Source organism: Meles meles, chromosome 5 (genome assembly GCF_922984935.1).
Source record: "Meles meles chromosome 5, mMelMel3.1 paternal haplotype, whole genome shotgun sequence".
NCBI classification, from domain to species: domain Eukaryota; kingdom Metazoa; phylum Chordata; class Mammalia; order Carnivora; family Mustelidae; genus Meles; species Meles meles.
The window spans coordinates 137,130,978-137,202,154 of NC_060070.1; the positions used below are offsets into that span (position 1 = coordinate 137,130,978).

Here is a 71,177-nt window from a genome sequence, read left to right on the forward strand (position 1 = left end):
TTTCATTTTTACGTTCACTCTGACCCACCAGCCCCTGTGCCTCGACGTCTGGGGTGGCGGTGCTGGGCGGCTGCATCGCACTGGTTCCCGTCCAGGGGAGCCCCGGCGGCCAGCCCAGATGGGTGTAATGGTGCGGCGCTGGACCAGAGCTCCAACCGCATTAGCCATAGGCCGCATTGTTGCTGCCGCTGCTGTTATTTTAATTATGATTGTACGTTAACTACCACCTTCCTTCCTCTGCCTTCCTTCAGCTGCAATGATGTATGTTACTTTTTGGTAACTGGATTTCATTAACATTTATGAACTCTCATAAAGTAGTAGAAAAAGCAATTTGTGTGGAAGAATTTTCCACCTCATTAAACAGTGTTCTTTTGGGGGTCAAGCTGATATTTTTTTTGTTGTTGGATTTTTTTATAGGTCCTTTGTCCTTCCCCGAGCCCCGGGGGATGAAAGGAGAGCCGTCCACCGCCGGCGGGGCTCCAGAGCCCTGCAAGAGGGCGCTAGACCGAGCGCGGGCTTCTCGCTCGCCTCCACGGGGCTCTACCCGGGGCTTTGCGGACCGGTCCCCGGTGCCCACTCGGGGTCCGCTACGCCCTTCTCCCTCCTGGGACATGTCTGACTCCTTTCCCGCCTGCGGATGATGTCGCCTGGCTAAGGGGAGTGGGGACGGGATGGTCCCCTGTCCTGAATGTCCTGAATGCAACTCACACCTGGGGCCTAAAAGGGTGCTGCGGGGCTTTGTCCGCGGTCCACTGCGCTAGGCAGGCGTGGGTTGTGCCCAGCTCGGCTCTGGCTCTACGACACCACCGTTGACAAAGGCGCCCTGACATCCTCCACCCAAGCCCCCTTGCCTGTGAGGCGAGCTCCAACCCCGGAAGAAAGACCCGGGGGAAGTGGGAGGAGAGACCCGAATAAAGTATTTTAAAAGCCCTTCCCGACGTTTCAAGTTTAGTTGCCTGTCTAGCCACCGGCTCCTGGCCCAAACAGATTGTGTTTCTTTTCACACTCGGACTGCAAGCGGAGCCGGCCTCGGTGGGCAGGAGGCTGGAGCCAGGCAGTTCTCAGCCCCCTTGCGGGCGACGCCTGCACTCCCCAGCCAACCCCCCCCCCCCCCCAATGCCGCATCCACCCTCTGGGCCTGGGCCCAGGGACCAACCAGAGGACGTGCTGGAGCCACTGAAGAGGGCAAAGGAAAGCAATGCCCGAAAGAACCTCCCCAACGGCGGATCCAAGGGAGCTGGGCAATATGGCAGCGATTGCAATGGGCTTTGGTTAGGGACGCCCTCTGTCCCCAGCTGAGCTTTGTGACCTGCCTCTGGGTGCGGGGGAAGAAGCGAAAAGGGCAGGGTGGCCTAACACTCGGGCGAATAAAGCAGAACCCCGAAGACGCCGCGGCCCGAGTGCGCTGTAAAGTAACCAAGGAACCAGGTGACAGGTGCTGGGGGGAAATTAACATGTAAGAACCTCCTTTCTCTCGAAATGTGAAAATGTAAAAACAATAGTCCAAACTCAACGAGATTAAAAAACCAAACTCAGCTCTCCAAGAAACCGCTTATTGGGTGCCTGTGGCATGGTGTCCTGCCGGACAGCTCCCAACCCAGATCTTATGACCTCTAAGACCTTTCAGCAGGTGACTGGGGCGGGGGCAGGAGCGCGTCCGCTCTTCAGCCTCTGGACAGGCTCTTCGCATCAGCCGGTGTGGTGTGGACGCGGTCCCCGGGCTTTTCCGATTTGCTGAGTCAGCCGCCGGCGCCGCAGGCTTTGCTGTTTCCAACCCAGGCGACTGTGCTTTGCTGACTGGTGTGTCGACTTGGTGGTGTAATTATTGTTTTGTTTTCTAATATGTAATTACTCTTTGTCGTCGCTATTATGAATCCGCCGAGCCTGACTTGAGCAGCAAGTTGGATTCAAGCTTGGGGTGAGGACTCGATGCGTGGGAAATACTGACTTCTCCCCCACGCAGAGGGCCCTGGGCCCACGCATCTCTCCGCCGCCCCCTCCAGCCCAGCAGGAAAGGGTGCGCCCCCCGGGGATCCCTGGCTGGCGAGGGGCCCTTAAGCCCGAACTCCACAGGGTGGGGCTCCACTCTGTTAGCTGGAATTGCTGGGATTTTTTTTCTTTTTCCTCTACTGCATATTTATAAAGAGGGAGGGAGATAGAGAGTGGGAGGAAGGTGGGAGGAGGGAGGGAGAAAGGAAAGATTGAGATAGACGGACCAGAGACTGGAGGACAAGGGGGAAAAAAGAGGCAGAGAGATTGACTCGGTGAGTTAAGAGACAAGGAAGGATACAGAAAAAGGGAAATGAGAGGAAAGAAGCAGAGAAGCTCGCTTACTTTCAAAATGTTTCCTTCCAAGATTTAAAATGAGATCCTGGAAAGTTCCCACCATTGCCCACTGTTTTACCACGCCCTGCATTACTAAACCCCCCCCCCCCAACACACACCCACCACACACACCAAGTGGCCGCTGGGTCTCAACACTAGGGCACCCCCAACTGTGTCTCCCGCTCTGAGCCAGGCCAGCAGGGTCCGGTCCCCCGCCCCCCACCCGACGGGGCGACTTTCCGGAGGCCCTTAAACTGCCAGAACAAAGAACTGACGCCGCGAGCGCCTCCAGCTCGGTCCTAGCTCGGTGGGCCCCGCCCTTACAGTCGGATCTCGGGGCTGAGCTGGGCCGCAAAGGTCCCCAACCACTTCGCGGGAGGAAGTTCACGGCTGGGCTGGGCTGGGCGCCGCCCGGACAGAGCGGAGCGGTCAGTCCTGCAGAACCTTTCCTAGGCCGGGAAGTGAGGTCTCTGGCCCAGGAAAGCGATCCATTTTCTCTAACCATTTGCCCAAGAGCTGTCAGGTTAGCGCTGCCTCCTTGGCCACCCAGAGAAGAATGTGTTAAAAAAATTCTTGGCACGGGAGTCTCCCCAGACCCAAATATACCACACCTTGGCATTCGCGGCGCCGACCGCGGGTCCCTAACCTCGGCCACCTTCTCCCGTTGAAATATGCACATCGCTCTTCAATAATTTAGACACCTGGGAGACTGGACAAGTATAATTTTTTTTCTAAACACACGAGCATCCGGGTTGCCATCAATCATGCTTTTGTTTTATGTGAGATAGGCTTTGGGTTAGCTGCCCGGCTCCATCCTATTTGCATGCGGCTACTTAATGGGCATTTATGTTAGCTTTGAAGATCTGCTTAAAAATCTAAACCCGGAAAAGGGAGGATGGGGCGCCCCCACCCCTTGTGGTTCGGGTGAATTTGCCTCTGGGGCCCCTTCCTTTCAGGAGACGGGCCCTGCGGGTCTCGATTACAGATGAATTTTGATTCCGAGGTGGGACACGTAATGGAACGGAAAAGATACGTCCTTTCCCCCTAAATCTCAGGGTTTCTTTCTAGCAAACAATGCTCCAGTCAGTATTTGTGTATGAGACAAGTAATTGTGCTCCAAATGCTTAAATAAATCATTGATGGGTGAAATTACACATGCTCACTTAAAGTGTAATGTGATTAAGAGATTATGAGATTGAAGCTAATATCTTGTCTCCCAGCTCCTGGCCCCAAATTTTGACACCAGAAATTTATCAACTACAACTGTCCTGAAATTTACAGATACAATGGGTGACTATGGAGAGCGAGTCAAAAACAACCTCTAAAATATATATAAAAATATGGACACATGCATCCATATCACATTGGTCGTGGTTTTCTTGTAGAAGGGCGTCAGAAGGGAAGAAAAAAAGACTGAGAGGATACGGAGAGGGTGTTTGCTTGTTTTATCTCTCATTTTTAAAAAGTAAATGGCTGGTGGGGGCGGGGGGGGGAGGGGCGGGGGGACAGTGGCGGGTGCTACGTCTGCGAGCTGATTACTCCCTGTCTGAAAGCGGCTCCATTTCCCGCACGGTGGGTAAGTCCTTTATCGGGGGAAGCCCCGGCCTCGCCCGCAGCCATCCTTCGCCTCGAGGCGCGCGCTGGGCCGGGGCGCGGGAGCGGCTCGGCGACTCCGTAATGACCCGGGTTCGCCGCAGCTGCGCCCTGACCCTTTGTGATGGCGCAGATAGCGCTCGGATGAAATTATGTCCTTCTCCGGGTGTGAAATTACCATGTTTATTAATTGAGCCAGACATTAGCTTTACCTTTTCTTTTTAAGCCGTGAAAATTTGTGATTCAGGGCAAATGATTCTCCGACAGACGCTGCGCTCCGCGCCCGACCCCTCCCGGCCCAACCACCCCTCCCTTCCCCGCTCTCCCCTTCCCCCCGCGTCCCGGGCAGTTCGCGAGAGCTTTCTAGGTTTCCAAGCTGGAGAGCCCAAGGAGAAAAAGCGAGCGGGCCTGAGTATGAGAGCGCGCGTGTGCGTCAGTGCGCACGCGGGATTTTTTTCCTCCTCGGCAAGTGTTCTCAAACAATAATAATAACCCCCGACTTGGAATTACAGCATTTCCCCCAGAATTCTTGATCAGTAAAACCCAAATCGTTTTCAAGACAAAGAGGCATCAATCAGCGACAAAGACAGATTTAACGTATTAAATCTTTATTAAAGTGAAGTCATTCTTATTGAAATGATGTATTGGGTGTTCAAAAAGATTGGACTTTTTTTTTTTTTTTTTTAAACAATGCTTACGATGGAGTTGGTGGCGGAGAGCGAGAGCTGTGCCTTATTGTTCTGGACTGGGGTTGGGTTCCCGGGGCTCTGCCCAAGATCTCGCGCCCCAGGGAACCCTGCCTTGGACCACGGAGAGAAAGGCTGATGCCCTTCCTTCTGCCTGGCCCCACTCCGGTATCCCGCAGAGCAAGTGCCCCAGTCCCCTCAACTGCCTGCCTTTGTCGCGGCATTAGGGAAACTGGGGTACCACAGACACGGATGCCCATACGCTCGAGAAGTTAGTGACCCCGGGGGGCCTAGAGAGGAACGTCCTAGGCTGGGTGTCCCTTGGTTTTCTGAGAACAAGCCTGCCTCAGTTCTCTTGATAGCCTCAAGAAGGTCCTTGTGCCCCAAGTCTGAAGGGGAAGGGGAGCGTGTGTTTGCTCCCAGCGCGTTCTCAGGTGGTCTCGGCATTCTTCCTTCTTCTGGGCCAGGGTCCGGAGTCACGTAGTTGATGTCTTTCTGGTCTGGGAAAGACTCTCAATTCAACTGGCCCTTCGGACCTGGAGTCCTGTCAACGCTGGGGAAAACCAAGACCAAAGGGAGTTCAGAGAAGAATCCTCTCTCCCCCAGGGACAGCTGCCCCGAGTTTTGGGCATTGCACATTAAATGGCTCAAATTCTTATCTCCCTAGGAGAGGTGGAAGGGGGAGGGGATCTAAAACCCTAGGCTGCTTCTCAGAATGGCAGCCACAATTTCAACAAGATGTATTTGCGTCTCCACCTTCAGACAACACAGACATCCACCCCACTGAAAATGAACTATTGGAATCAATTTCCTTGGAATACTCCACTTTTTTTTTCTATCATATTTCAGCAATGGGCTGAACACTATAGCTCCTTGATTCAATTTAGTATTTGCATAACCAGGAGAAGAAGGTGCCTTTGCAGACTCAATGAATAGGCCTCTTGTTTGTTGTGTGTGTTTTGGGATTGGACTTCTAAAAACAGGTAGGGGAGGAGGGCACTGGGAGGCCACATCTAGGACTGTGTTGCTGCCCCATGAGTCGGAAGCAGAGAAGTCACTGCTGGGAGAGTAACAGACTATTGTTCCCTGCCCCTCCGGATTTCTTCACGCCTCCCTCATACCCACCCCTAGAATTCTCTACTTTCAAATATTCATGAATTGGATCCTCTTTTTTTTTTTTTTTTTTTTCACGAATTGGATCCTTCTTTCATTTGTTCCAGGCAGTCCTGCTTTAAAGAGAAATCACTTTGGTAAACTATTTGAAATAATTCAGTGGCAAGGAGAGATAGCGATGCTATTTTATACTCTGCATAGAGGAAAGGAACAAGCAGATTTTTCAGGACAGTCTTCAGAAATAGAGCCAGTTTTAATAAGATCCTAACCAGTGTACTAATTAAATATTTCACAGTCCCAAAGTTAATGTGCTAACATGGAGATTCCCCCCCCCACCAAGTCATACAAATTGGCCTTCTGTAACACCATCCCCCGCCCCCAAGATCCCCTCCCATCCCCACACACACACACACATACACACTCCCTGCCGCAAACTCCTACCCACCCGTTTTCTGAATGGCATTACAAAGAATTTTGTTAAAGAAAAGTCAGACTAATTGCTGCCAGAAGACCCGTCTCTTAGAGAAGTCTGGTTTTCATAAACCAGATTCTGTAAGGGTTGTGGTTAAATCTAAGCCTAGTAGAAGGTTCCTAAGGTTTTCTCGGCAGAAGAGGGAAATACAAAGAAACGCTAAGTTCAGCCAGAATGCTCAGTGGGGAGAAAGGGAAGAAGATGGGGTGGGAGGGAAATTCAACAGGATTCCCTGAACGTTTGTTTTTTTCTAGATTCCTCTCCTTGGGAGAGCTTTCTCCAAACTCACTAAGGCCCACTGAGATCGTTTTCCTAAGTACCTCTAGCATTGTACGGTCACAGACCAGGGACTTGCTTCTCTTAATGTGGCTGGGAGTTCTACTAGAGAGTATAGTAAGAGACTTTCCAGCCCAAGATTCTCTGTGGCACCCCCTGCTCGGTCAGCTCCAGACTTTCTCTCAGACCTCCTGACTGATGAGTAGCAAAAGGTCCCTTCAGACAAGTGCACGGAGATACCCCCCACCTCCCAACAAGCCGTGTTGCTGGGGGTGGTCCCAGTCCAGACATTCCTGCCAGCCCTCTCCTCAGCTCACAAGCAAGATGCTTCTTGGCCTTGAAACAGAGTTAGATGGCCGTGGTGTAGGTGGGGTTTAGAGAGATCAGTGTCTCTTTGAGTGTTTGAAAAACAAACCCCTCTCTAAGACAGGTCTCATTATCAACTGGTGACTGAATTTTAGATATTCCTCATCCGAACTTTCCTCCGTTCTGCTGTTCCTGAAGCTTTTATGGGCACAGTCCCAGGGATGGTTCAAAGTCCCCTGGAATTCATCATCAGAATGGGTCTCCCCCCACGACACCTTGATTCAGGTGACCCTGAATGCTGGAGACACCAGCTTGTGTCTTGAGATGAAAGAGAGAAACCTGCTCAACTCCCAGCCTCCGAGAACCTCATGGGGATCTCCAAGACCCTTCTGGCTTGGAGAAATATCCACAAAGTCAGGACTCATCACTCCCCATGTTCCCTGGTATTCCAGAAAACAGTTTCCTACCTGGGACCTATTATTTTGGGTCCTTCCATTCAACCCGTGATTGAGGGGTGTGTGTGTGTGTGTGTGTGTGTGTGTGACAAATAAAACATCCAATAGTGATGCTCACTGAGCACCATTAGGGGGTTCTCCCACTCCTTAACATCCTGATCTATCATATTTAACTTCTTCCTCCTCCCCAAGATTCCTTCTGCATTCCTTTCCCAACCCCCAGTCTTACTGCAGGGTTGACAAGAGGGACGGAGGAGATCTTGGTGTTACTGTCTTCTTTTGTTGTATAATTACCAAAAGATCATGATACAAGCCCATGAACAAGAACTTAAAAATCCCTTTTCGTCTCTTTCCCACTGACAATCCTCATGGTTTAGGTTTTGAAGGATTTTAACCATACTTCAGTGTTTCACATAACCATAAGAAAGTAATTTTTTGCTCTCAAGATATAAAGCTACTTAGCTAAGAGATGGGTCTCATTTTCCATTTCCAGGATGAGTCAGGACAGCCTTCTGCCCAGAGACCTATCACTTCCCCATCCCACAGGCTGAACATTTCAGAGGACGTAAGGTAGCACATTTCTATTAAAACTGTGGTCATGAAGGTCTAACAAAATAAACACCTGGACCTTGACATCAACAACAAATATGGCTCATCTGCTTGGTTAATCCAGGAGACCTCAAGGATTCATTTGGCTCCAGATATGGGTCAAGGCTAGTGGTGTTGGCACTGATGGGCCCGTATGTGTGGCAAGAACATAACCTTTTCAAGTACTTTATGAAGTGCTTCCTTAGCCTGGGCTTGTGCCAAGTAAGGGGAATCACCAGAAAGCCCCATGGTGTTTTATGCCATCAAGTGCGCTGTATTCTAAGACCATAGAACACAAGGCATGTCCCTTTACACTGCCTTTCTCCTCCTCGATTATCATGAAATAAATTGTTGCAAAAGGAAAACTACCTAAGTCCCTGAAATCCACCTAATATAGGGTGATTTGAGATTTGAAAAAAACTGTTCATTACTCTGACGTTCTCATTTTATAAACAAGCAGCAAAGTTGTGTTCCTATAATAGAACTACAATGTCTTCTGTTTGTGTATATTTGCATAATAATTGCTACACAAAATCAAACTCTAAGCTTCGTCTTTTGCATTGGCTTCATTATTTTTTTCTACAGCATCAAAAATATTTTGTCTATCTACTTCTAAGGTCTTTCCCAGAGTTCATCTTTTCACTCTGTCATTCCCTTTCTTTTTCGCCTAATCAAGGAAAGCTTTTTGCTCCCGAAGCTAGAAATCCAGCCCAACTATCAAATCAGGAGATGTAAGACTTACATATTCACCAAGAGGATATTACCATAAGGCAGAGATCTTCAGATTCAACTTTTATTTGTGCCTGTCACTGGCAACAAAAGAGAGGTTGGATGTGTCCAAGGGACTCAGTGCTGGGGATCTTTTTTTGTCAAAGCTGTGTGATAAACAGACTACCAGTAATATCCTTTAGACAGGATCCTTCCCTGCTGCCTGTTTTTGCTGAGCTTGTGTTTGTCTGTCTTTTTCTCCCACTACACTGCCCAAACACTCCACAGAGGCAGTCGGTTTCTGTAATTTCAAGGAAAAAAATAACTGAGATGAAACATGTTTTCTCTTTGAGGGTGACCTCTGACCTTTCCTATCCAATACACCTGACACCAGGGCTTTAGAAAGAGACCCGTTTAGGTCTGGGATGCTGATGTTGCCTTTCTCTTTTTCTCTTTCTTTTCTTTTCTTTTTCCTTTTTTTTTTTTTTTTTTTTCTTTCTCTCTCTCTCCTTCTTTCCCTCTCTCTCTGCCCCCTTCGGTCCCTCCCTCCCTCACTCTTTTCCTCCCTCTTTCTCTCTCTGCCTTCTCAGAGGCCGAACTCAATGAAAAGTTGTTGCAATCATCGCCGCTCCCCGCTCCGCCCGGGCGCAGGAAGACCGGCGGAACACGCAGGGTGTTTTGTTAAATGCTCGCGTCGTTCGCAGGGGCTGGGACTTGATAAAAGGAGACAGTTTTCTGAAAAGATTTGATTGAAATGGCGTGTGCCAGGGCTGATGGGAGCCAGCGAGGGACAAAGCGCCGAGAATCCATGGACACCCGAGCAATTATGCCTCCGCGCTGAAGGTGGATTAGCGCGCTGGAAAGAAGCATATGTTTGGCCCGGGGCGACACTTCCCCCCGGCTGAGCTTAGAGAATGGGAGCGCGGAGAGCGGCTGGACCCGGAATATCAACTATCTGCGAAGCCCCCCTCCCCAGCCCGGCCCAGCCCAGCTAGTCTCCCCGCCCCCGCCCAGAAAAGTCTGAGCGCATTTTTACAAAGAGAGGAGGAGGAAAAGGAGGAGGAGGAGAGGGCTGGGAGGAGGGGAAAAGGGATGGAGGGAGGGAATCCCAGAAGTGCCAGTGGGTCTGGGATTGGCGAGAAGCGCCACCCAAGGCTTTTATCTCGGGTCATCCTAATGGGACATCCAGGCTTGGGTGCTGAAACCCAGAGGAGGTCACCGAAACGCTCCTCCATGAAATTTCAGTAGTTCAGTCCGGGATGAACGTTCGCTCAAATGGGTGTTGGAAGGTCAACCAAATTGTTGCAATACAACAAGGTCTTAATGACTCTTTAAAGATTCAGGTGGCTAATGGTCAATGTCGCGGGAGGGCAGGAGGCGCTGAGCGCGCGACACAGGTTCTCCGCGTCCGGGTGGGTCTAGGTGAAGGAAAGGCCTCGGGAGAGGTGTCCGACAGTGAGGTGTTTGGTGAAATGGGTTGAGTTGTGGAAAGAAGCTTGGGGAGGCCTGGTCAGAAAGAAAGGGTGAAGGTGCCTGGGGTCGAAGTCCCACGCAGTCTTAGCTGCTTAGAGACCCAGGCCAGGGATGCAAAAACTGCGCGCCGCCCTGGGAGTCGTGGAGGCAGAAAGTTCCTGAGATCCTGCCTCTGATCATTAATTAAAGCACCGCTCCTGTGAAAAAGGGCCTTAAAACTCTGACCCGGAGCCTCCCGGCTCGCTCTCACTGCACCGGTGAGCGCGCGCAGGGAGGCGGGAGGATCAGGCAGGTCCCAAAACTCTTTCTCAAGGTTTTACAGCAGCTTAATTGGGTCTAACCTAGTCGTAAGGGTCGGTGACCGCCGCCCAGGCCGCCCACAGTCCATCCCGGGGCTGCCCTCCGGCCCCCTACGGTGCCCAACCCCGCCTCCATCCAACCCCAGGCTGGGCTCGAACCTTGGTCTCCCGTTCCACCGTCACCACCCCCGCCTCCCACCTCTAACGCCAGACTTCCAAAAATCAAGTTGCACTTTGCTTCTGATAAAGAGGCACACGACGGGATTCGGGGGCGAATTTAGCTAGGGCGGCGCCCAGGCCGGGGTTGTGGGCGGGATCTGGGGTGGATCCGGGCGGGGTGCATGGAGGGGGTGCGGATCGTGCCGCTTCCTCCTAGGCTGGGATCCTGGCGCCCGGAGCTGAGATCTGGCGCTGGGGACCGACTCCATGCTGTGGACAAAGGCACAGCCCAGACTTGGGGGCTCCAAAAAAGACGGGGGTGGGGGGAAATTCTGAAATAGGATTTGGTAGCTGACAAAGCAGACGGAAATTTGATCCTAGCATTAACTCAGCGCCTTAGGAAAAAAAAATCTTTTAAGCTATATTAGCTAAATTTAGTTTGACCAAACAGTTCAAATAAAAATATAAATAAATCTGTATACATAGATGTGTATATTTCCCCAGGAGAGGCTAGATTCTAAAAGGGTGATGAACGAGAACAATTCAAGAGAGAGCTCGGGGGCAGAAACAGGGGCCCAAACAGGGGCCCAGGCTTCCTGACTTGCAAAATTTGAGATTTAGGGTGGGTAATGGGACAGCAGGGCATGGTGGTGCAGAGAGAGGCTGGACCAGGAGACTCCACTTCTGTTTGAGGGCTTGGGTTTAGGATTGTAACTGGAATTTAGTGTATATAATCTTAATTTCCATAGAAGAATCACCAGCAGCGAAAGCAGAGCATAGAACTGGGCCACACAAAAACCAAAAACAAAGAACAAAAACAACAACAACAAACAGCTGGTTCTGCTCTTGAAAATATTCCCACCTCTAAGGGAAAGTTAGGAAAGTCAAAGTAATTCTGTGAAGTTTCCCCAAAGATGATCAGACTCGGTCCACATTAAAAACTGAGAAACAGAGAGAAAAGGAAGGGAGGGAGGGAGGGACGGAGAGAGGAAGGAAGGAAGGAAAGAAGGAAGGTCCATGTTATGAATACCATTAAGTATCTCCACTATGGAAAGTTCATCTCGCCAGCACTTGCTTCTCCTCTAACATAGACTTCTCCAGTAATATCCTAAGTGTTGCTTTTTTTGTTGAGAAATACATCTCTGTGGGAAAGCAAAATGGGCTGTGTTGTTCTTTTCAGGCATCAAAGATGAAAAAGAAACAACACACTTTTACACATGAATAACATTTAAAGTTAGTTGTAGCCCCCCCCCCCCCCCCCCCCCCCCCCCGCAGTTCAACCTCAAATCTCCTTCATTCCCTCCTGTGCTTTTGCAGTCATGATCCTAAGGGGCAGAATATTATTTTTCAAACCCAGGAACCTCTCATATACATGAATTACTTAGGTTTCCCTCCCAATATCCTTCTCTCTTCCCACTCTGGATAACCATCCTGCTGTCCTCAGTGCGAAACCCCAGTTACTTCTTTGGAGGGAGAATTAAATTGTGTTGGTGATTTGTTGAGAATGTTTCTCATCTATATCCACGTGGGCACAGATGAGTTTGGGCTACTGCTTTGGTAGAAAGAAATCAATGTCATGTTCAATCATACAACTGCTCTCTGTTTATAAATACTCCACCTCGGACTAATTCATCCCTGCCTTCAGAAACACAGTTGAGTAAATTCTGATCATTAATGGGAGTTTCAGTTCTGACTCAGAGTTAACTTGGCAAATAATGTATCTACAGACAAGCTTCTGAGAGGAACCCCCAACAGGGTCAAACTTTCTCAGTTTCTCTCCCACAGAGTATTCACAAGGAGGACAGTATCCTTAAGAGTAGTAGTAACTGTTGGAAACTGAGATGGCTATCTGCGCAGCAATCAAGGTTAGAATAGAAAAGAGTTGTTCATTGACATTCACAAGGGAAAACATCCCTGAGCATCCCAAGAGGTGATACAGGGGTCTGAGAGCTGCTGTTAACCTGGTGTGTTGTGTGGTTTCATTCTTCTGGGATGGGTGGTTGCGGGATGCAAGCAGTTGACTTGGATTTGTCTGTGGTGTGGGGGGTATTTTTTCTCCTTGCATGTTAGATTTCTTTTTTACCATATGACACTAAGCGATGGGGAAACATGGATGTGTTTCTTCAAAGGCTCAACTTGGATAATCAAGCACGTTAAAGAACAAATTTCAGTCCTCTGGCCTCAGGACCGCTGATATCTCTGCACCTGTAACTCAAAGAATGAAAACGCTGGTTATTTATGTCGTCCTTTCCGCCTCTTGGATCTCCAGCGAGTTGACCCGGCTTTTATAGCCCTTTTACCCAAGCAATGAGGATTCTTCCCCTCGCTTCACCTCCCTCCCACCCCCAACCCTGTAACTGAGTGGCTTAGGAGATCTGTAACTGGGATGAAGCAGCTGTTGGCTTCATGCCGTCCTCTAACTTGATTATTCTTTGGACACGTTAGGCAAGCATTAGTGATTGATAATGACGCTAATTAACCCCTTTCCTTTCCAAACAGTAAACTGCTGCCAGCAGGATGCTACAAACAATAAATATAAAACGCTGCATACATCAATATCTGTTTAAAGCACAACTTCATTTGGGCACATTTAACCACACTGCTTTCAGTTAACAATTTCGCTGTTTGTCCAAGCACTTCTCCAAAAGCCGGAGGGAGGAGGCAGAGGAAGAGAGAGGGTTAAGAAAAGGAGCCTGCGGCTTTAAGACCACAAAACGCTGTCATACCTGTCAGCTGCAACAAAGTTAAGCTCTAATGAAAACCATGCGTAATTTTTTTTTTTAAATTTCAGGTCAATACTTTTTTAAAACTTAATTAATCCAGTTCTGTTCTTAACCTATTTAAACTTAACACAAGGTTGATGACCACATAGGACTTTTTTTCTTTGTGGGGGAAAGCAGCTCTCCTGCCTGCCATTAAATTAGTATGAATTTACTTTTGATTGAGAAAGAAATGGGGAGGCCCTGTTTCATAAAGACTGGTAGAATTCAGATTTTTAGCAGGATTTGGGGAAACCAGGGCAAATTTGATCCGATTGTGCAGCCTAATATAACCTGAGTTGTAAAGAAATGTACATTAAATTTGGAATTTTGATAAATGAATATTCCTAGCAAGTGAATAAAATGTATTCAATTAACTAAAACCCTGTGCACTTCTGAACTGAAGTGGAATCGACTGTAATTGATTTATTTGAAACCAGAGGTTAAGGACTGAATTAGCTAAGTACAACTGGGTATTTCAAGCCACTGACTTCTCAAATGTCAAATCCCTTCTATTTTAAATATTATTTCAGCTGCGGGGCATTGCAGTCCTGATGGTAGTTCCATCAAGAACTCAAATTATATTAATATTCGATTTTGGGGAGGAATGGATTGGGTTGTGATTTTTAAAGGGTGTTGGAGAATAGAAGGGGTAATAAAGGAGCATTGTGCTTTTATAAAAATTGGGTGTGGTAATTAGCATAGCCTAGCAAGCATCCTTATAATTCAAGTTATGTATCCTAATTTGAGTTAATCCAAAGAGAATCATGGTTGTTAGTATATAAACATGTGACCTGTCAAGAATCACCATGTGATTTGAAAAATACACCTTGGTCACAACAGATAAAGTAAAAAATCTATATAGTCTTCAATTAGTTCCATAAAAATTTTTAATAATAACCCCTCTACTCCTCCTACCCCTTAAAATATATAACTTCTTTCAAATTTTTGTTAAAAAAAAAAGAAAAAAAAGTCACAGTATCCTACTTCTCAAAATGTCCAACTACAGAATAAAAATAACTAATTCTGTGCATTTGGAAACCATTGTTTATTATGACCTTGTAATGTTCTAACCCACCATTTCCTTTCTATCTTTCTCAGGATGCAAGGATTATATTGGGTTCAGGTTTTCCAACATAACAGGCATCTGTAAATCCAGATATGAATGAATGGTATTTAATAAGATTGTTTTCGTTTTAAAATGAGTATTTATGTGTCGTTGGAGAAAGAGCAGCAATGTATGGCTGTTTATGAATGCTATTGTGCCTGAGGTTAGGATCCCCCACACAATCTGAGATGCAGCCAAGAAAAACAGCCCTGATAGACAATGCTTCACTTCACCTGCTACGATGCTGTGTGCATTTCATTTCTGTCAAGAGTATGTACAGTTAGGGTTCATTCGCCTCATTATTTTGTTACATCTACGGTTCCAGTTAACCAGTCTCTCTAGGAAATAATAAATAACCGCTTTAAAAAACAGTTGCTGCGTGGCTTTCTAAGGATACACTTTCCATTTGGAAAAAAAAATTTTTTTTTTTTTAAACCCACCATTGTTGTGAATTCTCTGGCTTTGGAAAATAGAATTTAGACTCCACCAACTCTCGTTCGTCTGTCGAGATTGATTTCACAGAGCCTCCCATAAGGAGATTAGAAAGCAAAAGGCTGCAAAATGGACACTGTCTAATGCTTTGCTTTCTTAGTCCTTCGGAATGTCAAACTGGATGAACAAATGTTACATCTCCTCCAGTGTGTATACCTAGACACTTTTTCTGTGACCTTTCCTATAAACCTTCCAGTTAACTACCCCCATTTTCTTCTTAAAAACCATTTAAAATCTCCCTCAGTTCCAAAGCAAAGTCTTTCCAAATCAGACTTTATAAAAGCACTAAATTCGCCATTTTTACGTACAGGAAGTCCTTCCTGTTCTAAGAGCTGAACACACAGCCCTGTTACTGTAGAAGACAGATAGGAAAGGTCTGGAGAGGCAGGACGCACAGCCCTTCCCCATCCTCTCCACCCCACCTCAGAGCCCGTTTTGTATTTCTAAAAGGTCCTAGGAGGAGCCCCTTGGTGATAGAAAAGGGTGGGTCGACATTTAGGGAGGGCAGGCAGAAAAGATTCTGGAAATCCACATAATTCCCCACTCACCTCTGCTATCTCAGGAGATCCTAAGAAGAGCATAGTGGTGAACTCATTCCTAAAGAAAATACTAAAATAAATGGGAGACAAGGTACCTTCTCTTTCTCTCCTCTTCATGCATTTCTGCCACCATTCCTTTTCTTTCCAGAATACCAGAGTTAGATTTTGCTCATTTACATGTCTTAGCCACAGAGAAGCCTGAGCTAGCAAGTAAAGGTTTAAGTGGGTATTTCCTTTGTGCTAATGAACTAACAATTCACATTTCAGTTATCCTCTAAGACAGGTTCCAAAGTAGTTATGGGGGTGGGGGTGGGCGGGGGAGGGTCTTCTGTTCTGTTCTCCATCTTCCTTGTCATCCTTAACGTTTGGTTCTGAAGGTTTTATATTGCGGTTTCCAGAACACAAATGAAAACCTAAAGGATCAACATAAATAAAATAAAACTTTATTTTTAATAATAAAATTAATGTTTCTAGTAAGGAAAAGATAGTATGTCATTCTTTTAGCAGTACAAACAATATTTTATCCAAAAGAATACATTGGGTTTTATTGTGTCATTTGTCTGAATACAGACTCCGTGGAATATCGAAATGATACCCTGCTCTGAACTCCAAGTTGAAAGTAAGTTTTTATTATACTTGAGGGAAACAGTGGGTTCAGCTGCTTATTGCAAGGAGCAATTGCCAAGGGAGAGTTAAACTCAATTACTGTAACCATACTGAATAAAAAATACTGCCAAGAACAAAAATACGCCTGGGTAAAGACAGCCACTGAATAAAAAAAAATCGACATAAAGCGTATCAAATATTTATTTATCTGGGCAACAAAGGACTATGATACATTGACAGGCATGGAAACTACGCCAGCACAACTCAATACAATACAACTCGAACTGCTTCCAAAATGGCCAGTGAAAATACAGAATACCAGGTGGTCCCAAATGTTTGAAGTTTTTTGAACAAAAAGAGAGAGCGAGAAAGAGAGAGACAGAGTGTGGGGGTGGGGGAATCCCTTACCCTTGGTTTAAAGACAATACTCATTTATTGCTCAAATGATGCTTTCAAGGGAGGACAGTGAAATAAAATAAACTTTTTTTTTTTTCTCCCCACAGTACATAGAAGGGGTTTCAAACCACTCAAGTTTAAAAATCTTTCCAGGGTCCGATATCAACTTTTTTCTTTCAGTTCAATGAAATGCTAAATGTCATACTAATTATATATAAAATTTTATTTTACTTTTTAAAATTCTGTTCAGCTGTTTCATTGTCTTCTTTAACATGCTACAACAGGGCTAAATTCATGAACCCCAGAGGGGGGAAAAAAAAATCCCCCAAACCTTGAATTTCTAAATAAGTACCATGAACCACATGAAGAACTAATAGGGAAGATTCAAAACCCACTAAACAAGAGGTAAACAAGATCACCAGATAAATAAAAAAAAAAAAGAGAGGCTTAAAACAGACTCACCATATTTACAATTCCCATTAAATTACACATAAATAAATATATACAGAGACGTGAACACGGATTCCCTTATATAACTGTGAATCGTGTTGCCAGAGAAAGTTCAAGTTGGTCGCTTTACCTTGGAGAGGAAAAAACTTCTACAACTGAAGACATGACATGGAACTTCGTGTATTTGTGTTCAAGTTTATTCACAATACTGATAAAAATGTCATTTTCCTTTACGCCTTTTTTTTTAAAGTATGGCTACAATCGGAAGTATGTAAGGGAAGGTGGTGATTCAGTCCCATGAAGCGCATATAGTATTTTTTTATTTTTATGTTATTATTATTATTTATTTTTTTTTTAGAAAAAAATTTTTTTAGCTTTTTTGTGGTGGTGGTGGTTGTTGAGTTGTTGGGTTGTGTTTTTTTTTTAAAAAATCGTTCACAAACTTGGACAGAACTTTTCTTTGCTGGCTCCTCGGCCTGTTCTGTTCTCTTAGGCTCCACAGGAGGGCAAAGGGGAGTTGGTGCCGACGGGGGACTTGGAGGCTGGGGGTCCAGTCAGCAGGTGCTGTCCCACTGACGGCAGAGAGTCCCCGGGCATCTGGGGGGCTGAAGGTGGTGGCGGTGGTGGCGGCAGCATCAGCAATAGCAGCAGTGGGGGAGGGGGCGGGGTGCTGGTCCCGGAGCTGTCACCTGCCTGCGGCGGTAGGGGGCTGGAGACTGGGTGGGTGGGCTCGCCGGACTGGTGAGGACAGCCTCACTTTCTGTGTTTCTCCTCTTTGTCACTGCTTTTGGCGCTGTTGTCCGTGTGGCTGTTGGGGTTGTTGCTGAGGTACATTTTGTCCATGGCCTTGAGGGCCTCGGTGAGATAGTTCTGCAGGGCCGTGACCGCGGCGCACACCGCTGGGCTGCCGAAGCCGTGGGAGATGAGGTTGAAGTGGGTCAAGCAGCTCTGGATGCCAGGCTCCAGGATGGGGTTGGGCCGCGAGTTCCCCAGGGGAGATCGGTCCTGAGCCAGCAGGTCAGTGAACTCTTTGCATATCTGTCTGTAGCACAAGTGAAGCAGAGAGAAAGAGGGGGGTGGGGGGCAGGGAGAGAGAGAGTTGAGGCTCCCCTGTGGGCAGCATGAGCAGCGAAGAGAAAACCTTTCTCCCTGCAGTTACCTCCACCGGAATCCCGTGAACCTTGACCTGACCCAAGGCCCCAGAGACAGACTTGGAGTGGGTGGGGGGTGCACAAGACAGAAGACCCAGTCACCCCTCCATGTCCACTGAATGTGGCCCTTCCTACCTTCACAAATTCTCCCTCTCTCACTCCCCAGCTACCCCTAACGGCTAGCCCCCTTCTTTCTCACTCACACCAAACACCCCTGACACAGAGAAACATTCCACATGTTTAGAAGAGAAACAAAGGAGGAGGAGAGGGATGAGGAGTCAGAAACAAAAGCATTTCCCAATAGCCAATAGCCAGCAGCCATGAGTTGTCCTGCTCAAAATATCAGAGAGACCTGCTTCCTGCTCTGTTCTAGAGAGACCTCAGTGGGTGGGATGAAATCCTACAAATCAGGTTGGATGCAGACAGAAAGGCAAACTTTTCTTGGGATTACTGTGCCTTTAAATAAATGCACAAAAAAGCGGTTACTTGGGGACAATGCAGACTTGATACTGAGAGCCAGCTCAGAGAGACAGACAGACAGAGTGCCAGGGACAGAGAGAGCTCAAGCAGGCTCCCAGCCCCAGTCTGAGAGGCAGGGATAGATCTCAAGACCCTGAGATCATGACCTGAGCTAAAATCCAGAGTGGGACGCTTACCCAGCTGAGCCACCCAGGTGCCCCTCAGACTGATTTTTGAGAATAAATAGATGCTTCAATTTCAATTTCCCATTCTGAGGGAAAATTGTGAACACAGGTGTGCTTAGGAAGCTAAGGGAAGAGAAAAAGTTGAAATCTCAAGAAAGGGTCTTGAGAAGTAGGAAATACAGACAGCAGAGGCCTGTACACCGGAAGCTGTCTGTGAATCTGGGAAGCAAGGCCTAGGTGGGGCCTTCCTGGAACAGCAGCAGTCTGGAGGGGATGGGGGTACTGGTATGAGGCAGGTGGGGAAGAGGGAGAATGGGGGAGCACTGGCAGGCCAGCTGATGTCCCCAGGCCAGACACTGTCCCACCTGAGGCCTCAGCCTCTGCCCTCTGGTTCCAAGCCCTCCTGTGACATCAACTTTGATAATTAAGGGCTTCCAAACAAGCCTTTTAATTTCCAGAAAACATATCAAAACAGTCATTTTCTTTTCACACACCACCTGGAGAAGCCTATTCAGCCCAAGCACTGATGGGAATATAACTTGGGCCCTTCTGAAACCTATTTGACATCTCGCCTGTAGGCTAAAACTTGTGGGCTGTGTGTGTGTGTGCCTGTGAGAGAGACAGAGACAGAGAGAGAGACTTTCCAGGAGGGAGGTGGAAGAAAGGCAAGAAATGGGATAAGGGATTAAGCCGGAAACTAGGACAACTTCTGGCTTGCACATTTTGCAGGCCACTGCTTAATCCTTGCTCTCGGAGAACATATTGATAGGAGACAAAAACTGATACAAGCAAGCCTGTTACCCGTTTACAGACTCAAGGCTGGTCTTTCTAAAACAACATAGTCACCAAACCACACTCAGCTTCCATCAAACCCCTACCGTACTCCACCCCCATACACACTTTTTTTTTTGTTTTAACTGAAAAGGGGGAGCAGAAGAGAGGATAAGAATGGGAGCACACGAAGAATCCCACCTACGCTTCCCCTTGAAGGTTGAGTATGGATTCTAAGACTGCGCTGGTAACTTCAATTATTTACGATAACAAAGCTGATTAACACCAAACGAAGAGAGGAGGCAAGTGTGACCAGAAACGATTCTGGTTGTTTCTCTCGACAGTAAGACACAGAGACCCCGGAGAGGTAAGGTAAATGCCTTACTTTGTAGCCAGAAGCATGTTTTTTCTTGTCACTTGCTCATTGGGATCGGAATGTTGTCGGTTGAGAAATTCAGCTACTGCTTTGGCAGGAAATTCAGTTTCACACACGTACCCAAAGTCCCGGGCTAGGTGGACTGCTTCTCCTGGCAGGAGGCGAGAGGGGAGGTGAGCGCAAGAGAATGAAAAGAGTTGAGGTCAGATTTTCCTCCCAACACTCTTATTTTCTTAACCCAGATGTTTAAGAAAACACAAACTACTTGTTTTCCCGTTTCAGGCATTTTATTTCCTTCTCTGTAGGATCTGGCAGATGAATTTATCAGGAAAAATGGCCACTTGTCCCAGTAAAGCCTAGATGACTTGAAAATGTAAATCCCATCCGCCACCCTCCTGTCCCATCCCCCACCCACCCTGATCCCTGATGACATTCCCCCAACTTCTCTTTTAAAATGTTCCTTGTATTCCAACCTCACACCTATCAACACATTCATAAATGATATTCATAATTACTCGCTGAGTTTTTCTGCAAGGGGAACAACTGAAGGTTTACATTTTAACTTGATCGCATATAATTATCTGTTCATCCAAACCGATTAACCAAGAGGATTTGAGGGTCACTCCACTGAGTCTGTCTGTGTTGTTGATTTTCGAATCTTTGGTTTTAATTTCCTGAACCAGTTGGTTTTTACTGCAGGGCTTCCTGCCATTAGCTCCAGCTCCGGAAGAACGCATGCGCCAATTAGAGCATCAAAGCCCTTTCTGCAGAGCTTGTTTCCATAAAATGGAGCGGATCACAAACAATAACAGTTCTCCAGAAACTGCCTCCCTGGAACAGGACTCAACCCCCAAGCTCATGCACACTCTCACACTACACCCAAAGCCACTTCGACCATTTCCTTTGCGCTTAATTCTTTTGGGGTATGCATAGTGGGTTCTGTATGTACTCATGGTATTTCTAATGCAAAGCTACTGTTGTTGCGCTTCTGGCCCCAAAGAACTGCTTATTGTTTAACAGTTATATTATCATCTTTAACGCTGTTCACAGATTGCCTCCTGGGAGTCCTCAAATGCATGATTTTAAACTTTGCTACAGTTCTTTATAAAGCTGGAACCCAAATTCCACTGTGATCTATCTCCTCAACTGTAAGGTGTAAAGAAGACAAAATACCTTCTTTAAATATAAATGGTAGTTTTGATATCTACCTGATCATTTAAGTGTCTTTCTTTTTCCACCGGCAGTAGACATTTCCAACACAACACAAAGGAAAACGCAAGACAGCTTAGACATTCCTTCTAACACATCTAAACTTAAGCCAATTTACTATTAGAAGAACTTAAAAGGAATCCAGAGGAAGTAGGATTGTGAGTGGATTCTGATGACAGTGTATCTAGAGCACCGAGTGAGAACAGGGGTAGCTTTTGTTTTAAAGGGGTTGGAAGCTTTGTGTGTGTATGTTAAAAACTGCCATGAGGAACTTTCTGCAAGGCTTGTTTTTCTTTTTTCTTTCCTAGCCCAACAATTCAAAATCCAAGATTGCTCACTTTTCTTCCCCTCCACTAGAGAAGCACAATTAAGTAATAGATAAGGGAGCATATGTTTGGAAAACAAAAACCTAAAAGGGCATATAACCCTGAGCTTTCAGGACGGTCTTAAATCAGGATGCAGGTCAAAGATTCCCAAATTAATTCAGGAAGTAATGGTCACGCATTTCTCAAACGCAGATGTCAGAATAGCTTAAGTGATTTACTGCTGAGCTCTGTGGAGGAGACAGGAACTTGGAGAGAATATGCAGTTCTTAAATTTTCACTTTGTTTAGGTCAGAATTGGGTTCAGGGAGGTGGAATTTTATGGCAAAGGGGAAGAAGAAAGGAGGACAGGAGTAAGTGCAAATAGTTTTTTGACGTGCCAGGATTCTGTTCCCTTCCAGCTCTATTTGCCAGAAAAAAAAAAAAAAAAAATGAAACTGCCTAACTGACACAAAATACAACCAAACATCTGGCCACAGAGTATTATCCATTTTCCCAGAAGACAGTTCCCTTCTTGTTAGCAAGTGGACTCGCTTACCCTCCACTAGTGATGTGAGCAGGGTGACATTGGCAGCTTTACGTCTCCCTGCTGGCAGATTTAATCCTATTTTGTCCAGTTTTTCTCTTAAAGATCTTCCTCCATTTTTAGACTTCGCCCTGTTTCACAAATATATGCAAGAAAGGGATTTAGAAAATATTGGGTGGCTCTGAGTTACAGTATAGTCACTTTGACAACCTCCTAACATGTGCTTTTTAAAATTAGGAATCATGGCCCCGAGATACTTAAGGGAGGGAAAGCTAGGAAGGAATGGTAGGGAAAGATCATGGGAGACAAAGGCTAAACAGTAAAGCACCCCCTGTGTTCAGTTATTCCTGCAGCCCTGATGGCAGGTTGGAAGGTTTTGATTCCCCAACTCTCTAAAGAAGAACCACAAACAAACAAACACCGTTCTCATCTCTGAGGTTTGAGGTATTTTTGAGTTCAACTGATTACTATGTATTTTCCCTGTTGTTACAATCACACAAATCCCAATGGGGTCTTTAAATTGTCTTTGCAAGAACCGCTGTTAGGCTGTTCAGGGTAACCAAAGTTATCATCACTCTCACGTTTCCTGCTCTGGCTTTAACCCCAATGGGAAATTCATTTTACCAACTCTTTACATGCCATGTCAGTAGCCTAACTGGAAATGTCAAAAGCGGGTATCGGCCTTTAAAAATTTCACTGATTTCAGAGACAATGGAGGTGGTTCTAAATAGATGTCTAAATAGACTCCCATAATCAGAAAGTGGTTAAGATAAATTGTTTAAATAAAACAGCAAATTAATTAATTTCAGATTTTATTCCCTACTCAAGTGCTCTTTAATTGTGTGGATTAGATTATACTCCCCTAGGTAAACAGTCTCCAATACTGGGGGTGGGGGAAGGGGAGGAAAAAGCAGAGGGCGGTTTCAGATCTGTCAGAGAAAGATTACAAAAGGAAGCCAAAATGACTGTGAAGGAGGAAGAAAACACTGGAAAAGCTGATGTCCGAAACCTCCCAAAAATGGTTTTACACGCTTTGTGTGGAACATGCCCATCAGAGCAGGGCTATGGGTCCACTGATGAAAAATAAATAAACGGCAAACTGTGAAGTTCTTGGTCTACTTAAAAAAAAAAAAAAAAAAAAAAAAGGAAAGAAAAGATAAAAAGATCATCTGGGAAAGTTCAACCCAACACCCACCACTCACAAAGTTGGGTGGAACCCTAAGAGGGCGAAGCCCAAAGGAAGGAGAAACCTGCCCTGAGGGAAGGTGCTTCACCTCGCAGACCCTTATCAAATCTTATCTAGGAAACGAAACATTCCGACCTCACAGGGCTGAGACGTGTATCCCCAGCCACGTATGTAACATGCACTGGTGGGTAACGACTACACATAATGCACGTACACGTGTCATGCGTGCTGACTGGAGCACGTCGCTGGCAGCAGTACCTGGGAACCACTAATGTGAGCGCCTTAGGCACTGGGAGTCGTCGTCTGGCCAGAGGTGATGGTGATGGGGGTAGGAGGGGGGGGGGCTGGGTGGCGGACTCAAGAGAAAGCCAATGTCATCTACTTAAAACCCTACTCAAGGGACGGTGGTTTACCTTCGGAGACCCTACACGGAGGTAAAGCAAAGTAAGGCGCCTGAGAGGAAGTTTTCCAGGGCGTGCAAGGTGTACGCGAGGAGGGAAAAGGCGGCTACACGGCGCCCCGCCGCTGTAGCAGCCGGGACTGAACCCGCGGTGCAGTGCGCTGCGCGTGCGCGCGAGGAGTTGGGTTGGGGGCGGAGGGCCCGGGGAGCGCGCTGCGGCGGCGGACCCGAGCGCGCGCCAGAACCTCGAGCGCGCGAGAAGGCTGCGGAGAGCGCAGGCGCGCGCCGCCTCATCCCGCCCCTAGCTCCCACCCACTCCGTTTTACGCCCTTTTCCCCGCCCCTTTCTTTTCCCGCGAAGGGAGGGCCGTGGCGCGAGGCCCTTCTGCGTCGCCGCCCAAGCGCAGGCGCAGTGTTTCCCCGGGCCGCGGGGCGGGGCGGGCAGGGCGGTGCCGGGCCTCACCTCCGCAGCACTCCGCCCAGCAGCGAAGCGTTGAGACACTCCGGCGGTGAGAGGCGCCGCTGTACTTCCGCTACCGTGACCTTGTACTTCGAGGTGGAGCTGAGGAGCGAGAGACGACCCGGAACTGAACAGAAGACTTCGTTGGGGTTCACGACGCCGCCGAAGAGGTTGTCCTTGTTTATGGGGATGGCGGAGACGGCGTTGCTGTTGGACTTGGACAGGGACACGGGGCCTGCGGAGACAGACGGGGAAGCTGCGTGTGGGCGTCGGGGGTCCCTCCCAAGTCCTGCCCGAGCCCGGCTCTCGTACCGGCTTGCGCCGCAACCCCCACTTTCCTTCCAGCCCTGAAAAATCCTGTGGTTCCTTTCCCCCGCCTTCTGTCCTATTCCCTGCTGTATTCCCGTTCTGGGGATCAAGCCTCATCCCCTCGGCGCACCCCGCCCGGCGGCCGGAAGGCGCCCACACCTCGCCCCACCAGCTAGGACTGTGCTTCTGCCTAAACCCTTTCCTGTTAGCCGTCAGGGTGCTGTCTAGAAATGGTAGTGAAATTGTGACCCTCAGGGCGCCCATCCGAGGAGAGGTAGTACCGGTATAGGGTGCAGGGGAGGGGATTACGTTTGCACACCGAGAGCAAGCTACGTGTACTTTGGAGGTATTGTGGGGTGGGGAGTTCAGTGTTGGGGAGAAATTGTTGTAAAGATCAGCAGAGAGTTTAGATGGCTGAAGTGGCCTGTATGTGAACATTTCCGCTAAGGCACCAAGCTGGGAGGTGGTGGATTCTCTGGTCAACACACACGGCAGGCAAGTGCCCCATCCTTTTGATAAATAGGCCCTTTCCTACGTTTAGTTTTAAAAAGGACCGTTTAGAAATGCATTCCACAGTCCCATATTGAACTGGGAGAGAAGAAGGATAAACAGGCCTATACCATAGGCTCTATCAATGCCCTTCTGTTGAGCAGAGTTAATATCCTTGTCTGCTTGAGTGTCTTCATTGGCAAGTGGAGAGGATATATTCTTACTAGGCAAAAATCACAAGCTCTTCCTTGTCGGCCCCACCATAGAAAAAAATTCAAGACCAGGAAAAAGTGTACTACCATGTTACATTTCTCAAACACTGGTATAATTCAGATGCATTCACAATTATTTACGTACTGTATGCATTTGTATTTTAAAATTCCACAAGGAGACATATATAATAATATGCATACATTCTCAGTGTTCCTCCCTCCTTAATGGGGATATTCTAGACGTATGGGGAGGTGGGGGGCTCTAGGTTTTGGATAGATCACTTGTGACATTAATAGCTCTGGGGAGGCTAATAGAGACAATAGGAGTTAAACGAACTCTTGAGAGATTACTAATAAAAGAGCCAATTATCATGTCGACTTGGAAAGAGCATCTCTTAAGATTTATCCCTTGCACATCTAATTTGACGTGACAAAGACTTCACAGATGCAAAAATGAAACTTTAAACTAGCTAACAATATACTGATTGGGGTTAGAAATGAGAACAGTTTTATATAGCATCGTCCTCTGGTGGTGCCTAGAATCCTGCAATGTAACATTGCTACCATAACAACAACAACAAAAAGCTGCTGTGCATAGCATTTAATCCAGTAAACTTTATTTCTACTCACTAACCACAATACAAATTACAAATCCAACCAAATCACTTGACACTTTTTAAAAACAATTTCTGCTCTGAACAATTATGCTAATAATCCTGACATCTTCAAGATGCTAATTTTAACCAAAAGCCAAATTTTTGTTAACCTAATTCACAAAGTTTAAAAACCCTTAAACAGCTAATGAGAAATTAAATTGAAGAACATGAAAGTTTTTTTCTTCCTCTGCTAAGGAGTGGTACAAAAGACACAACTCTCATACTGATGTTGAATTATTCGCACTATTTTAGAATTATATACTTCTTAATACTCATGGCCATTTACACAACGGATTAACTAAACTATTAAACCATTTCAAAATTGAAATGCCACTTCCAAATCAGTTCAACTATTACACATTTCATGTGTCTGTCTAGATATCATTAAACTAAATTAAATGGTCAAATCATGAACAAAGCTAGCCTGTTGCCATTACTAACATACTGAAAGCCGATCATTTAAAGCATGGCTGTTCTATGCCATCTATTTGCTAATTCTGAGCCTTTAGGAAATCCTATTTGAAAAAAATAAATACAGCTCTGAGAGTTCTTTTAAATAGCACTATGCCTGTAAGGACATGCCTGGAATGTAGAAGGAAATGGCTTACCTTTCTTAATTACAGTTTGATCTGGGATGTTAATACCCGGGTCTTCTACATGCTGCAACAAAAGGATACACATGGATGTAAGTGTGTAATCAAAACAAAAGGAAATGAATATTCTGTGCAAGATGGGGGGAGGGGAAGGTGTAGAATCAAAATTTCCCCCTCCTGTATAGTGACATTTATATATAAACATCTCATCTTGGCTTATTGGAATTTGAGGCTTTGGAACTCAAGAGGTTTCACTGCACACCCATGGCCAATTTCTCCTCCCCCAGCAAATAATCCATGTTTGAAGGAGATGGGGCTGGGGAATAAAACTTTCTTTGGAAATTAAACCAAGTTTTGGAGCACCTAATCTTTCTCACAAAGTCAGTTTCACCTTTAAAAATGCACCTAGCTTTAGTTTGGCGCCTCAGCGTCTTCGGACTTTAGCGGTTCCAGTGTTCAGGCAGCAAAAGCCACGGAAACACAATAGAAATGACAGGCGGGAGTAACAGGGGAGTGTTATAAGCATTTTAGGTAATGTGATAAAAAGCAAAGGCGTATACACACCTTCACTTATGGAAAACTAAAAATAATTTTTAAAGACGATTACAGCCTAAACTGGGTATGAGAAACAAATATGAACACGACTAAAACAAAAGCAAAAACCTGTGAGGGTATTTTTCGCCCTGTTGTCCAGCAGCGGGTTTGTTGGTGTGGGTTTTTTTTTTTTCTTCTCTCTCTCTCTCTCCTTTTTTTTTTTTTTTTTTACAGATGGATGGGTATACGTGTGTGCTAGAGTCAAAACGTGATTAGAAAGTAAAATGAAATCATGTTTTCTAATGCAGAAACTGACAGGCAATATAATGTCTGGCTGTGTTTACAAATTAGCACCAGGGCTGCTGAGATAGAAGATTTCGCAATCGTTACCAAACACAGGCATTACCATTTAAAAAACTATTACTTCCTTCTCTAGTCTTTGTCCAACAATAATACTGATTCGAACATTTTCCATTCTGTCTTGGATTTATGCTCCTGTTAATTGTGCCTGATCGCAATGATTCCGGGTGGATGGTACTAAGTTGCTTTATTACAGGTTTTATTATACTCAATGCTCTCATTTGTAACTTGCCTAAAGTGCTTCTGGATGTAAGTATAATTAAATTGAGAAATGTTCAGAAATGACTACTGCTGCAGTTCTTGTGTTTTAACTATATGGGGAAATATGATCCCTTTATGCATGCACCCTAAACCCATAAAGTAAATGTAGTGTGGCATAATACTTTTATTTGTGTTATTTCTAGACCTTGTCCATACAGGGAAGACTGTTAAGTTTAAAACCCCACTGAGATATTAATGATTAAATAATTTTCACCATCAATTTGATTTTCTTAAATATTTAGCAGTCATTCTTATTAAAGGTTAACTGTTGTAGCAATGGGAAAATTGAAAACAACCCTTTTCCTGACCCAAATTCCTTTGAAAGAATTTTTTTCTTAATAGGTGGGGGAGGGTGGGGAAGAGCAGCAACTGGGTTTCCTTGTTTTTATTTATCTTTTGGTTAATTTCTCCTACTGACTAATTTCACCACAAAAAGTGACTATACAGGTGTTAAGAATTCACACCAGCCACTTTGGAATTTTTGCAAAGTAGAGCAATTCTAATTCACAGTAATTCCAAAGGACTGCAGTGCATTTTGCAATTCAAATATGTCCAAAGAGCAGGTTAGAAAAAGGATTCAGAGACTCTTTGGGAAGGGAAACTGAAATGATCACAACTCCCAGGTTTCTTTTTAATTGCTTTTTCTCAACTACTGCTCCTCTTATTTTACTTTCAAGAAATGCACTGTTTAATGTCAGTTTCCAAAAACATTTATGAACACAGACATACACACAATGCTTTCTAAACCCCACAATGGATCAAGTGCCTGCTTTCCTTCTTTCCATGCAAGGCTGCTGAACATAACCAACAAATTTCAGTGATTAACTGGGCCAAATGAGAGCTGTAATAAATTTTCTATTTTCCTATGTAACTTAAATAATGTTTTAAATTCACCAAGCAAGCAGGTAAGTTCATCTGACCATTTTCTTTGCAATCTAATGCAGTAATCATTAAACTGTCAACGGACATATTGCTGCAATATTTGATGCACTAATTTGAAATAGCATTTTAGTAAAAATCACATCCAGATACATTTCCTCTCCAAAGAAAAGCAGCATTAACAGAGCCTTTACAGCTTTAATAAAATTATTGGCTCATTCTAATTCCATTTCAGGAGGGTTGTGAGGAAACCATAAATACGTAGAATTGAAACAGAGATGCTGGTTTAAATTTAATTTCAGAAAGTATTTTCAAATTATCAATAGCCTGGTTTACACTGCAAACATTAGCAAACAGTAAATGTGCTAATACCATGCTTATTCAGAAATCGTTTTAAACTGCATTTATCGATAACTGGATTAGAACTCAAATAATGTATTGCTCAATAGTCTCAAAACATTTAATTTAATATAAGGGGTAGCAGGTTCTGATAGGAGTTGGGAACCCAGCTAATGATTTATGAGGTCAGCACTTAGCACCCCTAGGAGGAGAAGGAGGCTTCATTTTAATGTCCCTCTGCTCCGATTTGCTACTTAACTATTCTTTAATCAGGGTAAGCTACACACAGAACTTTTAGACATCACTAGTGCTTATGAAATCCGGTAGAAATAATTTTCTTAATATGTTGTTCACACTTTATTTTAAACTGCTAGGGTATTTAATGAGTTCTTTTGGTTGAATTTAACATCTTTTCCAGGACAGGGATAAATCCCCCACGCCAGACGCAGCGGTGGAATTAGATCCTCTCCCAATCGAAACAGTTTACTGTCCTGGAGAGGGGCAGATATTGTTAATGGTGACATTCATCTGATTTATTTCTGTGTCGGTGGAAATGGTAATGCAGGCATTGTTTGAAGGAGCTCCAGGAACCATTGTTCTAGGGCTATAACTCTCAACTACTTTTTAATTTTTTAATTCGGTCGTTTATGTGGGTTCTCCAAGTGTCCGCCCAAAAAATAAAATGGAATTTTGAAAAAGTGAATGCCACTGAGGGAAACCCCAGGCCACAGTCTGTGTGTCCTGATTAATCTTCTCTGGGGGCGAGTGAGCAGGGGCTGCGTTCTCCCTCGCGCCGCCCGCGCGGCCTCTTACCGGGACGTCCTCGATGGCGTGAGGTAAGGAGTGGATCGGGAGGTCTCCGAGTCCTGAGCTAAGCCCGTGTGGGCCGTGCAGGAGGTCTTCGTGCCGCCGGTAGTCCCTGCGAGGATCCAGGCCCGAAAGCTGGTGGGGCAGCCCCCGGTGCGTGTGCAGGAGCCCCGACTCCTGGCTCTGCCTCTGGCCGGGCCAGCCCGGGTGCTGCGGCTGCGGCTGGGCGTGCAAGGGGTTCAGGCTGTAGGGGTCGTTGACGTGGGAGTAAGGATCTTGCGACTGGGGGTAGATAGGCTGGTAGGGCGGGGGGAAGTAGGGGGGCTGGAAGTCGGCATTGGGGGTGTGGGACAGCGGCGGGGCGCTCGTGTAGGGAGATTGACCTACAGTGCCCAGCTGGGGCAACCGCGCCGTCCCGTTGCTGGTGCCGTCGTGGCGGTCCTGAGAGAGAGAAGAAGAAGAAAGGGGAAAGAACAAGAAATCAGGCGTCGAGTTACATCTGCCCACTCTAAATCCACTCCGCAAGACTGAGTAGGAAACCGTTCATTCCCGTCTGCAGGCCGCCGAAAGAAATGAGCTCTAAGTTGTTCATTTCGGTATCCCAGAAGTGAAACGGGCTTCTTCCAAAATCGCAGGAAATTAGATCGTGCAAATGTGGGGGCATAAGAGGCTCTGTTCAGGCGTTTCTTTCAAAGTTGGGGGCGGGGGGGAGAGGGGAAGATAGAAAAAGGCCTCCCAGAATACAGCCCGTTAAGCTGCAGCGTGAAACCTCCCTTAAGCAAAATTAAAATTCCTGCTAAATATTGAACAGTAGAAGCGGCCTTTTCTTTTTCCCCCGGATTTGAACCTGCCTGCCACTGCGTTACTGTTTAGCCTGTTCCATTTATTTGGGGGGGGGGAAATCATACACATTCAAAGACAATTACCATTTTCATGACTATTTAAGTAGAAACATTTCGTAGAGGGGCTGTAAGGAAAGCACACCTTTAAATTACCAGCTTAAAGAAGGTTTTAACTGCAGGATGGGTTTGTCTTTTCCGCTTTCTCAGTTAGGAGCCTTTTTCTCAATAGGGTCGATTTACGATATGGATGGGGAGAGGGGGAACGTCAAGTCAACGTTTAAAATAGAAAGATTCAGCCTTATTGGGTTTAAAAGAGAGAGGTGCAACCCGGCGCGGAGGCTCCCGCCCCTTGCACCCCAGCCCCAAAGGGCAGAAGAAACGCCAGACTTTATGTTCCTCTATTGCAATTCGCTTGCCAAACAAGCGAACAGAGTTGATTCCAGGGGGTGCGAACCCTGGGAGGTTCAGCCCCGGCCCCGAGGGCAGGGGACACACCGGGCAGCGTTTATCCTGCATATGGATTAAGCATCAAACGTTGAGAACACCTCGGGAACAAGTGAAGACGCAAAGAAATAAGGATGAACGTGGCGAGGAACACGCCTGGGGAAGTAGCGGCGAGGTAGGTCTGCGCGCCGGGAGAGATCGAGCGGGGGGCGGGGGGTAATGCATTCGATTAAAGAATGAAAAAAGCGAGAGGAAAGAGGGAAAGAGCGAAATGCAAATGGAAAAAGGGGTGCCCTGAAGGAAACCTGAGCGCGAAACCCGAGGTTGGTGCAGCTCCGCAGCACCAGGTTTCCAGAAGAGAATTGCTAAGGAAACAGGGATGGGGGTGGGGATGGGACTCACCATAGCTGAAAAACTGTGAACTAACATCTGCGAAGAGTCTGGGGTAACGAGTCAGGGTGGAAAAAAACAAGCAAGCCTGGAGAGCCCGGCTGCCCCGCTGCCCGAGCGCGCCCCACACAAAAGGCGCCGAGAGCCCCGCGCCACCCAGGACTCCAGTCACGGCGCAGACACTCCCCCGAGCGCTGGAGCCCCGCTCTGGTCCATCCGAACTTGAACCACCGATTCGAGCGGCGCCTTCAGCTGGTCGAACCCACGGTCTCTATCCTGCCGTGATCGGTTATGATTCAAAGTTCCTTAAAAAATGAAAAACCCCAAAAAAAGGAAAAAGAAAAAAGTGTGTGTGTGTGTGTCTGTGTGTATGTGCGTGTTCCTTAATCCGTGTCTCCCCTCTTTTCTTAGCGGCGGCTTCGCTTGAGCTTCTAATAACCGCGCTGGGCAGCGTTCCTGGAGCCTCCTAATAGCAGATATTCATGACTATTAATATTACACGAATACTTAATAAGGGAAGAATGCCTGGAAATCGAGCGTGAAGCGGAGAGGCAACTCGCGCCGGAGCCGGCTCTCAATGCAGTCCATTGACGGGAGCCTCAGTGTAGCAAATCGGAGGTGGGGAGAGGGAGCGCGAGAGACAAAAAGCGGGCGAGAGAGGGAGCGGGCGAGCGCGCGGGGGGCCGCGGCGCGGCGTCTGGCGAATCACAGGGAAGGGGCAACATTTTAAAAGGTTGCAGGGCATGCAAAAGTGAAAGAGAAAGAGGGAGCGAGGGAAACCGAGGGAGGGAGCGCAGAGAGGGAGAATGTGTCTGCGTGCGTGTGTGAGAAAGAAAGTGTGGGTGAGAGAGTGGAGCCCAGAGTGGGGAGCGAGGAGGGAGGGAAGGAGGGAGAGCCCGAGAGGAGGAAGGGAGGGAAAGAGGGAGGGAGGAAAGGAGGGGGAGGGGGCCGAGCCGGAGCGCAAGGAGGGGGAGGCCGAGGGGAAGGGGGAGGGGGAGAGGAAGCGAGCGAGTACAATCAGACCTAAAAGGCTGGGGCAGACCTCGGGATACCGTGGGGGCCGCGCGTCGCGGGCAGGAGCTGCCGGGGACCGCGTCCGAGCATTCATCGGGCTCTCGGCGCGGGAGGTGCTGCCCGGCCCTCTCCGGCCGCGGGCTCCTCCGCTCCGCAGCCGGGCCTGGGACTCGGGATTCGGCTGCCGGCCGCCGCGCCGCTCTTCCATCGGCGCCCCGCCCGGGACCGGCCCGCCCGCCCGCTCCACCGGCCCTCGCCTCGGCCGCCGCTCCAGCTTCCCTCGGACAGCCCGGGCCGTTCGTTCTGCTGCAGCTGCCGCCCCGCCCTCAGCTCTCCGGGGCAGGGGTTCGGGGAGGGAGAGCCGGGACGCGGTCCGGGGCGCGCAGAGACGCTAGGCGGCCCAGCCCGGGCGCCGCTGGCATGGGCTCCCGGCTCCCGGCGCAAACCCGTCCGACTGGCTGGGCCACTCCCGCCCGGCGCCCCCACCCCCCAATCCGCTGACACGGCTCGCTCTCTCCCAGCGCGGCAAGGCTGCCGCCGCTGCCAGTCCGCCCGCTGGGTTGTCAGAACAAGCGGCACCTCGCCTCCTGCGTGTCCCTGCAGAGCCCCGACATAATTAGACAGCCCTGAGCCGGCTCGGAAACCCGAAATCCCTGCTCCGGCGCTCGCCCACCGCAGTCAAAGTTGCTAAAACAGCCCTCACTGTGTTTTCTCTCTCTCTCTCTCTCTCTCTCTCTCTCTCTCGTTGCCTCACTTACACACACATTCACACGCGCCCCCACAGGGTCCCTCAAGTTCTTTGCCTCCCACTTAGGTCTCATAGGCGCCCAGCGCCGTGCAGAGGTTCGAACCCCGCACGCCACGCCGAGGGCTTGGCACCCAGAGCTAGGTTTCGGCCTCCGCGAAGGTGAAATGCTCGAGCCTCGGGCCACAGCCCTTGCGGGGACAATTCACCTGCGGAGACTGAGGAGCTAACTCGGACCAGTTCGCGGAGCACCCCGCCCCCGCCCCCCGCCCCCCGCCACGGGCCTGAAAACAAAGCGGCTAGTGTGCCCTGTGGTCTCTGCGCCCCGCACAGTGCACAGCAGGAGCCCCCAGAGAAGAGCCCGTCCCCGCGGGATGTCACCCTGTGCCCCATGGGGTGAGGGGAAGGCGAAAAGGAAGAGCCCGGGAAAGGAGAAAGATTTTAAAATAGTCGACGGAGAGGAGAGGGGGAAGGGAACCAGTGACACACCGTTCACACAAACCCGGGTTCTGATTTCAAGTGAAGACGAGCCCCACGCTGCTGAGCCCGCACAGACCTCTGCTCCAGACATTTCCAGCTCCAAATGCCAAAGAGAAAGAAAGGAACAGAGAAGGAAAAATAGCAAAAGCCGGGACTACCACCTATTTAGGTAATAATCGGCCTCGCCCCCCTCCCCCTCCTGTGACTCCTCCGCTTATTTCAGCGGGGGTTGTGAAGGAGTTGGGGGCAGCGGCAGCCAGGCCGGTTCCCAGCACCTCCCGCGGGCGGGCCAGTGGTGCTGGGGCTTCCCCGGCTGCCCTAAGAAGCCGAGCTCCGGAGACCCTGGGTTTTAAAATGGGCTCCAAAGAGGCGCGTTCCACCCGCGCCTCGGGCTCCGCGCACCGGAGGTCGTGTGCAGCCGGGTCAGGATTCCCACGGTCACTCAGCCGACCGCCCGGCGGCTTCAGGGCCCGCAGCTTGAGGACCCGGCAACCAGGCGGCTCCACGCGGTGCAGCCCTCCCACTTCCACCCCAGGGATGCTCTCAAAGTATCTCTCAGAGGGAGAAGGTGCTTAGAACTTCTTCAGCAACACAGATACCCGGAGCGAGCCCCGCAGCAATTTGGGAGAGGGGCGCTTCCAGACTGAACCCGATAACTGGGAGGTGCAACACAGCTCAGAGAGAAGTGTGCGGGCGCCTTCTCCAAACAGAAAAGACCCTTCTTTTTTAGAAAGGAGGAGGAGGAAGATAAGAAGGAAAGGGAAAAAATGAATAAATAAAAGAAGGAATATTAAAGATTGGAGAGGATTTAAGGAGGGAAATGGTTTCTTCTCCTTCCTTTCCCTTCCTGGTGACTCGGCCCCCCAGAACCTCGCTCGAGACACACGCAGGGTGCACAGACGCGTGCCCAATTGCCAGCAACTGCCTCAAAAACCCAGGCTCGTCTTTCCACTCTTAAGCAGTCCCAAAACTGACCAGGGAATAGAAGGGGGGAAAGTGGGACACGAGCTTCCAAGGAGGAAAATGGAAGAAGACAGCGTCCACATCCTTCCTCTCCAGCTTCTCCCCTGAGTTCTTAGGGCGAATTGGAGAGGCGGGCGCTGCGTTGGGGAAAGTTTGTCCCACCCGCATTTCGCAGCTGGCTGCGAGGGAAGGAGGAGGAGCGGGAAGGTAGAGCTCGGAGCCTGCGGCCGCAAGGATAGCCAGCGCCGCGCTTACCTCGCAGTCTTCGTACTTGATATTATCCGTCAGTTTCCAAAGCATTTTCATGGATCGGCGTGAACGGATTTGCCCCCTTCTCCGCCTCGCACCCAAGTGGAGCTACTCTCTGGGTAAGCGCAAAGTGTCGGCTGCCGGCGGTGAGCGCAGGAGGAGGAGGAGGAGGTCGAGGAGGAGGAGGAGGAGGAGGGCGAGGGCGAGGAGGAGGAGGAGGAGGGCAAAAAGGAGGAGGAGGAGGAGGGCGAGGAGGAGGAGGGCGAGGAGGAGGAGGGCGAGGAGGAGGAGGGTGAGGAGGAGGGAGGAGGCGAGAAGGGAAAGAGCTCCCGTGTGCGCTCGGAGATCTCCCTCTAATGGTAGAAACTTTTCCCTTTTCCAGCTCTTTACCAACAGCCTAATCGCCTCATTAGCATATCAACAATAGTCCAATTGCTCGCCAGCACCGCAATCTGCGGCCGGCCGCTCCGACCCAGGTATAAAGGCCTCTCCGAGCGGCGAACTTGCTCCTAGAGCGCACGCCTGCCTGTGAGCCGAGGAAATCTCCCCTGAGACCAGCCGCGCGCCCCGGTCCCAGCCACCCCCGGTCACCGCCGCCGCGCCATTCCGCCCCTCTCCTCTTCCTTTCCGTCTCCTCCTCGAGGGAGATGTCCTCCGCAAAAACCAGGCACGGTGCAGGGTCCAAGCGGCTGCGCCTGGGGCTCGGCTTTCACCACCTCTCCCTCACCCCTGCCTGCGCTAACCGCGCTGTCCTTTCGGCCCCGTCCAATTTTATTAGAAATTATTATCCCTTTCGCAATTAAATATAATCATCAAACCAAGACCGGCAAAGTCACTCCAGGATTTCTGCCCAACAAGAGATCGCCTCCGCTCGCGGCAGCCACCACCTCGGGCCGCAGCGCCTTGGGAGTTTTATTGGCTTTGCTCTTACCCCCTCCATCCCCTCCCCCCCCAGGTTGAGAATTTTGCCAAACAGCTCCAGTCGCTCGGCTGGGGTTTGCGATCCTTTAATTGCCGCGTGTAAAATAAAAATTGTACCCCGAAGAGGTTAGTTGACAGCTCCGGGGGTTAAATGATTTTCCTCTCATTTGTATGAAGCTAGGGCTGACTGATAATTCAACGTGGTGTTGGGGCTAAGGGTTTCGTAGGTGCGATGTGGACAAAATACAGAACTACGGAGACTCACAGTTGCTCCTGGAGTTGTGCGGAAATACCGACATGTGTGCTTCGTGTCATGCATGCATCAAAATAAATCGCTGGGAACCAACTCTTCGCTGTGCTAATCTGCTCCAGTTTTCCCAAGATCCCCCTTTTTAATTAAAGCAGGGAGAGTTCCTTCATGATTTGGTGATGTTACTAAAGCAGGCGCGCTTGCCGCGCAGTGCCCGGCTGACGCGGAACCCGGAGGCCCCGGGGCCACCCCCTGGTCCAGGTTGGCCACTCCAGGCTTTCCCCACTCCACACAGGGACCGGCTTGCCCCAGCGGGGCTTTATAGATGTTTTCCTTCTGTTTTGGCGAATTGTTTTAAAGAAGAAATTAAAAAGAAAGACGTGATGTAATCTTTCGAAATACAGAGTAATTAATTTTTCTGGTCAAACTTCTCATTTGTCCTCCATAAAAAAAGTTTTTGTGTGTCTTTCTCTCTCTTGAATACTGCAAACTCACCAACAGTAGGTCTGCCTCAGAGTTGCTCTAGGAACGACTTCTGATTCCATCTAGGCCTGTCTTTTGCAAATCTCCAGGCCTCCCAGGTCTCCTAAGTGTGTCCTTGCAGAGGGGGTAAAGGGTGTTGCAAATCCAAGCTCTTCTTAACAGGTGGAAGGCGGGCAAGAGGAGGGAGGACCTCCCCCCCTCCCCATTTGCTGAGGGCAATTTCTCCTTCCGGATGGCCGCAGCAAATTCCCCAAGCCAGGCAGAGTAGGCCAGAGGCCCTCCCAAAAGTTAGAGAAATGACTCGAGCTGGAAGGGGGATTTAGAGCATGAGGGACACCCTCCTCCGGCCCTGTCCTGCACTCCTTTCCCCCACCTGCACACTATCACAGTTCTCTGACTGAACACAGCCCGAGGTTAAGCGCCACGCTCCACCTGGAAAACGGTCAACTTCCAGCACTCGCACCACTCACCCTGAGGGGCTGCCCCAGGGCCCGCCACCCAGTGCAGTGGCTTGAAGTCGGGAGATGGAACGCTGCGAGCATTTACACCTTCCCAGCAAGTGGCCACAGCCTCAGAGCGAGAGCTGTAGGCCAAATCCTAGGCCTGGGAGCGTGGGATTTTTACACCCTCAGACGTCGCCGCACTGTGCTTAAGGAAACTTCAAGTTTCGCTTTCTTTCAGATTGTGGGCTGGGGAAGGCATTCAAGGCCCTTTATCTTCTCCGTCCATCCCCCGCTTGCTGACCGACACCCTGCAGATTTCTGGCTCCGCACCCTCTAGGGCTGCTAAACTGTTGTTGTATTCCTGCCGAGGGTGCCTTTGAGGTGCAGATTAGGGCCTGTGGGCTCTGCGCCAACGCCGGAATTCTGGGCCTTGAAGAAAGGCCCAGGCGAGTGCCCCAGTAGATCCTGGAGCGAGGGGAGCCGCATTTGTGGGAACGTCATTACCAGGACAAGTCTCTTCATTGCATGTCAATGCTCCGTCCCCACCAGCACCCCAGGGCAATAGTGCCAGGCCTGGGGCTAGAGGTGGGGGGTCCAGGCCTGAAGTGGGAGCGTGAAGAGGCCGTTGGAGGGAAAAATGAGTATCAGTGTGAGACAGAGACACTGGCAGAAACAAAGAGACAGCAAGGGGTCTGAGTAACTCTTCTCTGGTCCTCACCACTCAGTGGGACCCGAGGGCCCAAAAAGGTCAAGCCTGAAGGATCCAGCCCCTCCAGGCCCCAAATCCACGTGCCCCACCCGAGAGGCAGGCTTCCCACCACTTGCCAAACTGTGAGCCCGTGGGAGCCAGGCAGAGGGTTCACTCCTTTCCCCTCTCGGCCATATTCTCACTGCACCCGAATGGTAGGCCCTTTGGAGCCTCAGACCCAGGATGATCCTGTGCTACTGGTGCCTTCTCAGACCCAAGGAGTTCGGCTGGGAGGTCCACTGGGTTTGTGGAGAAAACTGCAAGGACCTCAGCCCAAGACCTCCACCAGTCTACACCCTCCAGAGAAAAGAAGGAAGAAGGGCCCTGAGGCCCACTGGGGCAAGGGAGGGAAAGGTATGGATTCCCAACATTTGTGTTTGGTGTGGGTCTTGCATCCTTAAACCACAAAGTCAGTCTAATTTGGGGGATGAAATTGCATTTTCATGAGGTTTAATTGGGAGGAGAGGTAAAAAAGAGCTCAGGGTTAATACAAATAATAAATAGAAGGAGAGAAGTAAAAATTGCAAGACTATTTCCTTTCCCCAACTCCAAAGAATATAGAAAAGACGAGACTTCTCTGAACTTTATTGCTAATGGCATGAATCTGAAACAAGAAAAAGAAAAAGAACTCGCCCCTGAAAAGGGCAGAGCCTTGGCTTCTCTCTGGGAAGTTCCCCACCTTCAGTTCAAATCACCCTGCGGCCTTTTAGGCACAGAGAATCTTGCCCTAACCAGGCCTCCCTTGGCCAGGAGGTTCGGTGGGAGGTGGGGGGAGGGAAATAGGGCCCCATGGTTCCCATGATGAAATCGGGGAAAGAGGAGAGAGTCGGCTACCCTCACCAGCCTGTGCAGAGCTGCCCTGGTTTCCACAGGGGAAATGTCTGGAAGTTAGGAGAGAGCCGGAAGAATGCTCCTTTGGCCCGGGTTGGGTCGGAACTCAAGGAAGGCAGGATCAAGAGCCCATTTGGCCTTGAGGTACCCGAGGCCTAGCCCGCCGAGTTTGGCAGACTTCGATTTCTGCAAATTTTGGACCTCCCTTTCCACTCACCATTCACCCCTTATCCAATCACCCCAATCTGTAGCCCAAGAGGCGAAAACTGGCTTCACAACTCGGACGGAGAGAGAGGCTAAACTTTGTGCAAAGTCTTTTAAGTATTTCCCCAAAGAACATTCTCGCGGGCGCGTCCCGTCCTTCCGGACCCCTTTCCATTCTCCACACACACTAGGCCCCCCAAATTGGAGACAGAAAGAGAGACAGGTGCACCAGAACCCCACCTCATGCGTCGCCCGGGGGTCTAGGGCAAAAACGAAGGCGTACCGAGTAGAGAACCTTCCTTACCACGCACTGCAACCCCCGCCCCGCGCCCTTCCCCCTCCCGAATTAGTCATCCTTCCTTGTTTCCACCGGGTGGGGAGGGGGGGGCGTGAAAGGCCGCAGCGCAAACCACAAGTGACCCCCGGGGCCACCTGTGGAGCGTGCGCCGGACTTTCCTCAGCTCCGGGCCCGCCGGCAGCGCGTGTTTTTTCTGCCCTTTCTCTCCTGGGAACTCTCCTGGGCGCTGCCAGGCGCGCCTCGCTTACGACTCTCCTGCCCTGGGCCAAGGCTCTTCCTCTCCGCCTCCCCCCCCCCCCCTCCCGGCCCCCTCCCCCCCTCCACCCCCGCCCACTTCAGCCCCAGCCAAGGCAAACCCCCGTACCTGCCAGTCCCCCATTTTGGCAAGTATGGACATCGCGGCTCGGCGCTCCAGGCGATGGATCCCCGCCGGGCATGGGCTGTAGGGCTCGGCCGGGCCCGCTCCCTGGAATCGCTTAGACAAATCCTCCTTTTTTACCTGCTCACCAACATCTCACCTGGTCATAAAGAGCTGGGTTGCTACCTGCCGACGCATGCGCGCTAGCTCAGGAATTCACTCCGCCAGCTCTAGTCCCAGCGCCTCGCGGAGCTGACCTGGGAAGTGATGGATTTATAGCCGCGGCAATCTCGCCATCAGCTCCAGCTTTTCCCAACAGCCCCAACCCGCTTTCCCGGTCAGTTTCTGACCGGGGAACAGAGGCAGACTGCTTGCTGGGGTGTGCAGGGCTCGATGCGAGCGTGAGTGGTTGTGTTTTCGCACTCAAGCAATGGGGGCATCTGCGCGCTCTTCCCCGGACTCTCCTCCCCGCCCCCCCGAACTTTGGGGCTGGGAGTCTCCACCCCGAGGTGGGGAGAATTGGGGGGTGGAGTGGGGGGGAAGAGCCAGGCCCGGAGATTGGGCCCGACCGGATAGGTCCCGCACACCTGTACGCATGCGGTTGGGCCAGACCCTAGGGCGGACCTCCCCACTAGGCCGGGAGATTCAGGACAGTCCGGGCCCTCGCGGATCCGAGTCCGCAACCCCCATGGGGTTCAGCGTCCAATCCCAGATCAAAATGTTTCCCAGTAGGTGGAAACGTTCGCGATTCTGTTTCATTTCTGGCTTCTAGTTTAGTCTCCTCCCACCGCAGACACACATACACTCTTGCACACTCATACACTTACACTTCTATTTAAGGTGGCCCCCTCCCCCACTCCTCTATGAGCTCCCTGCTCTTTATCTTTTCCAATAATATGTCTTTAAAGGAGAATGGGGGCGTTGGTGGTTCTGGGATGGGCAACTGAGGTTTGGGCTGGGGTTTGCTTTCCCATGACAGATAAAATCACTCAAGTGATTTCACCGCTGCTTCTAATTAGAAGGGAGATTTAAAGGAAGCCACAGGATTTGGGGCTCCGGAGGAGCTCACCTCCGCATCAGGAACCACACCTGGTTGGGAGGGAGGCCCGGGTTGAGGAGCTTAGCCTCGGGCCGCGCTCCTCCGAGACCCTGCCCGCCCCATCCCGGCAGCGACGAGATCGGAGAATCCGGGGCTTGGGCCTGTAACCCCCGGGACAGGCTCTAAGGCAGGGCCGTTTACCCTCTCCGTCTGGCTGCCGTCGCGGGGACTAAGAGGAACAAAGAACCAGCTTCAAATTGACCACGACACGTCAGGCAAAATGTGTAAGAGGTCAGCTCAGAAGCTGAGGAGTGAAGACTTGTCCCCATACTCAAACTGCCCCTTTCTAGCTCTGAGCTCCAGCCTCCATACCTGCCCCACTGGCCTTGTACCCTCCTGGCATGCACAGAGATGGTGTGGTTGGTGACTCTCAAGGAGTCCCCGTGTCGCCTAGGCATTTGAGTCGTCCCTGGGCTGAGGGACTCTCATCCCTGCGGCTATTCTCTTGTGGATCTGAAACTTTCTTGGACCTGCCTTAGACCCTTGCTCAACAAGTCTGGTGTGTGTTTGTGGGTGCTTTTTTCCCCCCCCTTGCGAGAACTTTAAATAATTAAAATTACGGCATTTTTAACCCGTAGTATCTCCACTTCACTTTCCCGGCTTTCTCCACACGGTCAGAGCAGGTTGGTGAATTCTTTAAAGTCCCCAGACGGACAGCGCGGGGCGCTGTGCTCTCTTACAAAATGAACACCGTTCCCGGCCGCCGCAGCCTCCCAGCTCGCGCGCTCGGGCGGCACAAGAGCTGCAGGGACCTGAGACCTGCTGGCGGGGCCCGGTTGGGCTCGGGAAGGACCGGCGAGCGTGTGCCGGGGTTGGGGTAGGGCGCAAAGAGGACCGTCTCCGACTCTGGTACCTTTCAGGGGCGGGGGGTGGCAGGGCCTGTGCGGGAAAGAGAAGGCAACGCTACCAGCGCGGTTAAGCCACGCTGCTGCGCTGGGTTGGATGGGAGTGGACACGAAGATTTGGAATCGAAGTAGCCTAGGCCTTGGGCATGAGGGTTTCTGTTCGGATGACTGGGGCTGGGGTCCGAGTGGGGAGAGGACTGAGAAGGAAGATTCCGGAAGCAGCCGGGAGCAAGCATTTCGCTTTGGAGAACGACCACTCGGGGTCCAGACTCCGCTCAGTCATTTACATTCACAGGCTGAGCGAAGTTCCTAAGCTCGTTTGAACCTCAGTTTTACTCATTTGTAAAATGGGTAATTTGTTGTGAGAAGTCACTAGAGGAAAGCACTTAGCACATCACTAGCCCACGTTGCGCTCTCAAGGAAAGCCCCAGAGCCTGGTCAAGGACCGTCTACTCCTCCCATCCCCCACCCTCAGAGTACCTGAGACTGGTCCAGTTCAAGATGTAGTCAATTCCACTGGCCCTCCATTGGCACACTGCATTCAGACACTGTGGTCAACCGGGCCTCCAGCGACTCCTTCCATCAAACCCTCTTCTTCATGTGTGGGCCCTCCCCCTTGCTCCCCAGATACCCTATTCTCGCCTCCGGGCCTTTCCCCACTCGACCTCCTCCAGAGGCCAGCACCAGCCTGACTCTGACTCCAGGAGGGAGCCTTGGGGCGCAGGCGGGGTGACACCTCCCAACTTCACCCAGCACCCAGACTCGGGTCAGATGCACCCAGTACCAGGGCAGTCCCAAGACCACTGGCTGCACTTGGTGACCCACGTCAGCACCTAGCAGTCTCCGGAACTGTGGCCTCAGGCCTCCTGCGGCGAACCAGAGAAAAGTCAGACTTTTTTTTTTTTTTCTTGTTTCTTTTTTTCTTGTTGGGTCAAGGAAAAGGAGATCAGCAGGAGTCCTCCTCCCCTCTCCCGACCCGGCCTCCGAAAAGCAGGTTCGTAGCTAACAGGTCCTGGAACTTCTCGACCCAATAGCAAACTTTTCTGTGCACTGCTCAGTGCAGGCGGCCAAAGCTGCAGGGAGAGGCTGGAAGACTTGGTGTCAGATGGTGCCAATTTCCCAGCTTCATGTAATGCTCACCTCAGGCTCTCTGCAGACTCTGGTGCCCAGAGGTACCCGGGTGGAATTTTTCATATCCTGTAACCTGCCTCCCAGCCCCAGGAGCCCCAGCATTGCAGCGGGAGCAATCTCTCCCTTAGGGTAGAGCTCTGCTCCAACTACATTCCTCCCCACCCCAGAACTTTCTGGACTTACCTCACCTTTTCATTTTTTCACTCTGCATCAAGGGCTCCTCCCCAGCATCCCCCACTCCGCCCACTAGAGGCTCCGTAAGGCACTTGGAAATTTAAACTTAAGTCTGAGCAATGGGTTAACTCAGAATCTCACACCTGTGGTGGCCTCAGCTTGCTTTTCCCCTAGAGGAGTCTGGAATTATTGCGACAGATTGAATGAGGGCTCACTGCACCTGGAGCTTCTTCCCCTGTAGAAGCTCATCTTTCTGGCACTTGGACCTGACAGAACCTTCAACTTTGGGTCATTCTTGGGCCCCTCTCAGTGGTAAAGTAGACCTCAGGATCAGAACAGGGAAGGGAAAAGGTTTGACTCTTCCGGGGGGGAAAAGTGAGGGGAGCTATGGGGTGACTTGCCACGCCAGGACCCTCCAGCAACTCCTTCAGCGCACAAAAGCCCTCTCAACTCTCCAACCCGATTAGGGCAAAGGATTAGGGTTACCAGTAACCGCAGAGGAAGCCAGACCTCTCACCAAAGTTGCCCAGGGAGAGTGCAGAAGGGACACGCTGCGTCCCGGAGCTGCACTCACCTAGGTACCTCCCAGGCAGGCATTTTGAACTGGGAGTTCTTGGAGCAGTGGGTACAGAAGGCCCGAGGGGTGCAGACAGGAGGCCCAGAGGCCAAAAACTTAGAGATGCCCTGGAGGCCAGAGGACCGTGACCCCCTCCACGCGTGGCCCGGGTTCCACCAGGCCCCAGGCGACAGGTGCAGCCGCAGCCTCCGCCGCCCGCTGTGCCAGGGCTGCCGCCGCTCGCTGGTGCGGAACCACTATCGGAACGAGTTTGCGCTTCTGTTTACAAAGCAATCCTGCCATCAAAAGAGGAACAAAATCACCACTTATCACACCCTGTCATAAAGTAATCTGCCCTGGAGGGAAACCCTAGCGTAGAACCGCGAGGAGTGTGTGTGTGTGTGTGTGTGTGTGTGTGTGTGTGTGTGTGCATGCGCGCGTGGGGCGGGGGATGCGGGGACAGCAAAGGAAAGGGGAATTCGCCCAACTCTTCCAGAGTAAATCTCCTGGACAGGCAGCGTCCCTCCAGGCGGGGAAAGACTGAGGGTAGCCCCAGTTCTGGCTCCGGGGTGCGGTGGGGAGCCCGGTCCAGGGCTGGGTAGGGCAGAGTGCCCAATCACTCTCTTCGTCTTTGGAATCCACTCATTTGCAGCTCTCCCACCAGATGCCTGCTTTTCTAGGGTCTTCAAAAATGCTCGACCCCCACCCCACTCCCCACAGATGAGCGGAGAGGAGAGAAAAGGGAGTTCTTGGAAACTGCGAGGTCCCTCTTGATCTCCCTCCCTGAGGGGGCACTGCAGGGTTCAGTAGACAGTCTTCAGTAATTCCTAACCAGTGGGGGAGGGTTTTGTTCTCTTTAATTCCCATGGTGTCTCCCCCCCATACTTGTTGCTGAGGAGGATAAGGTTAAGGCTGCTCTGGCAATACAGACCAAATGGTCTGGAAATTGGGGGAGGGGTGCAAAATTATAAGTTTGGGAAGTTATAAGCAATCCCCGTGAGTGTCCAGTCTCTTTGGGTTATCTTCATCCCTTGCCTTGTCTAGAGTGAAATGAGAAATCCTTCTGGAGATCAAACCTATGCCCAGCAGAGTACCTCTGGGGGCTTCCTCTGGGGCATAGGTGTCTCTGCCCCTTGTGTCACCCTTGGAAGGGCAAAGAGAGCTGGCTTTCCCACCCTCCCCATTTCCCTTCCATGGTGAAGACTTTTCTAGTCTAGCTGTCAGTAATTCAAGACTTCATAATATAACCAGAGTTTGGGCGTGGCATGCGTGATCCTCAAATCCAGTACCGCTTCCCCCCACCCCCACTCTCCTAGGCAAGCGTGCAATTTCCCCTGCAATCAACATTAATGTACCAGGACAGCATCTGGTGAATTTGTATCCAAGTGCCTGTGATCTAGCCTAGATTTGGGATTCTTGGGCTCCATGACGCTTGCGATCACTAACCCAGAGAGATCACTTTGGCTCCTAATGGGATATTCTGAGCTGGGGCATGCAGAATTATCAATGAGAAACTATCATTTGTATTTTTAAAACCTCGGGGGGAATTGTTTCATCCCTTGTAATTCCTATATAGTTGAAAACAGAGAGTCCACGTCATGCTTGCATTACTGTGCAAAACATCTGTAAGGCGGGGGACTTGTGTTTCCTAGACTGGGGCGCTAGATCTAATGCTGGCAGAATCGCCAAGAACAGGATGGGAGAAGGTCCTTGTCCCCTCTCCCCGCACACAAGTTATTGTGTAATCTTGGGACAATAAGTGACTTAGGGCAGTTGTGTCCAACCTTTGCTCGCTATTAGAATCACCTAAAGAACGTGAAGATCCCGATACCCGAGTGGCACCCAAATCAATGGAATCAGAATTTTGGAGATTAGGACCCAAGTATAAATATTTTAAAAAGTATCCCAGGTGACTGCACTGTGCTGCCAAATTTGAGAACTAATGGCTTGGGCAGTGGTTCTCAAAGGATGGTCTAGAGCATAGCGAGGTGAGCATCCTATGGGAACTTCATAGAAATGCAAATTCTTAGGCACCACTTTAGCTCTGCTGAAAACTCTGAAGGTGAGGCCCAGCAATCAGTTTTGGAAACAGCCCTCCCAGCCATGCTGGTGTGCGCTCAAATTTGGGAACCACTCACCTGGGGAACTGTGTGCCTCTAACCGAGGCGGAGTTTGCAAGCCGCAGCTATTCGTCTTTGTCTTAGCGGAAAACTGCGACCCCGGGGTTTTACCTGTCCATCCTTTGGCAACACAGGGCATGTCTCGGCTGTAGGTGCGGAGACGTGTCAATCTCTCCAGCAACTTCCCAGCATTAGAATTAACCAACTTAGGAGCAAGTTCGACGTCACTGCTAAACAACCCCCTACAAACTCAGCGTTTCCCCGCCTCTCTAGGTGGCGTCGGCCGCTTTCGCGGGTTACACTTTAGAACCACGCCTGGGTTTGACTTGGGGCCAGATGGAACTTTTTACTCAACCTCTGAGCTCTGGGCTACTTTTTCTTTCTGAGTCTTTCCTTCTCTACCCTTTCTCTCCCCGTCGCCCCCCCCCGCCCCAACTCCTGGAACCCTGCTAGACACCTCTGTCTCACTCGCCCAGGCCACGTGTCTGGGACTTGTCCCGGGAATCTGAAGTCCGATCACAACTCTCCTCTATTCTCCGACTTCTTCCGGCGCTGCGGGCGTGCAGTCTCTCTCCTCTCCATCTTGCCCCCAAATCGGTTGGGTTGTTTGCTGATCGGTTGCACACCCAGTCGCCGCGCCCTCTCGGACACCCCGGGGCCGGTTCCTAGGGCAAGCTTGCCGGATCTGTACCTAAAGGGCGCTAGGCTGGCTGGGCGGAGCGGCTCGGCGCCTTTCCCTGCGGCGGGCGGCCGGCGCGGCTGGGTCCCGGTTGCGGCTGGCGCCGCGGGCAGCGCGCCCTGCCCTCGGGGCTTCCCACGCAGCTGCCCCTCGGGCCACGCAATCTAGAGAAAGGTGCGCGCCCGGGTGCCCTGCCGCGCCTCGGTCGGGGCCTGGTCACCATCCGGGCTCCCAGTGTCTTTCCTTAGGGCGGCATCTGGGCAAACAGGTGCGAGTGCTCCCAGGCGGCGCAGAGGGTCGCGCCGGGGCCGCTGGCGAGCCGCGCTCCCAGCACCCCGCCCCCAAACTTTCGGATGCCCAACGGGTCTTCTCCGGGGTGCGGGGACCGGGGGCGGAGGGAGTGTGTGGCTTGGAGGCCGGACCTGGAGGCGGCGGCGGGAGGAGGGGGAGCCGCCCTGGGAGTTGGGCGCCCCCGCCGGGCGGACGGTCCCCGCTGCGCACGGGCTTCGGTCCGGAGGGCGCCCTGGCGCCAAACCCGGGCGGGCCGCGGCGGGGGGTGGGGGAGCCGATCGGGCTCCCTCCCATTCAGAATTGAGAGTCTGGTGGAGACAGAGAGTCTCCTAAATTGAGGCACGTCTCCTGAAAGTCTGGGAAGGAAGCCTCAAAACTTTCCGCATGCACAGCCGGGGCTGTCCGAGGGCTTGGTCTTGGTTCCCTTTGTGCGGGCGCTTAATCGCTCGCCCATTTCCCGCTGCCCGGAGGGGTCGGCCGTCGTGGCTGGACTCTGGCGAGGCTCCGTTTACTTTCAGTTTGCTTAGCTGCCTAGTGGCAGAACCGGCTGCACTGCGCGCTCTGAGCTTTTCTCAAGGATTTGCCCCTTTAATTTAGAAACACGAGGTAAGGCCTTATTTTCCAAAAAGTGGAGATCGCGAGCTTGACCTTTCTGCCTTCCTCAAGGAAGCTCCTGGTGGTGGGCTCAATCTGGCACACGCCAGATTCCACTGCTTTTTTCCCCCGCGACCACAGACTTTAAAAGAGCAAACTTCGGTTGCCATGAAAACCTGCCCGACTTCCACGTTGGGATCTCATGCAATTTCCTAATAATGGAGCCTTACTGCTTTTCACGTGCTGCCGGAAGACTTGCACTGCAGTGGGGGTGCCCTGCTGTGCGTTTTGAGGCCGTGCAAGACTATCAGGGATCTCCAAGGAACAGGCCAGCTACCTCTGGATTTCCAATTACATGTTCCAAAATCAAAGATGTGTGTGTCTTGCTTCTTGAGTCTAAAGAAAAAAATATATTTTTGGAAGTCTTTTTTTTTCTTTTCCCAAAATAAAAGGATGTTTAAAACGGCTCTGGAAACTTGGGGGGAGGCATTGTTCAAATGGTATTGTGCTCTTCTGTATTTATTTCTACATGGCAAGTTGCATTGGAAATTTAAGTTGATAATTGAACAAGGCCAGATCAAGCATGTGAGGTTTTTAGAAAATTGACATGGCACACATCTCTTCATCTGTTTCCAAACTCAAAGTGTATTTTTTCTAAATCTTACAATGTAAATGGTACAACCTTCCTAACTGGATAATTTCAGCCCTTATGTTGTGGATATAAGAATTATACAATTGTCCTTTGAAGTGCAGTGCTGAGGAAAATGGAGAGGAAGTTTTTTCTTGGGAAGCGATTGCAAACAAACACCAGAACCTGACAATTTATACACACAGTTCCCTTTCTGACTTGACCTCCCCTCTCTGAGAATTACTATTTAAAATACCAAAGTTATGGGATACTAGTTAACTGTGGTCTTCAGTTTAAATATTTGATTTCTCATTTTGAAAAACTCATTTTCATTTGCTTCAGGAACTTTTGAAGGAAAATCGTCTGAGACACTTTTTTGAACAGACAATAGCAGTTGACTGATTTTAATTTCCAATAATCTTAAATTTTTTAAAATTTTCTTTTTTTAAAAAAGATATTTATTTATTTATTTGTCAGAGAAAGAGAGAGAGAGCACAAGTGGGGTACTGGGAGAGGGAGAAGCAGGCTCCCCTCTGAGCAGGGAACAAGATGAGGGGCTGGAACCCAGGACACTGGGATCATGACCTGAGCCGAAGGCAGACACTTAACCGACTGAGCCACCCAGGGGCCCCAATTTTTTTTTTCTAATTTTAAAACTACAGCTAGAGGAAACTCTCAAGTATATGAATAAAGGATAAAACTTAAAAACCGTTTAAATACATATTCTCTCCTTTCATTGTTGGAGCGCTCAAACACCTTTATATAAAATTCAGATTAAGTAAAACATGTAAAAAATACATATCCAGTTTACATATTCTTATTATGTTCAAATATTTACACACAACCCCACCTCCCAGGATACTGACAAGATTTTTAGCATTTTTTTTTCTTTTTCATTTCCTGCTAGAAAGAGAAACTAACAAAGCAAAAATTCTTTAAGCAGTAGGATTTCCTTGGCCCTGGTGTATCTCAATGCCAACACTAGGTAGGAACAATCTGATGTGATTTTCAACAGCAGCCTGGCTCAAACCTCCCAAAGAGTGGGAATTCAAGACACTCTCCCTAGTTTTATCCCAAGGGAGAAAGAATCATTATAATGCCCTTCACCACAGGTAAGTGTGTTCTGAGCCTAGTACTGGTACAGGTTCTGAGCCCAACACCATTCAGCTTGTTGGTAGCCAAGGGAGTCAGGACTAGGTGTCCAGACTGGTGGCCTTTCCCTCGCCACACCTGTTCCCCCACTGAGTTAGTCCATGACACTGTGTCCTAGACTGTGCTCAGGATTAAAGGCCTGATTCCAATACTCTTTTAACTAAATGTTTATAAACCTAAGCATCGAAACCGCTTTAAAGGAATTGAGATTAAATATGACCTATGTACCCATTGTTAATTGCAGATGGGGAATGTCCGGTGTTGATAGAAATGACCAAGGCCTTGATTCTGGTGGTGCTAGAGAGACGGCTCTTGGATTTAATGTTGATGTTGCACTGGTGACTGTTTCCCGCCAAACAGTCAACCTCCACCGAAAGCTACAAGAAAACCAGAAAATGTAAAACACTTCTAGTCTAACTATGCCTGCAGTTCCCTGTCTCATCAGTGTGCCCTGAACATTGTCTAGACACATGCTTGATATTCTAGAGCACACAATTCTAGTATTAGCAGCCCACTTCTAGTCTAAGTGATGGCAGGAAAGCAGGACTAATCCTTCTAGAGTCACTATTTGGGAATTATTAGAGAGCGACAAGAAACAAGCAAAAATAAGAAGAAAACATTAAATGAGTAGGAAAGTAAAAAATTGAAGTATCCACCAAAAGAGAGTGTGGATTGATCAGTAATCATAACAGTGAAATGGGTTATAATAACAGCTGAAGGAAATCTTCACCAGCAAGTTCAACTAATAAGTTCATGTGACATAAAATCTTGTTAACTTCTTCAATAATTCTTTAATATTGGGGCGCCTGAGTGGCTCAGTGGGTTAAAGCCTCTTCCTTCGGCTCAGGTCATGATCCCAGGGCCTGGGATTGAGCCCCACATCGGGCTCTCTGCTCCGCGGGGAGCCTGCTTCCTCCTCTCTCTCTGCCTGCCTCTCTGCCTAGTTGTGATTTCTCTCTGTCAAGTAAATAAAATAAAAGAAAAGAAAAGAAAAAGAAGAAAAAAATAATAATAATTCTTTAATATTAACAAACATTCTGAAGAAGACATTCCATTTATAAAGAGTGCTTTTGATCATCTCTTAGTGATGGCACATTTGGAAGCAAAATGGAATCACCGTGACTACTACTGTCTCTGAAAATCTCTTTTCCAAACATTTTCCAAATATATATACAGACACAATCTCCTACATGGTCGATCTGGACGTTTTTCCTAAACATTTGCTGCCCCCATGTGTTCCTTTAGAAAACTGAGTGTTAAGGCGAAATCCCGTTTATTTAGCCTTTAGCATTCAATTTTGATATACAGAACTACAATCAGAGAAATGCTGAAATCATTGTAGGGAAAGGCACCAAAGACAGGGCTGGAGAAAGGTGGAGAAAAGATCTCACTTTTGCCGCAGACTTCTGATGTAATCTCTAGGAATTGCATAACTTCTTTATGCCTCTGCTTTTTAAAATATTAACATGGGTGGCCGGTTGGCAGGACGGGGTACGATGGGAGCCAGATTTTCTTTAAGGTCCCATCTAGCCTCATATTTGGTCATTCTCATTGAGGATAATAAAACAGACGTAGGAAAACCTAGTGATTCCATTTCTGGCTAGGTAGTTGACTTGGAGATGTGCCCAAAACTCATGAATGAATTTCCTGTTTCATCATTGGAATCCATTACCTTGGTCCTCTGTCATCTTGACAAACCTGCTTCTCAATGTCTGAGTAGCTCCGAGCCTAAGGAGACAAGAAAGAATTCATTTTCTTTAATGACCAACAATTATGAAGCCGACTGCTTGTGATTTGAAAACTGAAAATCATCTTCATGGTTTATAGTAGGTATTAGTAACAGGTGCTTCTACAGCTTTAGCTGTTCATAAATCTTCTATGCAAACCCATGGTAAACTTCACAAAACTATTCTCTCCCTATTTCCTTGATAACAGAACCCTGATTTTACTTACTTATCAGGCAACCATGTGTTTCAAGAAAGGCTGGGTCCCCTCCCTTACCCAAGGGGATGAATCTTGGTTCATCTAAGAATTAGGCTACTCATTGACTCTCACTGCCTTCTTTTTTTTTATTCAGAAGTTTTTGTTTTATTATTATTATGGAGGTGCAAGTGACATAGATTACTTTCAGCTGTAAATATAATGGTTTGATATTTGTATGTATTGCAAAGTGATGACCACAATGAGCCTAGCTAATAGTCATCACCATGTATAATTACGATTTTTTTTCTTGCAATGACAACTTTTAAGTTCTACTCTGTTAGCAATTTTCAAGGAAGCAATACAATATTAACTACCCCAGTTGCCATGCTGTACATTATATCACCATGACTTACTGCTTTTATAAGTGGAATTTTGTAACTTTTGGCCCCTTCACCCATTTTCCCAACCCTCAGCTTCACTCTAACAACCACCAATCTGTTCTCTGTATCTAGGAGCCCAGTTTGTTTGTTTGTTGTTTTTTTTTCAGATTCCACACGTAAGTGGGATTCTATGGTATTTGTCTTTCTTTGATTTATTTCACTTAGCTCCTGTTCTTAAGGTCCATCCATGTTGTCACAAATGGCAAGATATCCTCCTTTTTGCAGCTGAATAATATTCCTGTGTGGTGGTGTATACATGTACACATACCACAGTTTTTAAAAATCCATTCATCAATTGATGAACACAAGGCTGTTTCCATATCTTCGCTATTGTAGAAAAATGCTGTAGGGGCGCCTGGGTGGCTCAGTGGGTTAAGCCTCTGCCTTCAGCTCAGGTCATGATCGTGGGGTCGTAGGATCAAGTCCCGCATCGGGCTCTCTGCTCAGCAGGGAGCCTGCTTCCACCTCTCCCTCTCTGCCTGCCTCTCTGCCTACTTGTGATCTCTGTCTGTCAAAGAAATAAATAAAATCTTTTTAAAAATGCTGTAATGAACATAGGGGTTCATATATTTTTTTGAGCTAGTGTAATTTTTCCTTGGATAAATACTCAGAAGTATTGCTGGATCCTATGGTAGTTCTATTTTTAATCTTTTGAGGCATCTCCATCCTGTTTTCCATGATGGCTCCGCCAATTTACATTCCCATCAGTAATGCACGAAGATTCCCTTTTCTTCACATCCTTGTCAACACTTGCTATTTCCTGTGTTTTTGATATTAGGCATTCTAACAGATGTGATCACTGCTCACTGTTAATCAGAATTTTCTGAGAAGCTCTATAAAAATACTGACTCCCAGTCTCCCCCCAGAGATTCTGGTTACTTGGTCTAGAGCTTGACTGTTTTTGAAAACTCTCCAAGCGATGCTAGTGTGCAACCTGGATTGAGAATCACCTATCTAACCCAGTGATGATCATTCTATTCACTTCTCTGGCAGTTAGTTTAGGAATGAACACATGATGCAATTTTCAGCCTTATAAGAGGAAATCTGATTGCAGTGGGGCATCTGGGATAGTTTTCCTCACTCTTAGAAAGGAACAGAAGATGAGGTTATGTCTTTATTTTTCCTTCTAGGTTTTGGTTATTACCATCTGAGGGTAGAAGGAATGTGATGTCTGGAGCTGCTGCAGCCACTTTGTGACCATGAAGGAACATGAAGGAAGCTCCCACCTGCAAGGAACAGCTGAGTGGAAAGACTGAAATAATTCCAGTCTTTGATGATCTTGTTAAACTGCTAAATTAACTAAGCCCGTAGCTGTCCTACCTCAGGACTTAATATGTACGTGAGTAGAAGACATTTAATTTAGAGTAGAAGACATTTAATTATTTAATTTAGTCATCATCCTGATACTCCGATTTTTTTTTTTTTTTTTTTTTTTTTTAGAAAGCAGTCACACTTATTTTAAATGAGGTTCCTTGAACCATGCACATGGAAATCCTGGGAGTTCATGGAATTCTGTTAATATTGTATAGGGATGTTTTGTAAGTAGGATTCTGTAATGGGTATGTATATCTTAACATAGTAAAATGTGTGATGATATAATTTCAGAATGTTATTCCTGTCACTTCTGTCTTCAAACTAAAGCAGTCTATTCATTTGCAAATACAAAACCAAGACTGGGGCAGAGATAACCTACAAGTAGAAACTTTCTTATTTACCTGGATAAGATTAACCCTAAATATAAAGACATTTTTCTTGCAATTCAGACACAATCCCTAAACTATCATAATGTGTACAATTGCTATTTACTACTATCATCTTCCAAGTAATTATTAGTGATATAAACTTCATTACCACTTACCTTGAATATGTAACTCATTAAAATGATACCAGGATATCAAGGTTTCCCAATTGTTTCCTTTCACTTTTTTTTTTTAAAGATTTATTTATTTATTTTCGAGAAAGAGAGAAAGCAAGCATGAGCAGGGGGAGGGACAGAAAGAGGGAGAGAGAGAATCTCAAGAAGACTCCCCACTGAGCCCCGACCAGGACCCAATCTCAGGACCCCAAGATCATGACATAAACTGAAATCGAGAGTCAGATGCTCAACTGACTGAGCCACCCAGGCGCCCCAAGATTTGCTGATTCTTACCAATTGCTTAGCTTTAATGACCGAAGTGTTTGAAAACTCCTGTACTCAAATCTGTTTTTCTTTTAAAGAATCTGGCCTTCTTTTTTTTTATTTTTACTTTCAGCATTGGTTTTTCATGTTCATCATTAATGTACATATCAGCACGTGATGTACGGTGAAGCCCTTTGACTTTTTTGTGTGTCTTCTTCTTCACACACATGAAACATTAATGCAGTCGCTACGTCCCTAGGGCACAGAGTTGCAAGTCATATTCAGATTTATGAGCCCTCCTTTGAATATCATATATTAGCGCTAGAATATTCATGTGCTAGCATACTATGCCTCACAAAACAATGCGGTAAGTGATTCTACCCTCGGTTGCTTGGAGGAACTTGATTCTGGTCTCACATTCTTGTGTTTCCTAAGCATTACCGGCATATTAGTAAAGCATGTGTCTTGCTATGTGAATTATATGCACGTGGACCCTGACTCCAACAAGTGCATATGTATAAGGCAGGTATTACTTTTAGCCGGATTACCATCTATTACAATGTGACATTTAAAAATCCAAAGCCCCAAAGGCATTAAATGTAACATTTCAGGTTAAAGGTAGGCAGATTTTCAAACATTCTCTCCATTACCAGGTGGCTTACTATATAACACAGAAAACAGACTTAGGGTGTAGGAAATATTCATTTTTTTAAAAGATTTAATTTATTTATTTGTCAGATAGAGAGCACAAACAGGGAGGGCAGCAGGCAGAGGGAGAAGCAGGCTCCCCGCTGAGCAGGGAACTGAATGTGGGGCTTGATCCCAGGACCCTGGGATCATGACCTGAGCCGAAGACAGTTGCTTAACTGACTGAGCCACCCAGGCGTCCCAATATTCATGTGTTCTTATCTAAATAATGCTTCTGTTATTCCACTTTTTCCTCTGTACCAAAAAACCAATGATATTTATAGACACTATTAGCAATTATAACCAGAAGAATCTTCTGAGAGCCACGGGTGTAATGTGTGTCCTTGGAGCAAAGGGCAGGGGGGGCAGGCGTGAGGTAATGACCTTCAGAGCCCAAGTTCAGTTTGGTGGAGGAGCCAAGTGCTGGGTCTGATTGCAGTCCACTCATTATTGCGAGGGCTTTGTCATTTTTGTAATGCTTCTCAAATGCCAGCCCTATTCCTGTGCTATGCCCATTGTTTCCCAAAGCCGTAGGACCTGTTTAAAAATAGAGTACCTAGCCTTCTAAAAAGGGCTAATGTCACAGGTAGGGCCATGCTAAGTTTACAGTGGGTAGGAATGTGGAGGGTTTCTGAACAGCATGGAATGAGGGAAAGGGACTCAGACTGGCGTTGAAAGAATGGGACTCCGATGTCACCCTCGTCACAAGCTACCTGTATGTCATTGGGCAAGTGGCTCCATGTCTTGAGGTCACATCTCCTGACTTGGAAAGCAAGATGATCTCTGAGGCTCCTTCCAGATCTAAAAGCCCCTTGAGTCAGATTCACGTGTCTGTCAGCTGAGTTCCCAAACAGCAGCCTAGAGATCATTTTTCTGGAAGGGAAACGTACAACTGAAAAACATCGTCTAAAGCATGCAGTCCCCTTCAGAGGAAAGTGAGGTTAAACAGTTCAGGACACATGAAAGTCAGTCCTGTTTTATTTTATTTGTTCTTTTGTTTGCTTTTAAGGAGGCTCTGTGCCCAGCATGGAGCCCGATGCAGGACTCAATCCCAGGATCCTGAGATCAAGAGCAGAGCTGAGGAGTACCTGGGTGGCTCAACTGGTTAAGCGTCTGCCTTTGGCTCAGGTCCTAGGATCCAGTCCTGCATTGGGTTCCCTGCTCAGCAGGCCTCCTGCTTCTCTCTCTCCCTCTGCTGCTCCCCCTGCTTGTGCTCTCTCTGTCAAATAAGTAGAATTTTTTTAAAAAGAAAAAAGAAAAAAAAAAAAAGAACTGAACTGAGATCAAGAGTCAGATCCTTAACCTACTGAGTCACCCAGGTGCCCCGTGAGGCAGTCCTATTTTTTTTTTTCAAGATTTTATTTATTTATTTGACAGACAGAGATCACAAGTAGGCAGAGAGGCAGCGGGGGGTGGGGGGTGTGGGGCGGGGTGTGGGGGGAGCCGGCTCCCTGCTGAGCAGAGAGCCCAATGCGGAGCTTGATCCCAGGACCCCGAGATCATGACCTGAGCTTGAAGGCAGAGGTTTTTGTTTGTTTGTTTGTTTTTTAATATTTTTATTTATTTATTTATTTGACAGGCAGAGATCACAAGTAGGCAGAGAGGCAGGCAGAGCAAGAAAGAGGGGAAGCAGGCTCCCTGAGGAGCAGAAAGCCCGATGCAGGGCTCGATTCCAGGACCCTGGGATCATGACCTGAGCCGAAGGCAGAGGTTTTAACCCACTGCTCCCCAGGTGCCCTTCAGTCCTATTTTAGATTATCTGTTACGGGGCAAAACATTTTGCCTGTGGTATCTCACTCTGTATCCTAACTTACAAAATCCACGTAAGTTCTGCTACTTCATCCCATTATTAGCTCCACTGAAGAGAGCTGTATAAACACATGCCAGTAATACTCAGGGACATAATAAAAATTATGACATTTCCTCAAGGGAACTGATTCATGCAAGCCTATGAATGTATTATGTATAATAATCTTTATAGGCAATTCTGCTGTTGTATTTTTTATAAAAACAGAAATAGTCGGGGCGCCTGGCCGGCTCAGTTGGTAGAGCGTGTTGCTCTCGATCTCAGGGTTGTGAGTTCAAGCCCCATGCTGGGTATGAAGATTGTTTAAATAAACTTAAAAAAAAATCATGAATAAAAAAATAAAATCAGAATTAGTCTTACAAAGCTATTTGTTGTCTGTCAAATCCTCCTGAGTGCAAGAATGCTACATTTGAATGTTTAAATGCACAAAGATCAGATAAAGAATACATTTATCTCATGGGAGCCGGGCAGCTCACTTGGTTAAATGTCTGGCTTTGGCTCGGGTCGTGATCCTGGGGTCCTGCAATCGAGTCCTACATCAGGCTCCCTGCTCTGTGGGGAGCCTGCTTCTCCCCCCCCCACTCCTCTCTCTCTCTCTCTCATGAATAATAAATAAAATCTTTAAAAAAATACATTTATCTCTATCCACGCAGTGGTGGGTATGTGGGCCAGGAAGACGATGAGAAGCTAGTCAGTTCTTCCTCTTGCCTTTACACAGAGCAAAGGGAAATATCAACAAATTTGGAAACTATTCTATTTTCCGATGTCTTCAGATATTTGGTTATTTTTGTTTAGAGCTTATTGCAATACTTAAGGATTTTCAATATCTGGTGGTTGTTTTTTTTTTTTTAATTCTGTATAATCCTTCATGTTAGTGGCTCACATCAAATTTTTTTCTTGTTGTCTCTGTGTGAGATGTAGACAGCTATTGGGATTCTTCATACTATAACCTTTCTGGTTCTTAGCAATTACCTCTGGGTGGGGCAACATGGTCCAGTCCTTTCAATTATTCAGCATATACTCATTGAGTATCTTCTGTGTACCATGCCCTATTGTAGATTGTGGGGGTAGGACAGTGAAAATAAACAAAGGAAATCTTTGCCTTTGTCGAATTTATTTTCTAAAGAGAGGAACCAGGCAATAAACCAGATAAATAACTAAAATATATAGTATGCTAGGCAACGGTATGGGCTAAAGGAAATCTAAATGGAGAAAGGGAGTTAGGAAGTACTGGGAGAGTGCATGATATGCATTTTAGATAGAGATGCCCCCAAGGATAAGGTAACATCTGCATCACCAGGGAAATCAGCAAGTGCAAAGGCCCTGAGGCAGAAACGTGACTGGCTTATGTGGTTGGAGAGACTGGACAAAGGAAAGTAGTAACTGATCAGGCCAGAGAGAAATTGCGAAATGTTGGAGGCCTAGGAGCTGGAGGTGCTCATGGCAAAGGGCCTTCTGAGACACTCTAATGACCTTAGCTTTTCCTTTTGAGGTAGAGAAGAGTCTTTGAAGGGGTTTGTGCCAAAGAACAACATGATCTGACTCATGTTTTAACGGGGATGCTTTGACTGCTGTGTCATCATAGGGAGACAAGAGTGGAAGCAGGAAAACCAGTTCAGAGGCTGGAGCAATTACCATGAGCCCGCTTGAGGTCACCTGGGCAGTGCTTTCAGATAAACAGGAAGAGGCCCAAGACCGAGCTCTGGGGTTCTCAACGTGTGGTGTCAAGGAGGTGCGGGGCGCAATAAAGCACACCTGAGAAAGGAACCACCAAAGAAGGAAGAGGAACGCCATCGCGCGTGGACTCTGGAAACCACATTTTCTGAAGAGGGAATGAACTGTTCTATCAGATTCTGCTGACAGTCTGAGCAGGAGGTAGACCCCTGGCCGTAGTCACAGAGAGTGCGCTGCCTGCGGTAGAAAGCGCAGAGACATTCCCATCAGAAAGCCCCCTGGTTTTAGCTAGATTCACTACATAACACGTGGCTACTGTTAAGCTACTTGTCCCTCGGTGCTCTCACTGGTAAAGAGGTAGAATAATTCCTACCTCAGAGTGGTAAGAACCTGAAGAGATAATCACTGGGTGTTATATGCAACTAATGAGTCATTGAACACTACACCAAAAACTAATGTTGTACTGGGACACCTGGGTGGCTCATTCGGTTAAGCAACTGCCTTTGGTTCTGGTCATTTCCCCTGGGTCATGGGATCGACTCCCAAGTCCTGTGTCCAGCGCCTTGCTCAGCAGGGTGCCTGCTTTTCCCTCTACTTGACACTCCTGCTCTCCTTGCTTGCTTGCTCGCTCTCTCTGACAAATATATAAATAAACCTTAAAAAAAAAAAAACAACTAATGATGTATTGTATGTTGACTAACTGGACTTAAATGAATAAAAAATACAAATAAATAAAATGCATACAACTAATAAAAATAAGAAATAAAAAGGTGATGCTGATGAAGCGTGTATTGGTATGCTCTTGCCGCCATAAAAAATTCTAGAGACTAGGGGGTAGGACGCAGTCTGCAGGGGGAAAAAAAAAAGTACTACAGTCTGTGTGGCTTAAATAACAAAAATTTATTTTCTCATAATTCTGGAGGATGGAAGTCCAAGATCAAGGTGTTGTCACAGTCAGTTTCTTTCTCTCTCTCTCTTTCTTTCTTTCTTAAGATTTTATTTCTTTATTTGAGCCAGAGAGAGCATGAGAGGGAGGAGGGTCAGCGAGAGAAGCAGACTCCCCACTGAGCAGGGACTCCGATGTGGGACCTGATCCTGGGACTTCAGGAACATGACCTGAGCTCAAGACAGACACTTAACCAACTGAGCCACCCAGGCACCTAAGCCAGGGTTGTTTTCTGATGAGAACTCTGACCTGGCTTGTATACTGATGCCTTATTGATACATCCTCCAATGGCCTTTCCTCTGTGCTCCTACAGAGAGAGATCTCTGGTGTCTCTTCCTCTCTTTCTAGGGACACAAGTCCTAGTGGATTAGGGCCCATCCTCATGGCCTCACTTTGCCTTAATTATCCCCCCACAGGCCCTATCTCCAAATGCAGTCACATTGGGATAGGTACTTCAACATATGGATTGGGGGATGAGCAAGTACCTTTTGGTCCATTACAAAGCACTTAACACTTAGTACTCAAAAATATTACTTCCTGGGGCCCCTGGCTGGCTCGGTCAAAAATGCAACACTTGATCATAGGGTCATGAGTTTAAGTCCCATGATGAGTGTAAAGATTACTTAAAAATAAATAAATAAACTTTAAAAAAAGTTATCTCATATCTCACTTACTCTAGTATTGTTGTTTATGTCATTAACACTTAAAAGTTTCTCTTATTTTTTTTTTAAAGATTTTATTTATTTGACAGACAGAAATCACAAGTAGGCAGAGAGGCAGGCAGAGAGAGAGGAGGAAGCAGGCTCCCTGCTGAGCAGAGAGCCAGATGCGGGGGCTCCATCCCAGGATCCTGGGATCATGACCTGAGCCGAAGGCAGAGACTTTAACCCACTGAGACACCCAGGTGCCCAAGTTTTTGTTATTTTTAACTAATTTCTTATTTAATTCAATTCTTATTTTATATTATGTTAGTCAGCATATAGTTAATTCAATTCTTATTTAGAAATTTAAGAAATAATCTAACTTGGGCGCCTGGGTGGCTCAGTGGGTTAAAACCTCTGCCTTAGGCTCAGGTCATGATCCCAGCGTCATAGGATGGAGCCCCAAGTCGGGCTTTCTGCCCGGAGGGGAGCCTGCTTCCTCCTCTCTCTCTGCCTGCCTCTCTGCTTACTTGTGATCTCTGTCAAATAAATAAATAAAATATTTTAAAAAAAGAAAAAGGAAAAGGAAATAATCTAACTTGCCCAAACAAGGTTTCATTAGCATGTTGAAAACCAACTTTAAGGAAAAAAAGTTGACCAATACTGCCATCTACTGGAATGTTCTCAAAGCTCATTTGTTGGATTTAATTTATTCATACCTTATATGGAGTGACTTGCTCATTTTTCTCTTTCTAATGAGTGTAAAATTGGATGATTTTGTTCTCAGTTTAATCCCACTAAAAGAAATACATAAATATTCTAACATGATACATTTGGTCTTTTCCTACTTTCAGGATCCATTCTGCACATGACAAAAGTAAGCTGTGATCAGGAAGGCATAGAGGGAAAGTCTTTGCTTTTGGAGTTTGTGCAATGATGGGTAGATAATGGTATATCATTTTTTCTTATAGCAAAGACTGGAAACAATCTAAATTGTAAGTAAGATCTTTAAGTAACTTATGGTATAGTTACATAAAGAAATACCGTTATGTTACCAGGCGGAGGTACTTCTCTGCGCTGAAATGGATGAATCTCTAAGATCATAGTGTTAAAAGAAAAAGTCGAGTACAGAGCACCGTGTAGGGCATACACATCTGTTAGGAATTGTATTGGGGGGCGCCTGGGTGGCTCAGTCAGTTGAGCATCTGCCTTTGGTTCAGGTCCCCATCCCGGGTCCCCCGGAACAAGTGTCACATTGGGCTCTTTGCTCAGACGGGAGCCTGCTTCTTCCTCTCCTGCTTCCTTTGTGCTCTCTCTCTCTTTCTCTCAAATAAATAAATAAAATTTTTTAAAAAATTGTATTTTGCTTCAAATAATAACCTCATAATAAAGGTTTAAGTGGCTTCTCTTGCCAATAAGAGAAAATTCAGACATAAGCAGGTCATAGCTTGCAAGATTTGGTGAACCTCAGGATGAACTTTTTTTTTTTTTGAAGATTTCATTTATTCATCCGAGAGAGAGAGAGAGAGAGAGAGAGAGCACAAGTAGGGGGAGAGGCAGAGGGAGAGGGAGAAGGGGATTCCCCAGTGAGCTGGGAATCCAATGCAGTGCTCGATCCCAGGACCTAGAGATCATCACCTGAGCCAAAGGTGGACTCTCAACCACCTGAGCCACTCAGCTTTCTCTAATTGCATTAATCTGCCATTCTGAGTGGGCTGTTTCAAGATCTAGTCATCAAAGACACCATTCAGCCTGCAGAAAGAAAACTTGTGAGAAGTCTGAGATACACTTGGGCTTCCATTCCAGTATCTAGAACTGAGTTCCATGGTCAACATTACTGACTAAAAGAAAGGCTGTTAAATGTAGTTTTTCAGCTGGATAGCGATGAGCAGCCCCAACTAAACTTGGGGTACTATTGTAAGCAAAAGGGGCACAAATAACATTGTATATGTATTTGCTTGGAAACAGAATACCTAGAAATACACAAGTACCTAGCAACAATGTTGTCCTTGCAAAGACCTGAACTGACCGAAAGAAAATCCAGGAATGGAGATCATTTTTGCAACTGACCATTTTGTACCTTTTGAATTTTCCAGGATGTCCGTTTCTTCTATAAGAAAAATTTGAATGCAAAAAGGTGTCCATCAAAGCTATGTAGGACTGATATTGCAATAGACAAATGTATCAAACCAATACATGGCACTCTTCAAACTTACACAATGCTATATGTCAATTACAGCTCAGTAAAAAAAGAAAAAAGAAGAAACATTTGACTTTGAGATTTTACATTGAACCTACTTTGTTAGCTAGAATAGTCCCAGAAGGAATAAAGTGGAGGAGAGATGAAATCCCTTTAGTGGAAGAATAAACTGGGAGAAATATGACTGTGTTTTCATTATGCCCACTGGGAAGAAAAGAGCTGGAGGCTGGTTTCAGTTGACTCCCCACCCCCCCACCCCCGCCCCCATATGACTATCTGGCTAGCACACGTGTATCTCAGTCGAGATGAGGTTTGATAAGAGTTTGCAAGAATGGAGAGAAATACCAACTCAGTGGGGGGAAATGCAATCATTTTTCCTTAGCACTCCCATTTTTTCCTTTATGATATACCTGCGCTTGGACACCTACGCCATTACATTTACATATGAAAAATACACATTCAAACTTTGGAATCAGGTGACATGCATGGAATGCCCAGATCAGTTGAACACATTAGAATGCTGACATTTTCTTTGCTCTAAGAGGAAGATTTCGGGACCTTGAGGGGTTTGCCCAAAGCATCAGCTCATTGCCCGGACTGGCCCTTTACCCCCTTTGCTTGCCAATGCTTGAAATTCTTTTAACACAAGATAAACCCTCTCATTCCGCAATTTGGAGATAAATCTTAAGATCTGATTGAAGGTAGGGCACGTGAAAATGGAGCTGAAATGACAGGGCATAGAATCCCAGAGAAGCTGACAAGGGACAGCTAGCATGCTGCCGTCCCCACTGAAAGAGAGAGGGAGCATGGCGCATGGATGGAGCAAGCAACACAGCATGGTGTCGCAGAGCAAGGTTATCTCTGGGTTCATGGGAAAGACCGTCAGCCTAAGGCCCTGAGATAGAAAGAAAGACATTCCCTTGGGACACCTGGGTGGCTCAGTGGGTTAAGTGTCCCTCTCGTGATTTCAGTTCAGGTCATGATCTCACTAGTAGTGAGATCGAACCCTAGTCTGGCTCCGCATGAGTGGGGAGTCTGCTGGGATCCTCTCCCTCTGTCCTCCCCCTGCTCGTGCTTGCTCTCTCTCTCATAAATAAATAAATCTTTAGAAAGAAAGAAAGACAGACAGACATTCCCTTAAGGGAAACCTCCCTGATTGCCCAAGAGGCTTAGAGGAAGAAAGCTAGCAGTGCTAAGGAAAATAGAACCGCATCCCATTCCTAGAGGAATATCCATTGCCACTGGGGAACAGGCTTAACAATCTATGTAGTCAGGGCACCTGGGTGGCTCAGTCGGTTAAGCGTCTGCCTTGGGCTCAGGTCATGGTCCCAGGGTCCTGGGATCGAGTCCTGCGTTGGGCTCCCTGCTCAGTGGGGAGTCTGCTTCTCCCTGTCCCTCTGCCCCTATTCTCTCTCTTTCTCTCTCTCTCTCTCTAATAAATAAATAAAATCTTTTTAAAAAATCTATGTAATCAAAAGTTACAGACTCCCAGTTATAAAACAAATAAGTTCTGGGGATACAATGTACAACCTGGTGACTATAGTTAATAACACTGTATTGTGTATTTGAAAGTTGCTAAGAGACTAGATCTTTAAAGTTCTCATTCCAGTGAGAAAACATTTGTAACTATGTATGGTGATAGACATTAACCAGATTTACTGTGGTGATCATTTTATAATACATACAAATACTGAAGTATTATATTATACAGCTTAGCAATGTTATATCAATTACTTGTCAAAAAAAAAAAAAAGATGTAATGAAGGTGTCCTCTAGCAGTGGGCAGGGGCTTAGAGCTTCCATTAGTCAATGGAACTCTTTTCTCCCCACTACAAAGTGCACAGAAATATTTACCCAAAGAGTAGAGACTGTTGAGATACTTAGTACTTTTTAAACGATTTTATTTATTTATTTGGTGGAGAGAGACACAGCGAGAGAGGGAGCAGAGGCAGGGAGAGTGGGAGAGGGAGAAACAGGCTTCCCGCTGAGGAGGGAACTCAATGTGGGGCTCGATCCCAGGATCCTGGGATCATGACATGAGCTGAAGGCAGAGGCTTAACGACTGAGCCACCCAGGCACCCCTCAAAAGGCTTTTTGAATGAATGAAATGAAGGAATGAATGAATGAGACATTCCTAAACCAGTGACTGTGCAAACTATAAAGGAAGGATGATCCTAACATGAATTTTACAGAAAACCCCTTGAGGGAAAACACACATAAACCAAAGGATAAGTAAATGTCTGAAATTGTTAGGTCTCAACACTCACTCTATCAAATGTCTTGAAGGAGGAAGGGGACCAGAAAGGGAATTTGAAGTGATATCTAAGATTAGTGCTCTTTTCCTTAACAATTTACATCTTTCTTCAATCGTGAAGCACACACTAAAAAATTTTGAGAAAACATATGTTACTTCTTCTTTTGGGAAAGCACATTATATCAGAGGTTTTGGGGGATGGTTATAATTGATTCTGCTAAAAACTGGTATATTCTGCTTCATGGGCCCCTCAACACCCAGAGAGTTTGGGAGAGAGGAGTGGTCCATTTGTAGGCCCTCCTAAGAGAACTGACATTCTAGAATTTGCTTTAGGCTCAGGTGGTCCTGGGATTTGAAAATCCCAGAGAGGGACTCGCTGTGTTTCCTCAAAGATCATACTTCTTTCCGTGAGGTCGGGGCACAGGAAAAGTGCCTAATCCAGGGATTCTAGACCCGGGGTGCACATGGGAATCCTTAGGAGAGTTTTATATAGTATTGATGAAACAAAAAAAGAGAATTAAAGGTGAAGGCCCCCCCCCCGACCCCCGCCCAGGACAACGCAGTCGGAATCTGTGGGATTGGGACTGTGGTGAAGCCCGACTGTGCAGGCAGGATTGAGAGCCAATAGGCCAGGACACTCAAGACCACCGCTGGAGTCCCTGAAGCATGTTCTGGCCTGAACTTGAGTTCATCATCATCAAAGTTAAGGGGAAAGGGGCTCATTCTAAAATAGGGAAGTTGGGGTGTCTGGCTGGCTCCGTCAGGCTCTTGATCTTGGAGCTGTGAGTGTAAGCCCCATGTTGGGTGTAGAGATTACTTCAACTTAAAAAAGGAATAAAGTAGGGGCATCTGGGAGGTGCAGTTGGTTAAGCATCTGACTTTCGGTTTCAGCTCAGGTCAAGATCTCGAGGTCCTGGAATCGAACCCTGTGTTGGGCTCCCCGCTCAGCGTGGAGTCTCCTTGGGATTCTCTCCTTCTGCTCCTCCCCCCACACACTCTCTCTCTCAAATGAATAAGTAAAATCTTTAAAAAAAATTTTAAACTTAAAATAATAATAATAATAATATGAAATAAAATAAAAAATCCTGGCAACAAATGGATCACATAGTGGGGCCGACATCTTGGGAAATGGAAAATAAGAATAACAACGCTTCATCTATCTTTTTTTTTTTTTTTTTGAATTCTGTATTTTCTTCTCGTGTCTGTCCTCCAAATGAACTACTTCCCTGGGGTTAGGACGGCCCCTGATCTTGGGCTTTACTTATAGGTCTTTGAGTTAAAATTATTCCACTTCTTGGGCCTTTAATTCTTAGAATTCTGTCCTTACGTCTACGTCACATTTGTACCACCCCCAAAGTCTCTGAAATTAACCTTGGGAATGTATCTGAGAAAGAAAAACTCTGTTTATCCCCAGAGGATGACGTAAACACCCCATTATTCTTTCCCTAAATGCATTACTTCTCAAAAACTTGAAGGTCTATTATCTTTTATAGGTTCCTATATAAGCCGCATGAAGACTGCCAAGCAGTTAAAGCTCTTCTATTGTTCAATGTCTGGGGCAATTAAGGTTGTGTTCTTTCTTGGTTTTGAATAGCTTCAGATTGCTTCTTTCATACCAGAGTGGAATTCTACTGTCCAAGAGAGCTTGGGGGACAAGGGGGACACCTTTTAATACGGTGAAATGTATGCCCATGGACAACAGACTGGGGTGAATCAAAATCAAGGCGAGATTTTTTCCTCCCGGGAATCTCAAACTTTCCTTCCTTCCTTCCTTCCTTCCTTCCTTCCTTCCTTCCTTCCTTCCTTTCTTTCTTTTTTAAGATTTTATTTATTTATTTGACAGATCACAAGTAGGCAGAGAGGCAGGCAAAGAGAGAGGGGGAAGCAGGATCCCTGCTGAGCTGAAAGCCCGATGCAGGCCTCGATCCCAGGACCCTGGGATCATGACCTGAGCCAAAGGCAGAAGCTTCATCCCACTGAGCCACCCAGGCGCCCCTCAAACTTTTCTTTCTTTCTTTCTTTCTTTTTTTTTTTAAGATTTTATTTATTTATTTGACACAGAGAGAAAGGTCACAAGTAGGCATAGAGGCAGCCAGAGAGAGTGGAAGGGAAGCAGACTCCTTGCCTAGGAGAGAGCCCAACGAGGGGCTCAATCCCAGGACCCTGAGATCATGACCTGAGCCGAAGGCAGAGGCTTAACCCACTGAGCCACCCAGGTGTCCCTCAAATTTTTCTTTATTTTAACGAACTTCTAGTTCAAATTTGACACCTCACAAATTAAATCACCCTGTTAGGAGCTCTTCCTTCCCTCCCTCGCCTTTTCCTTCCCTCCATCCCACCTTCTCTCTCTTTCTTTTTTTTCTTTTTGACAAATGAAGGAACTTCTTAAGTTTAAAAATTATTTATTAGCACTGACCACGTGTCAAGCATTTGTGATACATTAATTAATACATTAATACAGACTCTAGATTCAGCACTTTCTTTGTTGTCCTCATACCCAAACAAGGCAATTTTTTACCCCCAACTTTTTAAAAAAGTAAACTCAAATCATCAGAAAAGCTGGAAAATGGTGTACAAACCCACAAATATCCCTCACCCAGACTTAACAGTTCTTATTACCTTGCCATTTTTGCTTTTTTCTCAGATAGATAGATAGACAGATGATGTGAGATGGATACACAGATAATAGACGACATGTGTATGTGTTTATGCATATGCATGTGTGAGAGAGATTTATAATTTTTCTAAGTCATTTGAAGGTCCGTTGTAGAAACCATGATACATCACCCTGATATACTTCAGAATGCATCCCCTCAAAATAATCCATCAAGGCTAGATTTTTTTTAAAAGATTTTATTTATTTGAGAAAAGGAGAGAGCATGAGCAGGGGGCGGGGCAGAGGGAGAGGGAGAAGCACAGACACCCTGCTGAACAGGGAGCCTGATGTGGGGCTCGATTCAAGGACACCATGAGCTGAGCTAAAGGCACATGCTAAACCAGTCTGAGCCAAGGCCAGACCTTGAGAAGAGAAAATACAATGCCTTTTTTAGGTAAACTGCATCATCGAAGGAGACTGTGTTCTGAGCATCGAATTTCAAGAAGTTAGCCTGGAGTTCACACAGCATGGAGCCTGCAATTTAGACCTGGATTGAATTTTGTAAGTGGGCCAAAAAAATGGCACCCCTGTTTCCTAAAGGACTAATGCTCTCCCTTCTGGGTGAAGCCTGTTGAGGCTTAAGAGTTCCTTGTCAAGCTAGATTTGGTGAATAAAATAAGTACATCTTACCTAGCTGCATCCGTGTAACTTTTACCCCAACCGCCCCCCCCCCTTTCATTCTCACATCGAATCAAGAATAGTTTTGCACAGCAGACAACTGGTTGACCATGTGCTGTACTTTGACCCATTTGAGGGTCTAAAATACTGTATCAGAACATGGTCACAATATAAATAAAACTTCCTGGCTCCTTCCCCCTCTCCAGCAGTCCATCTTTAGGTAGCAACAGGAATTAGCAACATGCTTATGGGCCTTCCCTTTGATGTAGGTTCATTCATTTCAAGGCATTCATTTGATACAAATTATAATTCTGTCCTCAGTTCCGTACATTGGGTCTCCAGAGCAGTTTTATTGTACTTATATTATGTTGACCAAATACTGCCAATGTTGCTTTTCTTTTCTTTTTTAAGATTTTATTTTATTTATTTGACAGAGAGAGACACAGCGAGAGAGGGAACACAAACAGGGGGAGTGGGAGAGGGAGAGGCAGGCTTCCCACCGAGCAGGGAGCCCGATGGGGAGCTCCATCCCAGCACCTTTGGCCCAAGGCAGACACTTAACAACGACTGAGCCACCCAGGTGCCCCCCCAAATACTGCCAATATTTCCCTTTAAAGTACAGTATTATGATGTCAAAATTGGTTCTAGGTTTAGTCCAACATGTCAAAATGTATTTTTCTGTAGAAATTTTCAGAAAAAAAATAGTGGTTTGAGATTTTAAAAAATATATATTTTAGTTATCCTGATGTAGATTTTAGTCACATTTATATTCCTTAATGTTCACTATTTATATCCACTCCATTAGAAACTCAAGGAACAGATACAACTGTTCTATTTGCTGCCACAATAAGCAACATGGAACATCAAAAATAATATGTATTCATACACAAGAGCAAAGATGGTATGGCACTATAAAATTAAGAAGGACATTACAACTGGACTCTGGGAAGAGCCTGACTGATTTCTTCCAAGCAATGCATTTTCATCAAAACTCATACATATTCAGCGAAGCAAATAGCGGGCTATGAATTCAATGAGCTGTCAACTGAAACTAAAACATCCATTTCCCAGCATCTGTTTATGGGGATTATGTAAAATACTTAATGCAACGTGTTTTCACTGCAATCCTATTTTTTTGTTTCCCAACCCGTGAATTTTCATTTAAATCAATATGTTTACCTGAGACCCGGGTGCATGCATTTATTGGCACTGAAATGCACTGACAGATACAGGCAACATGTCCGGGGCCAAACCAATGCATTTTGATGCAACTCAGTCAATTTTCCACGACATGCACCCTGTGTCTCTAGGGAGAGAGAGCCCCTGTATGGGTGAATGCTTCTGATTCTGAGGGAGGGCCCGAGAAACTGATGTCCTGGACTCGAGGGACATCCCACAAGAGCAACAGCCCTCTTAAAACCTTGTTACCCCAAGAGTGTTCCGCAGACCTGCAGCACGGTCTCCCCCCGGAGCTCCAGCTGGCCCCTCCCCCGACCTACTGATCTGGAATCTGCATCATAACAAGCTCTCCAGGGAACTTGTTTGAAGGGTAAAATTGGAGAGGCTCTGTTTTTTTTTTTTTTTAATTTAATTTAATTTTATTTACTTGACAGAGAGAAATCACAACTAGGCAGAGAGGCAGGCAGAGAGAGAGAGGAGGAAGCAGGCTCCATGCGGAGCAGAGAGACCGATGCGGGGCTCGATCCCAGGACCCTGGGATCATGACCTGAGCCAAAGGCAAAGGCTTTAACCCACTGAGCCACCCAGGTGCCCCTGGAGAGGCTCTGTTTTAAAATAAACTTTTGGGACCCTGGGAGTGGGGGTGGGGGGTTGCCATCAGTTAAGCCTCGTACTGTTGGTTTTGGCTCAGGTTGTGGTCTCAGGGTCCTGACACTGAACCCCGAAATCAGGTTCCCCACTCAGCTGGAGTCTGCTTGAGATTCTCCCTCCTTCTGCCCCTCCCACTCATGCTCTCTCTCAAAAAATAAATAAATCTCTAAATAAATAAAATAAAATAAATGAAATGAAATAAATAAAATAAAAACTGTTAAATGCACCCTGTTATCTCTAGAGCAATACTCAAGGTTCTAAGGCAAGCACTTTTTCTAGTGGACAGACAGCTTGGTGAGACCAGCTTGCTTTACAGGAAAAGGCAACCTCCACCTCCTTTGTCTTTTTATTGCACACATCATTCATGACTGTCTTTTCTTTGTCAAGATTCAAACTGTTTTTTTTTTTTTAAGATTTCATTTATTTATTTGACAGAGAGAGAGAGAGCACAAGCAGGCAGAGGGAGAGAGAGGCTCCTTACTGAGCGGAGACTTCAATGTGGTACTCCATCCCAGGACTCCAGGATCATGACCTGAGCCAAAGGCAGACGCTTAACCCGCTGAACAGCTTAGGTACACCAAGACTCAAACAGTTCAGAAATCTGCAGGGCAGTCTCCTTTCACCAGACTTAACCACCATCACTATTTCTTTCTTTCTTTTTTTTTTTTTTTAATTTATTTGACAGAGAGAAATCACAACTAGGCAGAGAAGCAGGCAGAGAGAGAGGAGGAAGCAGGCTCCCTGCAGAGCAGAGAGCCTGATGCGGGGCTCGATCCCAGGACCCCGGGATCATGACCTGAGCCGAAGGCAGAGGCTTTAACCCACTGAGCCACCCAGGCACCCCACCATCACTATTTCTTTTCCTTTTACTTTCTCTCCTGAGAATTTCTGCACACTTACATGTGTGAACACATATATATTTTTTAATTTTTTAACTTTATTTTATTTTTTCAGCGTTCCAAGATTCATTGTTTATGCGTCACACCCAGTGCTCCATGCAATACGTGCCCTCACATTTTAAAAGCACAAACGAGATATGTATTTGTTATACATTATGCACACCTTTTCACGTGTCTGTTTTGAATATCTTTTTACTCACCCATGTATGTTGGATGAACCCAATCTTTCGAACGACTTCAAGCTCTCCTGAGTACAGATACCCCATAATCTGTACAGCTCATTCCCTATTTATGGACATTTGAATTGTTTTGGCTTTTTTTCTATAACAAACAATGCTCCCAGAACACTCTTGAACATCTTTTTTTTTTTTTAAGACTTTTTTTTTTTTATTTATTTGACAGACAGAGATCATAAGTAGGCAGAGAGGCAGGCAGAGAGAGAGAGGAGGAAGCAGGTTTCCTGCTGCACAGAGAGCCTGATGCGGGGCTCGATCCCAAGACCCTGAGATCATGACCTGAGCTGAAGGCAGAGGCTTAACCCACTGAGCCACTCAGGCACCCCTTGAACATCTATTTTTGTGGCCACGTGTTGAGAATTTTAAATTAGACTCCTAGAAATCTCTAGGGTCAAGAAAAAGAGATAGAATAGCTTAAAAGCACAGGGCACTATGTTGGTTCCCAGTAGTAATCAAATGAATGCAAACTGAACCAACAGTAGAGACCTTCCCCTTTCAGGCCAGCAAAAATTTTTAAGACCGATGCATTTTGGGGAGCAGTACCAATTGGCAAAGTCTTTGAGAAAAACCATTTAGCAACATCCAATCGAAGGTTTCGATGTTGATGAAGGTCATGCTCAGGCTGTGTCCAGGGCCGGCGGGTTGAGCCTGAGGGGCCCACGTCCCATGCCTTAAAACAGCACTTCAACCCTTTCCTTTCCCTACATGGCTCACTTCTCTTCTTGCAGCCAAATCCCAGGAGGGATCAGAAGAATTTGCCTTAGTGTCTGAGACCCCATGGAACCCCCACTTCTGCTCCCTTTTCCAGCAATCTCCCCAGCCAGGGCTAGCCTAGGGTCCCCCTTATCTTACCCATCAGGACAACTATTTTGGTCCTCCTGTAGACCTTCCCCAAACCTGGGTCTTCTTCAGAGCTTCTCTAGGAGCTCTTGCTAGAGATCCCACAGCTGATTCTCAGGGAACAGGGGTTGAGCGACTGGGCCTTATAGTCTCAAAAGGCCCTGATCTCTTAATGTGCACGGCTCGCCTCTCCGCCAGAATCAGGCCATATGCCATTTGCATAAGTAGCGGAGATGTTCACTCAACCTCTCATTGGGCAAAACTGATCAGCCTCAAGAAAATCCTACGCCCTCTCGTGCTGAGATTCATGGGGAAGGCCAGGAGGAGCTGCATCTGGTCTCCCACAGGGGTCCCCGAGCACCACCAGGGGCACATCAGAGCGTGGATGCCTTGATGGCAAGGCCTGCCACATTCCAGGGAGCATCCCCCCCCCCCGCCCCCGGGGCTGGATTAAGTGTCTGCCGTCCAACACGAGTCCGGTGAGCGATGTTTCTCACATCTGCCTCTCATCTCTGGGAGTGTCTGCACTTGGCTGTCCCTCCTTCCCTTCCCGCCTCGGGCATTTGCTCCAGGTGTCAGAAGTGGGCATGGGAAGCACAGTCCTGAGTCGGTTCAACCGCCATGGGTCAGGGTTTCGGCCACGCCATGGCACTTGTGACAAGAAGAGGGTTCCTTTCGGGCTCTCACTCCTGGGACACTCAGAAGCAGCTGTGACAGTGACCTTGGCTGGGTCGCTGGGGAGAACAGACAGACAAGAGCTGACACAGTCTCTTTCTGGGGAGGTGACCGTGTGACACCGGACAGGAGGACAGCTAGACAAAGTTGTCTTCCTTTCTTCTTCTTCTTTTTTTAAGATTTTATTTATTTATTTGACAAAGAGAGATCACAAGTAGGCAGAGAGCAGGCCAGGAGGGCGGAGTGGGGAATCAGGCTTCCCTCTGAGCAGAGAGCCTGATACAGGGCTCCATCCCAGGACCCTGAGATCATGACCTGAGCTGAAGGCAGAGGCTTAACCCCACTGAGCCACCCAGGCGCCCCAACAAAGTTGTTTTTCCGATAAAATGTTTGGTGAGTCTTGTCCATGCGTTAATGGCATGTTTTGGTGAAACAGCCCTGCAGAAATGCCCGTGTGCCCTGCAAAGTGACGGTGATCTCCTGGCAGAGTCCAAAATTCTAAGCCAAGGCAAG

General features: G+C 47.4%; 1 protein-coding gene across 2 annotated transcripts; it reads right to left on the reverse strand.

Annotated features, from left to right (window-relative positions):
• Window positions 1-16,156: 16,156 nt before the first annotated feature.
• On the reverse strand, window positions 16,157-34,527 carry TFAP2A (transcription factor AP-2 alpha). Of its 2 annotated transcripts, none has more exons than XM_046005655.1 (7): window positions 34,421-34,527; window positions 29,294-29,728; window positions 26,123-26,174; window positions 23,852-24,083; window positions 21,816-21,934; window positions 19,755-19,896; window positions 16,157-17,845 (listed from the first exon to the last, which is right to left on the reverse strand). In XM_046005655.1, the coding sequence occupies exons 1-7, from the start codon at window positions 34,469-34,471 to the stop codon at window positions 17,557-17,559; spliced, it is 1,320 nt and encodes a 439-aa protein (XP_045861611.1). In that variant the 5' UTR covers window positions 34,472-34,527; the 3' UTR covers window positions 16,157-17,556. The 2 variants fall into 2 exon arrangements, with proteins under 2 accessions (XP_045861611.1, XP_045861610.1); XM_046005654.1 differs by lacking the exon at window positions 34,421-34,527 and adding an exon at window positions 32,006-32,185.
• Window positions 34,528-71,177: the final 36,650 nt, after the last annotated feature.

Coding starts and splice junctions, on each gene's coding strand:
- TFAP2A (XM_046005654.1), bottom strand. CDS start 32,185: ATGGAAGAGCGGCGCGGCGGCCGGCAGCCGAATCCCGAGTCCCAGGCC. Junction 26,175..29,293: donor ACGCCATCGAGGACGTCCCG/GTAAGAGGCCGC, acceptor CTTTTGTTGCAG/CATGTAGAAGACCCGGGTAT. Junction 19,897..21,815: donor GCTCACATCACTAGTGGAGG/GTAAGCGAGTCC, acceptor GCCTCCTGCCAG/GAGAAGCAGTCCACCTAGCC.